Source organism: Penicillium roqueforti (assembly GCF_015533775.1).
Source record: "Penicillium roqueforti strain LCP96 04111 chromosome Unknown scaffold_33, whole genome shotgun sequence".
NCBI lineage: Eukaryota > Fungi > Ascomycota > Eurotiomycetes > Eurotiales > Aspergillaceae > Penicillium > Penicillium roqueforti.
The window spans coordinates 16,010-88,098 of NW_024067597.1; the positions used below are offsets into that span (position 1 = coordinate 16,010).

Here is a 72,089-nt window from a genome sequence, read left to right on the forward strand (position 1 = left end):
ATATTATATTCTATACTAATATTTAAATCTATATATATTTTATTACTATTTTTAAAGGTAATTAATATATATAAGTATATAATAGTCTTAATAAATAGATATTAAGCTAAGGTATTAGGATTTACTTTAATTCTTTTATTTTCTCTAATATTTAGGATTTACTTTCTTTTATTATTTAAACTAATATTTAAATAATAACTTTCTAAGGATATTTATTTATCTAGTAATTCTTATCTTTATAAAGGAAATATATTCTTATTATAGTAACTTTAGTACTATTTCCTTAATTAATAATTAAGATAGTATTTATTCCTAAGGTATTTAATTTTATATTTTAATATTCCCTATATCTATAATCCTTATATTAATCCCTTTCTTTTTTATAATTATCTTTATATCTTTTTTTAAAAATAGTTAGATTAATAGTAAAGGAATTAGATTAAATCTAATTTAAGGTTATTTTAATAGGGTTTTCTTTTTATTTCTTAAACTAAGGTTACTATAATTAATCCTTTCTTTTAGAAGATAGAAAATAGATATAAAATAAGATAAATATTAGTTTTAATATTTTATCTCTAATCTTTAATAAAATACTATTATTAGATATAATTATTATATTTCTAAAAGATTTCTATAATTTTATAAAGAAGGTTTATACTTTCTATTCTTTAATAATTTCTAATAGATAATATTCTAGTAATTTAAAGTAAGTTTTAAAGATATTTAAATCTTAGTATAAATATATCTCTACTTTATTAAATAAGATTAAGATATCTATAATAATATTATAGGAATTTTAAAGTAAAGTTTTAGTTTAATCTTTAAATACTTTTTAATTCCTTATATCTTTAAGATTATTTTATTTATAAATTATTTTCCTTTATAATCTATATAAAGGAAGTTTATAGTAATTAAAACCTTTTATTTTTTAAAAATATATTTTTTTAAAATTTCTTTAAAAAAGGTATTAAGATTATTTAACTAGTTTTCTCTATTTTTAATATTATAATTCTTTTTAAATATTATAATATCTCTTTTAATTTTATTCTTTTAACTATATTTACTTTCTAATATTAAATTACCTTTATTTTTAAATTAATTTAATTCCTTTTCTTTTTAATACAGTAGGGTTTAATAAGTCTATTCCTACCTACATTTTTACCTATAAATATTGAAATATATATCTCTATATATCTATATATAGTACTACTATACTTTACTCAATTTACTTTGAATTAAATAGGATTAAACCCTATACTAATCTTAGGTAAAATTTAAATTTAATATTTTATATAATACCCCTTTACCTTCTATACTACTATATATCTATACCCTATACTTAAAATTAATAAATCAATCTTCGATTATAGAATAGTATCCTATACTATCTTTATATACCTTTTAAATACTATCTAATCCTCCTTAGACCTTCTTATATATATTAGCTTAGGAAATAACTTAAAAAGGTTAACCTTTAGCTACCGCTATATAGGTTTAATTAGGTTTAAATCTAGTAAGTATAGTAGCTATTCCTCTATATATATCCTATAAGTTTTAAACTATTCCTATATAATTTTAGTAGTATAGATCTAAGTATTATCTTACTAAAAGATAGAGTAGGGTTAATAGAATAAAAGTAGACCTTCTTTAAGAGTATCTATATAAGAAATAGTAGTATATCCTATCTTCTTTAATTCTAGGTTAATAATATTCTCCTACCTTATAATAATTAACTCTAATTAACTCCTTAACTAGATTATACCCTAAACTATTTATAAAATATCTTTAATATATACCTTAGTATTTATAAGATCTTTTCTATAGCCTTTTAACCGAAAGTACTAATACTATTATAGTCTATAATTTATTATTTATTATATAGAATACTTATCTAAAAAGACCTAGTTTTAAATATTATTTCTAGACTACTTAGAGTACTATTTTTAAATAAAATAATATTATTATTAAGCTAATTCCTTTCTAATTAGAATCTTCCTTTTTATCCTATATTTTAGAAGACTAGTTAGCCTTAAAATATTAATAATAGTAGAGTAGGATAGATAACTAGGTATAGTATAACTTAGTATTTTATAGGACTAAAAGGGGTACTAGTAGGCGAGTATAAAAAGTAAATAGCGAGTTTAATCACTAAAGATCCTTAGGTAACTGGTTCGAGGGAGAGATTTAATAGTATTATATTCTTTAAACCATTTTAAAGTATTATAAATCGTTCGGTAGGAGTACCTAAAATCGAGTGCTAGCTTTAACTAGGTAGTACCGGCCTAGTAGGTATAAATAATAGCTAAGCGCTAAGTAATAGATAGCTTACCTGATTTTATATAACCTAAACTAAGGATATCCTTAGTTAATGCCATTAGGGGGTATATAGGAAGAAGAAAAAAAACTATAATAGTTGTTAGGGGGATAGTAAGTGGGGCAGTGGGAACAGACTTTTTAAATACTATATAACTCTTAAGCTTTCTTTAATTTACTTTAATAAATTTTTTAGTAATAATAAGTCTCTTTTAAAGTACTACTTTAGCTTTAAAGACCTAGATTCTTTTTTAGATAAATTAGATAATTTCTATAGTTACTTTAGGATAATTAATTAGATTTTCTTAAATCTATAATTCTATTTATTTAATTCTAATAGTTAAAGAAATAGTTCCTATTTTATTCTCTAATTAAGGCTAATTCTTAGGGAGTTTAGTATTTTCTTAGGATTACTAATAGGTTAAGGGAGCTATTATATCTTAGGTAATTAAAGAAGAAGAATTAGAATTATAAAGATATATATTATATAGGTATATAGTCTATTAATTAGATAAGATATAAAGGGCTTTATAGAGGGAATATAATATATTAATAGTATATTAAGACTAATTCTTATTAGTCTTAAAGGGGCCCTTAGGGGGTCCTAAACTATAAGGAAATCTATCTACCTATATTTATATAATAAACCCCTTATAGATTAATATTAAAATAGATATATAATAATATAGATATTCCTTCCTAAGCCTATATAGGTTTATATATATTTTCCTCTTATATAGACCTTTATCTATTATAATTAGATACTAGTTTTATAGATAATATTAGATAAAAAAGCTCTTAAGGCTTTATTTCTACTCTTTTAAATAGTATAATTAATTAGTTAGTAAGAAAATAATAAATTATTACTATAGTAATAACTAAAGTAGAACTTATTACCCTTTCTAAGGTAGTAAAATACCTACTTTAGATAAAATAATTACTTAGATTAATTAAATTTAACCTAGAAAATAATCTAATACTATTATATAATAATAAATAGACTATTAATCTAATAATTAAACTAAATTTATTATATTAGATAAAACTATATTATATAGATATTAATTAATATTAGTTATAAGAAAAGGTAAGAAATAGAGATATATATCTCTAATAGATTTAGATAAATAATATAATCGCTAATAGATTAATAAAATACCTTCTATCCTAAAAGTATATTAAATTCCTAAATTAGCTGAACTTAAGATAATTACCTAATTAGATAACTAAGTTAAACAATATTTAATCTATATTAGTTTTTTTATCCTATAATTGCAGCTTTTAACTAAGGTTAAAATCTAAAGGGGTATATTATAATATATATTCTTTATTTAATTATTTACTTACTTTATACTATTTATCCTATTTTATTTTATCTAATAAAAGTTATAAATTCATCTAATAAAAGTCATGACTTTATCTAATCGAAAAATCATGAAATTATCTAGTTAGTTATAAGATTAATCTAATCTTAGTACTTGCCAAGCTATCCGCAATATTTACTTGCTATAAGAAAGCCCTAGATTGTACTGAATATCAGACCAGATAAATTAAGAGAAATGCTACTGACACGCGAAAATTGCTACCGTCACGTTGCCTACCATACTACTTTAGGTAAGTCTCCCGCTGGCCGCAATTTTTAACTAGCCTTTGTAATTTATTATAGTATGATCGATCATATGATTAAAAATAAAAAAGCAAAAGTCACCTGATGTAATCACATGATATAGTTATGTGACTTAGACATATGTTTAGATATATGTCTTAGTTATATGTTTTGGTCATATGTTTTGGTTATATGACTTTAATAATACGAATAGTAAGCAAAGTCAGATTATGTGATTATATGACTAAAATATATATCTAAGTGGTTAAGTTATATGATTATATTAGGTGATTAAAATAGGTAACTAACCAAAGTATATCAAGTTATATAGCTAAAATAGGTAACCAAAATATATGACTAAGTCATATGATTATATTAGGTAATCTTTTGGTTTTGATTATATGGTAAACTATACTATAATAAATTATAAAGGCTGGTCGAAAATTGTAGCTAGTAGGAGACTTACCTAAAGTAGTATAGTAGGTAATGTAATAGTAGCAATTTTTGTCTATTAGTAGCATTTCTTATATAAATTAAGCTAGATACTTTAGGATTTACTATAGTAGTAATTATTATATAGTTAGATTCTAAGGGCTATTAGTATCTAATTACTTTCTAGTCTAGAAAGATAATTAGCATTAAAATATATTATAAAATATATAATTTAGAACTACTTATAATTATTAAGTTATTTAAGTATTAAAGATATTATCTTAAGGGTAGTAAATTCCCTATATTAGTACTATCTAATTATATTAACCTATATTACTTTATATTTATAAAGGAGTTAATTAGATATTAAGTAAAATAGGTAGAGAAACTTACTATATTTAACTTTATTATTAAGTATTACTTAGGAACCTTAAATCTTACTAATATATCTAATTATTAATTAGACTATATATCTAAGGAAGGAAGGTTTTTAAAGAACTTACTTTTACCTATTCTTTAGAAAAAGCTATAAAAGAGTTTTAATAATAATAAAGAAGTAATATAAAGGTTATATTCTACCCTAGTATATAGGGTTATAGTATTATTAGACCTAAAATTATATATCTTTATAATAATAGCTAATATAATATTAGTACCTAAATCTAATTATTTATATAATATAATAAAGGACTATAATAATATAATATATAAGTCTTATAATATAAGTATTATAGATAAGTATTATACTATTAGTAATATAGGAATTCTAGACTCCTTAATATTATACCTAATAGCTATAAGAGCTTTTTAAAGTAAAATAATATATATACTAATACTAAAGAACTCTATAATAGAATTACTCTATATAATATAGGATTATAATCTAATATTATAGGATATCTATATAAAAATAAAGAAAGATAATATTAGTAAATAAAAGCTAAGTAATATACCTTAAAGATTAATATTAAATAGACTATTTAGATTTAATAATTATATTTATATCTTAAAAAAGACTATAATCTTATATAAAATTATAAAGATATATTATAATAATCTTTAAAGGGACTATTATATTAATAAATATACCTTTAAAGCTATCTAATATAAATTCTATTAATATAGAATTATAAAGGATATAAGGGAATATATATATAATTATATAAATTATTAATATAATTTAGTATATAGATATAAGTTATATAGATTATTATAACTATTATTAATATTTAGGAATTCTAATAAATAGTTTAGTATAGATTTTATTATTAGAATATCTCTATTATAATAGAATAGTAAGGTATATAATATAATACTAGTCCTAGTAGATATATTTATAAAGTATATCCTTTATCTTTCTTATATAAAAGAAATTAATATACCTAAGTTAATAGATTTATTATATAAATATATAATCTTAATCTTTAATATATTAGAGAATCTAATAAATAATAGAGGTAGTCTTTTTATTAATTAATTCTAATTAACCTTTTATTTTCTTCTTATAGTTTAATACTAGTTATCTACTATATTCTATTCTTAAACTAATAGATAAACTAAATATTAAAATTAGATATTAGAATATTTCCTATAATTATATATTAACTAAAAATAAGATAATTAGGTATACTAACTCCCTATTATAGTATTTATATATAATATAATAACTTATAGTATAATTAAAAAGTTATTATATAAAGTATTAATAGGATATAACCTATCTATCTAAGATAGTATCTAAGAGTATCCTAAAGAATATTATATAGATACTATATAAAGGGTATAAGAAATCTAAGAAATAAGGAACTTTATAAAAGAGTAACTTTCTAAGGTAAAAGAGTTAATAAAATACTATATAAATAAATACTATATAGATAAATCCTTTAAGATTAATAATTAGATTTATCTTAAAAGTAAGAATATAGAAATAAGTAAGCTAAGTAAGAAACTAGATTATAAAATATTAGATCTATTTCTAATCCTTAAGAAAGTTAGTATATAAGTATATAAACTATATCTATTCCTTTATTTTAGATTATTATATCTAATATACTATATATTAATTAATATTAGAATTATATTATATTAATACTTTAACTAATAATAATATTCCTAAATTAATTAAGATTAATAATTAGATAAAGTATAAGATTAAATATATCCTATTTTATTAAAGTAAGAAAAATAAGTCTTATTTAGTTAAATAGTATAACTATAATAATATTAAAGTAACTTAGGAACTATAGTCTATAATTAAAGATATTAAGGCTTTTAATAACTATAAGGTTAAGTTAACTATAGTAATAAAGATATTAAAGAAGAATAGGACTAAGAATATATATCTAAAATATAATAAGTTTTAATTATAGATTAAAAATTAATACTATATTCCTTATATTAGTAGAATTTATATATAGGTATAAGTAGGGTTATTATATCTAATTAAACTTAAATACTAATAGAGTAGTATTAAAAATATAATAGAGTAGTAAAATAGATTCTATATTTAAGGTATCTTAAGAAATAGAGGTTAAGTTTATAGAGATAAATAAAGTATTATTAGATATACCTATATTAAGAACTATACTTTCCTCTATAATATTAGTAGAAGTATTAAAGAATTTCTTAATTTTAGAGATTTCCCTTATATTCTTTATAATTCCTAAGGCTTTAATAACTTTAGTAATTATTATAACCTCTATAGCTTCTATAATAGTAATAGCCTTTTTAACTTTATTAATTATATAGGTTAAGTACTTAATATTTTAATAATATATACTTAGGGTATATAAGTATATATAGGTAATATATTAAGAGTAATATAGGTAGTAAACTAAATCTTAGAAGAAAGCTATATTATTATTAATAATAAATTCTATCTTATAATAATATAGTTAAAACTTATAGGGATATAATTATACTTTATAGAAGAATAGTAAATATATTTAATATAATCTATAAGGGTCTTATACTTATAGTCTAGGTAGCTTTATAGTTAGAAAAAGTACTATTAATAAGATAATAGCTTTTTAATAGATTTAGGGATTTCTAAATATAAAAGTAGAGTTATAGGCCTATAGTCTATTAAAAGATAATATTATATTTATAGATATAGAGATTTATCTTCTTTAAAGAAAGATAGTATAGGATAATAATATACTATTACTATTCTATAAATATAGTTAATATATAAATATAAAAATAAGGCTATTTTCTATAAAAAAGGGATAGATATAATATTAAAATTTCTTAGTATATTATATAGAATATAATATTACTAAATCTAAAGATATATCTATTATATTTATTAGCTAATAGTAGTACCTTAACTAAAATAATATTATCTTAATAGAAGTATAATAGAAATTTAATAGAAATATAAATTAGATATACTTACTAAGTATATAAGATAAGGAGTTAAAGAAGAGAAGAAGATATTAGAGATAACCTAGGTATATATATATATAGTATTTCCCTTTATTTTAACTATATTCTTTTACTAGTAAATAACTACTTAATTATACCTTTATATATAGGAGATACCTAAGTTTATAGGCTAACTAAGATACTATATTTATTAGGGACTATAGCTACCTAATTTCTTAGTATAGTTATATAACTATACTACTACCTTATTATATATACTATACCCTTTATTATACTATACCATTTATTATACTATACCCTATATTTTAGAGTATTAATATTAGATACCTTTCCCTATATACCTTTTTACCTTTATTATAAGGTTTTTAGATATATAGGTTTTAATAGACTAAGCTACTCCCTTATTTTCCTCCTATTCTAAGCTTATAAGGACTATATACTATAAGAAGGGGGATATTATCAGGACCCTAGTACTAAGAAGGCTAATACCTAAGGTATTATACCTATTAGGGTATATAGGGGACTATAGACTAGGTAGGGGCTATATATACTACCTATATAGCCCCCTTCTTATTATATAACCTATAACCTATATATTATCCTTATATACTACTTCTTAGGAGAAGCAGCTATTAGTTCTCTAATATACTACTACGTATACTACTGTCTCTATTTCCTGATCCTCCATTATATACAGCATTCCCTTAGGCATTCTATACCTAGGGGTCTTACAGTGATCCCATACGGGCTCTGGCCTATTACAGTACTAAGTCCTTTATATACTTAGATTTTGTCACGGATAACTTTGTGCGCTACTATATATATTGGTCCTGGGCATGTCAGAGCGAGAGCTCTGACATAATGGTCTTTTGGCTGAGCGGAAGAATGTGCGCCCAGGCATATCCTTTACAGATTTAAACCCTTATATATACTCTTAATTATATATAATAACTAATAGACTATTAATCTATTAATAAAGGAAGGAGTATTAATATATATAAAGCTTTACTATATAGATATTAATAGATATTAGTTAAAATAGGAAGTTAATACTAAATAGGGTAATATAGATTAGATTCTAATTATAGAAATACCTACTAATAGTCTAATAAAAGCTTTACCCTACTAGAAATAAGAATAGTTTAAGAAATTACTTAGAATATCTAAGATTAGTTATCTAATTAATTATAAAAGTAGATATTAAAGAAAATTTTATTAATTAAAGATAGCTCTTAAAGCTCTAAATTATAATTACTTTAAAAGCTAGGGGGTATATTAGAATCTAGGATAAATACTATTATTTTTTATCCTTAATATAGTTAGGTTATATAACTAACTAGGCTAGTTTTCTATAGAAAAACTAACTTAGATGGTTTTCTGCCTAAAAAACCAGTCCTACAGTTTTTCGCCCAAAAAACATCCTTTCATTTTATTTTATTTATTTGATTACTAAGATATCTATTAGATTATCATATTTTAGTACAACTACCATTTGTGCCGGCGCCGCCGGATTCGGCCGCCCCCTCGATCGGGTTTGGCGTCCGTCCCGTTTGGGTTTGGTCTATCCCAATTCGGCTTGGCGTCTACGCTTTTCCCAAATTGGCAGAAGCACAGCCCGCTCCTGTTCTGGTTAAGTAGCTCCAGAAGTAGTTTGGCGCCCGGGCTATCCCTAAACTGGTATCTGCCATTCCCGACCGCCTACCAGCCTTATCCTTGAACTATATAACTTCCAGTGCGTCGCTTGATCATCCTCCTCTCTCTGACTGACTACACCATTTCCTCCCCCGTCATTCCTAGCCGTGAAATGATACCGTAATTCCGGATCGTACGGTATTCTTCCCCCTGTGCCTCCCTGTTTCAGCTGGGTTCCTCGTTATCGCCTGTGCCCCTTTCTCCACTCGACTCGCTATAGATAGATCTATCTATTGGCCCTAGTCGCCCCAATCCTTAAATTAGACCGCTGCACTGCAACCCTATAATTTGAATTTAGACGACATCTTATATACTTACCCTTTAGTCCCTGTTTCTTCGTTGTATCCGCTATAACGGTATAGCCTTTTATAATCGGCCTAGGGAGAGAGCCTTGACTTGCGAAGAGATTCGATTTATGACCTAGCCGGTTGAGCACAATTGTGACGCGGCGCTCTCTGAGCTAGTGCTAATCACAATATCTCGCCACACCCATGTATCTATTGGCACTTACTACTCTTACGCCCCGCCTATAACGAAGAATATCTCAGTCCTAGATTCTTTTTTGTAAAGGCTTCGACTTTTGGTAGCCGTGAATAGGCTAACGTCACTGAGTGGATAACCTAGACGCCAGTATATACGCCGAGTAATCTTCTGTAGACGACCTTAGCACAATTTACTTTTCTAGCGAGGCGCAGCAAAGAAAACTGAGGAATCTAGACTATCGGAGGTTCCTAGGATGGTCGGTATCACTGTACGCATGATAATATCTTACCCGACTGGACGCTGATACCTATACTAAACACCCTTTCGGAGACGATTCCTTCACTATAATCCTCTTCTAGTAAGGCGTAATAGGGTAGACTGTAAACTTATCTAAGTATAAAACACTTTAATCTAATAGGAGAAATGCTATATACAGTGTCGGCCTTACGTATGACTCCTTGTGAATTCCGTTATAGATAGGTTGGTGGATCCTCGTATTAGCAGGCTGCGCTTTATCTTACGACTCTTCTCCATTCGACCTGCCTAAAGCGCTCGGAAGAGGTAAGGGAAAGTAGGTAGGTATAAAGGGTTGTTAGAAATCCTTACTAGGACCGAGAAGGAGGTTGACTATCTATTTATAATTCTTTCTCTTCTATTCTGATATATTGCGTCTATATCTTTCTCATAGTATAGTACCGATCAATCTAGACGATATGATCCATTATCGTCTGCCTACTAAAAAACCATATTTTAACCTATTCCAGGCACTCGGTTCCTACGATTGTATCCATTTACAGATACCTTTAGATAGACCTACGCCGGCCTATCTATTTCTATCTAGCTAGCACAGGTATTCGAGTCTTCTATTCTCGGGGTATACGCTATACCTTCAAAGTCATTTCTATACACCTAGTGAAGTCGAGATAATATTAGCCCCTAATAAGTTTGCGGAAGAAGTAACTATTAATAGCTCGAATGAGTTTAACATGGATTTCTTAAGTACCTCCTTAGGAAGAGATACAAACGTTGCTATATCAAATATATATATAGCAAGTCGAGAATTGCTAAATGATATTTCTAGTAGTGATTTAGGGCAAGGTTCTAATTAGTATTATAATGGTACGTGGTGGCTATCATTTTGACTCCCCTTAGTTTCTTCAATTCACTCTATTAAACTTATTGTACCCTATCTCTCTTTCCTTACTAATAAAGTAGTCGATAATTGAGGGCTTACTTAACACTTTAAGACCAGACTTCTAAGGTAATAAGCATCATAAGAGCAATATGATATCTTCTTCCTAAGATATTATCTAGGGGGGAGGTCTTAAGCAATCTATACCTTTATACTCTATATCGGTCGGTAATAGCCTCTGTATCCTAGTAGCGGAGGAAGAATTTCTAAGTTAAACGAAAATATATAAAAATACAGGTCAGTGGTCTCTCAGTTAGCTAGGTTGCCCAGTCCTCTAGCTTACGTAGTAGAATATAGACGAAGCCACAATAGAGGGAGACATTTTACCACATTCGAACCTGATAATAGATATAGCAGACAGTAATAAAATAGTTAATAGCTAAGTTCTTGACCCTACGGGCTAGGAAAAGTAATCTACTCTAACAGATTTATTACCTAGAGATACTAGAATTAAAGTAGACGAATTAGGATCGAAACCGGCAGCTTATGTCATCGGGAAAAGCATGCCAGCCAAGAAGTATAACAGATATCCTATTTCCGAAAGCTATATGGTTATTAGCCAAGAGAAAGACAGGGCTGCAGTTTATAATAACAAAGGCGAGCTACAGCGTTGTGATACAGAGAGCCTGTTAGTATCTCCAAAATTTCGTCAAAATGGAACATTAGCGCGTTCAATCTTACCTATATTCTAAGACAGTAAAAAGCAGTCGCTATATAGCCCAACAGAGGAAGTTATAGGATTTTATCCAGTATTAGATTAGGCTCCAGTTTTAGACCAGCTTTCGGTTATTATCCCTAACTGCCGTTCCTAAGAGCGAGGAACGAATAACTCTATCTCAATAATACGAATAGCCTCTTCAAACAGGAAGCGGGACTAGGATAAGTATATATCTGATAACAGTAGCGATGACCCTCATGGCCCCGACGATACAGACTATGTAGGCGAAAGTGGTAAAGACGTATATAGAAATAGCATTCCTTTCTATCGACTAAAAAGAGTAAGGCGACCTACCGTACAGCTTAAGCCTAGACCTCCCCGGCAGAACACTAAACGTCTCTTAGTCGACGAGGCAGTTCAATTTAAAGTAGCCGTAGATCAGTCTTCCCCAATAAGCTTATATAATATCGAAACGATTCCTATCCGAGGTTTCCTTACGCGATAGATACTTTTATTAAGGGTCATCTATTCAGTTACCTTTGAAGAGTAGGTAGAGTATTCCTACTCTTAGAGATCAGGTAGAGCTACTTCACACTATAAAAACAAAATTGGCAGCCAGCATTCTAAGCAACCCCCTCAGAAAGGGTCCTGCGCTAGGAAAACGACCGGGCCAACCCGATTCCTATCTAAGGACGACCAACTTTTGATTGAATTGAAGGAAGAGCAGAGCCTGCCATAGAAGCGAATCGCAGAGTATTTTCCTAGAAGGTCGGTAGGCTCCCTCTAGGTACACTATTCCACACGACTTAAGGGCCATAAGGCTAGAAATTCTAGGCATTCTGGGCAGAGTTCTAACGTAAGGAGCGAATCTTCATATAGAGGCGCACCTTGCGAGGCAGTTTAAGCCGCGGGTAGCAAGAGTAAAGGCACCGAAGAAGGTATGTTAAGACCGCGATACGGTCCACCTCGGCGCAGGCAAACGGTAGACCGCTATTCCCCGGTTTGAGTTGGCAGTAGTTATTAGACTTTATCGAATATCAGTCAAACGGATCGCCAAAAATAAGACCGTCCCGCTGGGTCTAGCGCCCGTAGTGCATTGGGCAACAGTTGAATCTTACCAGGTTTCACAGTTTCGAAGAGCGGCAATGGTCTCTCCGCAGAGTCGCTAAGCCGCTCTGGCAATGAAACGCAGTTTTAATCTCACTTTTTGCTATTGGCGACACTGCTTTCGACTGTAATGTGAGTCTTACAAACGGCGGACCTGTGAATTACTAGATCCGGTTAGTTTTGCCTTTTAGGGTTTAGAGCCCCAATACGCTGTCACGTAACCTACCTTCAACGCCGCTGACTTAAAAGAAAAGGTGGCGCCGTTTCCCGACATCCCACATATAGACGGGTTGTTCCAGCTGCTGCCCAACTTTGCAGACCGCCGTCGGACTCAGCGTCGGATGTGTTAGTGCTCTGTCACTCCAGAGAGAGATTTTGTAATTCACCGCCATCCAGGAATTGACGGCCTTCCCTTGGTTACTTTTGGCCTTGGGCTGTAGTTACCTACGAATGACAGGCTTGAGCAATATTTCTCCAAAATTGACCAATAGATATTAGCGTCTTTAAGTTCAAGCCGGAACAAGGCACCCCGTGAGGTGTGATAATAACGGCACCTTAGCGAATCAATTAGGTATGAAGCGGTGTTGAAGCGAAGGGAGTGAAACCCGCGAGGGTCCTCCACTATGAGTTCTTGCAGAAAGGGAGTGGACCAGATGTGTAGACTAGACTTGTGACATTCAAACTAGATTTCTGGCGTGAATACAAAGGTATTGCCCCATGTAGCAAATTGGGGTTGGTGAGCAGATTTGTCTAGAGAGCCCATCATGCAATCACTCAGCCCAAGAACCTCCAAGGTTTCTTTTACGGACTAAATTCAACGCTCGGAGTCTGAGTATGGACCTCGGCGCAAGTTTATTTCCCATCGGGGCATTGCAAGAAACCGCCCGGCACTGCACCCTCATGGGTCATCAAGCCACAGTAGTAGGCCAATGGGTGACCATCAACACCTTGCGCCTTGCCATTGTAGTAAAATACGACGCGCTCGTCCCCGTATTTCTTATTGTTCTTGCCACCGTTGTAAGGCCCGTTCTTGACGAGCGGATACTCCTTTCGATTCTGGTCGTGCTCGGGGCAGTGAGCAGGGAAGTGCAGCTGCACATTCTTGCTGTTATCATTATCGAACGGGTGCGGGTAGTTCTTCGCGCCTCGCGTCTCAGGAGGGTCCAGCATGCCCAGGTTCACGGCGTGCTGCGTGGCAAGGTAGATATCGTGTCCGTCATAAGTGTTCTTGCCGCACTTGATGGATGCAGAGGCGTTGGGACCATCCCACTAAAAGAGATATCAGTCAGAATTGGAAGGTTTCAATTTAATGGAGTGATGACGTACGTTAATGGGTGCGTTGGAAGGTTCCCCACGCTCTTGAAGATCAGCAAAGTCATCGGCCGAAAGGGCCGAGGCGAGGCTCAAGAAGAGGATGGAGGCGGTTGCCAATGTGAACTTCATTGTTGCGGTTGGACGATTGGAGTAGAAAAAGATTGCTGGAGGATTGAAGTTGAACTGTTGATGCTAAGATGAGGTCTGAGTGCTTGCTGCTGGATTTTAGAGCCGGCAAAGGCTCTTTTATGCCATTGATGGAGTCACCTAGGCTTCACCTAGGCTGATTGAGAGCCTTGCACTAGCAGGGACGGACATACAGAATCTACCTGTTGAAGCGTCGATTGGCTCACAGAGGAGCTGATATCGCGCGACAATTGGGGGCAATTCTACATTGTGATGCAATGATTTCCTTGTTTGGAGGCTTTTTAGTAGGACTGTTAGTAGTGGAATCCTTCAAACCGGTAAAGCTCGCTTTGCATACATGCGACTAGGGCGAGTGCTCCAAAGCAAGCTTGAAGCGGAAGACAATGACTTTGCCTACTCTCACTGTGACAAGAAAGTCTCCATTTCCCTCGCAACTGCGTATAGAATAGAGCAATTGGAGTGTTGAAGTTCCAATGCTGATGGAGCTTATCGGTGTAAGCTACTCTAAAGCCCTGTAAATCGTACTGCATATAGCATTTGACCACTCTCGTCTTTCGGACCCTGCGCATGGACATCGTTCATTTGTACACAAGGCTGGGAGGATTCTATTGGGGGCCGTCAGCCTTGAGACCAAAACTGGCCCCATCTTCCCTAGTGGATATAATGTCCAGTGACGTCAATCCGCATGTCCATCCGCCTGTTGAACTGGTCGGGTCTCGGCGTGACAGATGCTCCGACAGAATCATATCGTCTTTGCATACCAGGCTTCTCATCTTTTAGGTAATATCGTCTCGACTCAAGACGCTATTGATGCGGTTGACTGGATCAAGCTGCTTGGCGGCGCCAAAGTCTCTTCCCTGAATTGAGCACGATTTTATGTTGCGCCTTTTCGGCCAAGAAAAACAGTTGTTCCACTCGACGAAATCAGTTGTTGTTGTATCGGGCATTTTGCTCTAATCGGTGCGGCTTAATTGTCAACCCCACGTTCCTGGTTGATCGGCAGATTAGTCATGATGGGCAGCCTTATGATGTCACTGTACAGGGCTATTGTTGCAACAGGACGGAGGATTACACTGCGCCTCGATCAATATCAGGGTAGTTGTGTGACTCTTTGGACTTTTGCTGCCTAGTTGCCACTCTTGAAAGTTTCCGATATTGCGACCACTCCGCACTTTCTTTCCTCGAACATAACGCAACTAACACATCCTTCGTCTCAGCAGCGCAGCGTAGTGACTGCTCATCTCTCAAACACTCAAAGTCCCAAAATTTATTCCTTCAAGAGCCCTCGCGCTCTGTCATCATGAACACCAGCATTCAAGAAATGACGTGCAAATCGATTGAGCTCGACGGCTTTGGCTCTGCCGCCGATGACGCTTGGTTCGATCAACATACTGCACCCATGGACGGCGAGGAAGAGACCGGGGTGCATCCGTATCAAGCTGCGGCTCTCAAAGCGTACCTCAAAGGCGACTCCAAGCCATCCGAGACAGCTGCCGCCCTGACCAAGCCACATGACTCCGAGAAGAAGACCGACCTGCGAGACCGCATAGTGGGCATACTCGAAGACGCACTTTTTGAGCTGCCTGAAAGCCACACACCCGCTCTTGTCGACCTGCTCAAAGAACTTAGCCAACTGCCAGACGAAGAGGACGGCGAACCTGTCTGGAAAGGTCTCAAAAGTTTCGGCCACTCATGGGCAGATGGATGGAAGCAGAGCCACTGGCGCAAAGCGTTGGCAACGCGGGATCCAGCCACAAGAGCGAAGAGGCGTGAGGCTCACGTGCACCAGGCCTTTGTGGAGGCGTCTTGTGCAATGGCTGCTCCGGGACCGAATGCTGAAGATGGTCTTTTGCCACTAAGCTGGGGCTATGAGTGCATCTCCGAAGCGCTCGAATGCCAAGATGCATTGTGGGACTTTGAGGTACCTGCTGCGGCAGTGTGGATCAAGGTAGCTGGAGAAAGACTCAGAGAGAGCGCGAAGAAAGGTGAGAAGTCCTGGGCGTTGGAGAGAGAGGGGAGGCTTTGGACGGCGGGGCCGATGAGCATGGATCGGTGGAAATTCTGGTTGCAAAGACTCGAGGAGATTGAGAAGATTGGCAAGGTCATCTCGTCAACGGCGAGTGAAGGTCTGCGGGATGCTCGAGCCCAGTCTAAGGAGTAGTTGATGACTATGCCTAAACACTTAGCGTTAGAGTAGCAGTCTGGATTGTTAATTTGCTTCCAGACGGCCTTGATGGCAAATTGAACATGTGCTAGGCTTGTGCCCTGAGAGTCGTTGATAAAGTCGGATTCCAGCTAACAGGCTAGAAGACCGATTATAAGATCACACATTGCCCACCCCATGACTCCCAAGCCATTAGCCCCTTATAAATCGAAGATCCGATCGAAGTTCTCTGCCTAAACAATGTTGAATGTCAGAATAGTTCGGCAAGGGTCATGCGATCGACTGACATACGATATCCAATCTCCGGGGCCAGATTTGCTATCGGCGCGGTACAGATCCGGATCCTGATGATAGCAGATCAGAAGGCGTATAAGGGGACTCGTAGGGGTTTGGAATCATCCCCGACGCACAACATCGATAGTTTGGTCGGCCATGTCCAAAGGCACGCTCGCAGCTGACAGCGGGGAAGCGTCAAGGAGGCTTGAATGGTGGGAACATAACGAGATATAAAGACAGGTACAGACTTCCTTGGTTGGTGGGTGATGCCAAAATCACGGGATGGATTCCCGTCATCCGCGTTTGATTCTAGGTTTGGGGGAGGGGAACAGAGTTTATCTGTCCTCTCTATCGCCCACGAAAGACGCTTGATCAAATTTGGCAGCTTGCTGGGTGGCATGGACGACATTTTGTAGTCGATTTCTGTTATAATTTTAGCATTATTCTCCTGTGCATGACATGGCGTTGTTTATAACTTACCTTTGCTTCTTCGTTCCATCATCTGTTGATCATCACACTCTGTGGCATGACTTTTTTCTTCCGTTGGTAAACTTTGTTCTGTACGTATCCGTTTGCGTCGCGCCATATTCTCTTGTTCTTCCACGCTGATTGATTGATCTATAATTTTGACAAGTTCTTGGAACTGTTCGCAAGGTTTTAAGGGTTCGGCCGACACTTCAGAGTAGAGCGGTGAAAGTCGATGATCAAAGCACGCCCAAGCTCTTCACTCCAATGGACATTGTCTCGCCTAAGGTCTTCATGTATTATCCTGAGGGCTTTGATTTCCTTGTTCAAATTTGTGAATTTAACGCTGTACCCCCTCCCCCCAGATATCACGAGTGATCTGAAGGTGTAGACGTAACGTTAACTAACGCAGTGGTCTATGGGTCTCGGGGCCGTCATAAGCAGACAGCAGTGGAGCTAGACAGGAGCTTTTTTCTGCTCTTCCCCACCCCGACGCGATGACCATGCCGCATGTTGCCAGAGGTGGGTTCAAGAGCCCGAGGGCGCTTTAACCATTTCACTTCCTCCAGGTCAATGACAAACAAACGAACACCCAGGTCATCCCACAGCATGTTGCGCCACTCACTGTCGCCATAGACAACTCCATGTAACCGGAGCACGGTTAGAGCTTTGTCGCGCTCTAGGTGAAAGAATCTGGAATTCTCATCGTTGATGACATGCTGAAGACGTTTTCCAGCCCAGCTCAGTATCATCATCTGCGCCATTAATTCGCCATAGTACCAATATGAGACTCGTGGCGTAAAAGTCCCAAGACAGACGGGGATCTGATTTCCTTACAGGCTCCTAAGGTAACGATAATTATTTGCCTCTGCTTTAATGAGATACTGCTTGTCCGCCGTAGTAGCCTTGATTATCACAGTGTATCCGTACAATAGAAGAGTCGCTTTAATAAGGTAACCCGTCCGACCACAGACGTGAAGTTGCTCAAACCCATGATTTCGGTTTCGGGAAAGTTGATAGTGAAGCCGGCGTGTGAACTCCTACAGTCCCACGGAGTGTCTTTAGCCACCGTGGAGTTTCCAGTTAGGGCATTCTTTATCTAGAGGATCTCGGTTAGCCATACCGCGGATACAGGCAATAGTGCAATATGGTCGCGCGGATTGCCCTACTTTTTAAGAAGTCTGTTTATTATTCCGGCCGGCTTATATCCTTTCGCTTTCCTTAGTCGATTAACGATTGTTACCTCGACCGCGGCTCGACCTACTACACGCCGCTACTGCAATAGATAGCGAATGCGATTCTTTATCACTGCCGCTACCTTCGGTCAACGAATGCTTCGGAGTAGACATACCTGGTTAGCAGCGAGAACGGGATCATATATTGTGTGTCTTCGGCTCTGGTTTCCAGTACAAGGGTCGATAATTAGAGGCTCGCGGGTCTTTACGAAGTGTTTTGGGAATTTTTCTTAAAACGTCCTGGTATTCGACCTCCCAGGTCTTTAGTCTATCGTATGCCGCATCATGCCATTCTTAAGATGGATCTTCGGCAGCCAGCGCTTAAAGGGTAAATGCAAGCACCTGACCGATGGCGGTCCGGTAGAAGCGCCAATCATCGTCCGCCTGCACGTCCTGATTCGGGATACACAAGAAATATTGAACAACTGTAGGGTTATCATTCGGAATATAGAGAAAAACAAAAGCCTCCCCCATGCAGATATAGCCGTATTGAACCCCACTGTCGATCATATATAAGAATATCTGAGTGACCACTACAGCAACGAGGTAGGTGGCATAAAACTCAAACGTGTCGCCTTCCTGGTCAATGACATCGCGAGCCAGATCCATTTGGTATAGACCCGCCACCAATTCGGGGATTGTCACCTTATACAGCGCTTTAAACTCCACTGCATACACCGGTTTTTGTCGTTCATCAGCCACAAGGTACACGCAGAACTAGTCGGCGCACCGATTGCGTCTTCGTATAGTGCCATCCCTCTTCTATCCCTGCACCACTCCTCTCCCTATTCCTCTGCCTCTTCTATACCTAGTGTTCGCCACTCGTTAGGGTGTCCACGTGCCCTGAAGGTTCATTTGCTCCAAGCTCTTCTCCAAAGAGGTTTCCGATGGGTTTGCGCGGTTATAGAAGGTGACTCGGCCTTGGATTCCAAACTTATATCGAAGGGGTTCATCATCTCGCAAAGCCATAATGGCCTTTTCGACAAAGTTATCCACCATATCTCGCTCAAAATTCCGAAGAGACGCTTCCGAATAGATCGGCCTGTTCTGGATATTCGTAAGGACATAATCAATTTAGGTATTAGAAGGGAATAGTGGGCGCGAGGTAAAGGCACCGGTACAGTCGAATTTCCTCCAGATTTTCTCTTGGAGTTGGGGGAAATCAAGCCAAGGGACAACGCGCTTGGGGTAAAGTCGGTTGACGGGGTCAGTCGCGTCGCCCTGGGTCGTGAGAGTCGCATCCGTCTCAACCCGAATCGCTTGAGACAGAGAGTTGTGGCAGCGATCGAGGAGGCGGAATAGTGTGTTGGGTTCGAGTCGCCGTTCAGCCTCTCCCTGGAGGCGCTCTGCTTCTTCTCGCGCCTGTCTCTCTTCCTCTTCACGGCGCTGTGCCTCTTCTCGTGCCTGTCTCTCCTCCTCAAGCTGACGTCGTAGTTCAGCGATTGTTTCTTCCATCGCTTGTTGAAATCAGTATTCAGCAGATAATCGAATGATGCAAATCGAAGTCTACATAGTAGGGGGTTCGCTGTCTGGCGCGGGGGAGTGGCCCGTCAGGGCGGAATGCGTCCAGATGTTTTACCAGCTTACTCACCCCCTTGGCTCGAGTCGATTCATGCCTCAGGCACAAAATACCTTAGCCTTTTGATATGCTGACGTTCAAAGTCCTTTGTTTTCTAGAATATACGTCGATTCGGTGGTCTCGGATTACCTAGACTGGCCTCGCCAGTAAATTTATAAATATAGTTCTACTTAAATTCCTCAGCAAGTACAGTCACCGTGGCGAGGTCATTATCTTGACTACATCACTCGCGAGACCCCGTTTTCCGTTCTTTCCTGTTGCGAAGGATATATTGTGTGATCTCGCTGTGGGTAAGGCATTCGACAAAGCTAATAAGCAGCGAAAACTCTTCTGATATAAATGGAATAGGTTTACCTCTCTCAATCTCCGTCTGTTCTGCGGAACACCCTTCTGTATGCTCTTAGTTTTGGGATTAGACGTCACGCAGTCAATCGCCATATGGACCTCATCGAAAGCAAAGAGACGTACCTTTCCTGTCTGGGCACTTGAATCTCTCGTCAGGAATAGGCTGTATGGGCGAGACAAACTGAGCTGCCTTTACTGACAAAACCTGTAACGGTCAGTTGCTAAATAATGCTGGGAGAGCTGACGTCTGACGAGGTATTTATATAGATTTTGATTGAGTTTCCAGGTTTGGGTGGGCGTTGATGGCAAATCTGATGGGCACGATCAAGCTTCCCAGCAGAAAAAGGAATGTAAAGTCGATGGCATGATTCTTCGGATCAAAAAATGACTTTGTTCACCATCAATTGAACCTTGTTGGAACACCCTCAGGTTAAAGCAGCCGCACTATATGTCTCATTTTCAATACCCTTGCGTAAGTGCCGCAGAGTTCTGCTCTCACGATAAGCTGATATAAACAGATAAGAAAGTAAAATCAAAACTGGCCGCTACTGGGTTGTCCAAGCTTGAAAATTTGTCGTTTTCATTCTTACCCCCCCAAAAAACATCATTCTTTCAAGCATGATTCGATTGCGCATCTTGCAAGTCAGAAAACAAATGTCGCATATTGCAATATTGTTTAGGCAACCGTTTCAATTTTTTTTTAGGTAATTTATGTTGAGAAGACGGTCTCTATCTATGCTTGCAAATGACAAGACACTGCTTCTAAGAGTAGTAAATACCGTGCGTATAATGCATAACAGATGTTTGAAAAGTACCCCACAAGTATACAGGAGTGTGTGTGTGTGTATGTGTGTGTAATTCATTTACCCTGACCCCTCGTAATAAAGCGATATGCAGGCTACCACTACTTTTTGTAAATATATGATGATTTATCTACTGAGATTGTTCTAAACTTCCTGAACGATGAACTTTAAGCCTTACCTGGTAAGGCCTATGATTGTCTCTACTTTAAACTGTGAAAAGGCTGGGGTACTCCACTACCCCGGGTTATATATCTCTCTATAGAGACGCGATTGTAGTAATTGACGTGCTAGCGCTAGGAATTGAACCTAAACCCTATAGAATAACGAGTGACCAATTCGTTATCCTATAGGTTACCTTTAGGGTACTTACTACTATACTACCGCTACCGGTACCGCTATTAGGAATATATATATATATATATATTTCATTTACCCTAACCCCTTATAATAAAAGTGATATATAGACTACCTTAACTATATATATCCCTATATATATATATAGAGTGATCTACTTCCTAGAAAGGAACTTAGAGCCTTATTAAGGCCTCTTATAGCCTAGTTACCGTTCCTATTATTAGGCTGCCCTTATAGTACGCGACTATAAAACCGTTATAACGCCTTAGTAAAGTCTAGTATAGCCTAGGCCTTTTTAGCTTATAAGATAGTATCTAGTTTACCTTTTTCACCTTATTTTAAGCCTCCTAGTAGACTTAATATACTATTAAACGCGTTCCCTACTTCTCTCTTTAGATTTCTTTATAACTCTACTAGACTTAGGCAGTCTATAAGTATATAGGTAACTGTTTCTTATATACTGTAATTATAGCGGTTATCCTCGCTATAGCTAATCTTCTTATAGTAGGTAGATAGCTAATTGTAGACTATACGTAGCTGTGTTAGTAGATATACCCGGTCCCTAGGTAGGCTTCTGTACAGCTTCCTAGTATACGTTACCGGTAGAGTATTGTCAATCTTTTGTAGATAACTACCTTTATTAGATATTCTCTATTTATATTCCTACTAGGAGGTGATATTTCTATAGATAAATGCCCTCTCCCTTGTAAGTAGCGGGTAGAAGGGGTAAGATTTACCTAGGCTAGCCGTAAGCTTCGCTATTTAGTCCACAGCGTCGTTACCGGGATTATTATAATATCCTGGTACCCACTAAAGGTATAGCGCGGTTCCTACAGTCTAGACCTCGGTAGCGGCTTAGTAGATCGTGTGGACGATCCTTTATCCTGACTTATTCCTTACGCTCTTAATTACTTGCAAGGCTGACTTACTATCGCAGAGGATTGTCGCAGTCGCTTATCGGTCTTCCGGTCTTGGTTGCCGGTAGGCCATCTTAAACATAGTGCTGATCGCGTAGAAGATGCCTATCAGCTCCGCTATATATACCGACCAGCGGTCCATCGGTCCAACCTAGACCTATTAGGATTTGACTATCTCTATATCGTTATTGAATGTTACCACCGTAGCTCCTGATTGACTGTCGCGTCCTGAGGCGTCCGAATAGACGATGATATCTGATGTTGAGCGGATTGCCTCGGCCTGTTCTATCGCCGTCTCTCGGTCTGAACCGACTTCGATCTCCACGAAGGGATCGAGCCATGGCGAGGCTGTCTTCTCTTGCGGGGAACTATCGAAGGCTGAAACTCCTCTAACGAAAAGGGGTTGGTCGTTTCTTGAGTGTTTGTGGGTGTGGCTTCGAGAGCCCCCGCGGGTGGGTCCGCCATCGGTTTGGGGCTAGCTCCCGCTCGGTACACAATCACAACAATTTTATATAGAAGATGATATCAACAACGCCTTATCTCGAAGAGTCAAACGGTCTTTCGTCAGCAATGGTCGAACCGGACCGCTGGCTTCTCCGCTACCAGGATGGATCGAAATCAGTTTCACCACTTTACTCTCGTGAATCTTTCTCGTACCCTATCCCAAAACATGCCAATCTTGTTCAGGCCTAGCCTATTTCCAAATGCCGAATCGTATTGAAACCGTCTCTCACGTGATAAGAGGCTCTATAAATTACCTGTAATGTTTTTGCAAACCCTACTGACTTTATTCTTTCGCATCACCTTGCCTGGCAGAAGGCAATATCAGAACAATCAGAATTTCTGATTCCTGATCATTCTTTTTCGGACCATATCCAGATGCAGAATCTGGTCCGAAACTCCCTCGGCGTAAAGAGGCATCTCGTATTGACGTTGTGTCGACCGGATCTACCAAATATGTAGCTTTTTGGCCTGGTTTGCCATCAAACGGGTTATCACGTGCCATGTGGTGATTGGCTTAAAAGGTGGGACTATGAGTCACAAAAGCTCAAACACGGTCAAGAGCCCCGCCACCTTTCTCCGCACAGACTTCATTCAGTAAACAAACAATCACTTGTTCCTGTTGCTCCCAACACTCATGTGGAAAATCCTAACAATCCTGGATCATGCTTCTGAACCGATTTTATTGCACGCGCTGCGCAATCAGCTTTAGAACTTTCTTCGCGAGGCTGCAACATATCTACGACTCTCCATATCATCATATCTGCTACATTTGTTTCCCACCACAAGATTTCGCGAAGATGGTTGAGCTTGATGAGCACCTCGGAACTGAACACAACTACTGTATTTCCTGCGACATCCAATTTGAAACAGCCCAAAATCTAGCTCAGCACGACATAGGAGAGCACAACATGTGTGTCACCTGTCGACAATTCTTCGGTTCTCGATCAAGTTTGTCCAATGTTAGTTTGTATCTAATTTCCCACTACGCAGTAGGTAAGATTCTTAAACATTTTATAGCACATGACCACCTACATTTGAAAGCCATCTTTTAGTGTGGAGGATACATCAAACGTCCAATGACTATTACACCTCAGGTGGCAATATGTGCGGAGTTGAGTGTGCTTGTATGTTGGTTGGCCACGAATGCGAGCGATGACGTAATGGAGACTAAAAAAATGAACGGTGAACCTGGTTTCTTCATCCATCAATGTGGGCCGAGAACAGTAGCTTTTACAATTCTTGCTGAACCCTCGTGATAAACGGTGGCTGGATATGATACAGCGGGGGGCGAAACTTTATGATGTTGAACGTTATTGTAGTTAAGGAATCAAGTAACAAGTAGCTGGACAGGATCAGTGCAAGATGGCTTAAGTCGTGATATGGCGCCGCGAGTAGAATACTTCCAATCATCTCGATTTGAATGATAGCTTATTGTATCCAAAACACATTCATGCATTTCGGCAAGTACTGCGTAACACTGAATGTATCAGAGGTGCAAGGAGCCGAGCTCAGAAAATATGCCGGGACAATTGACACTCCCAAAATGATAAAGAGCTTTGCCAAAACGTTTTGCATGAGTCAAAGCGTGGGTCGAGAGCAATAATTCCTCATAAGGACACTGTTTACCTCAGACTGGATTTCACTTGTTGATGACCCCGCCCGCACAGTATTGATGATGTTACGGACGTCATCATCACTAGAGTCCTGGATTGCCCTCAAAAAGTCGTTCAAAAACCTTTGGTAGTGACGGAGTTCTGCTTCTATTTTACTTGCGTGACTCTTGCGTCGCTTGTCGGAGCTCATATCGAAAACGCAAATAGAGCCACGCTTCGTGCATTCCAAGCATGGATTCTCAGAACTGCACTGTCGTTGAAAACCAACAAGTAAGCAGCTAAGTATACAATATGATCCAGGATTCTTACCTTGGTCCGCCGGCGCTGACATTCTTTGCAGGCTGCTGAGAGTCTTCGTATTAGGTGGTCTTGTACCGGGGGTTTCCCCCGTTGATCAGATATCAAGGGTTTGGTAGCTGGCGTATAAGGCTGGATAGGCTTGAATCGTGAACAAGACATCTGTATCGTGCGCTTGGTATCAATGTAGACGCGGCGGGGGTTAAAGGTCTGCGTAAGAGAGGTGGCCAAGCGTACATCACAAGCAGTAAGAATGGTGGAGGCCCGGGGAAAAAGAGGAGCCAGGCAGACCCATTGCTGACTCAGCATTCTAGACTCGCCCGAATACCTTACGGTCTGATACAACAGCTATTTTAGGCTGTTATTTACAGCTGTACAGAAATAACGCCAAGGAAGGGGTTCAAGGACAGCGTAACTGCAATAGGTATAGCGTGTTTCACCAGAGAGTTTGAGAAATAATCTCAGTGAGCAAATGGTGAAACTGATTTCGATTCACCCTGTACAATGAATTCCATAATCATTTTTACACCTTGGCACATTCCTCCAACAGCTCCCTAGCCTAACTCATTCGGATTACTGATGGCCAATCCGATCGACCCAACGTGAGCATGATCCTAGGAGCGACAAATGTAGCTCCCTAACTCAATATATCGTAGTTTGATTAAAGAAACAGCTAGCTGGATTTAGACCAAAATAAGAAATGCAAACGCAATTAAGTACAGTAGCGATAGAAAATTAAGAGGCTGCTCATTATCGATAGCGTTATAGGCCGATTCAAAGTGTTCGAGCTCTCGTTATAGGAGAGTGAGAAAACGGATGACTTTCAAGAAATATTACTATAGAAATCGGGTGTATTAGATGTATGATGACCGTTGCACACGACGACCTCGAAAAAACGTTTTTACTTATTCAAGGAAACTATTTTATTTAATCGATTACTACCTTAGTATAAAAGGGAGGTACTGTTTATTAGATTTAATTAGCTTATATATCTCTACTTGTTTTAATATCCGTGTATTCCCTAATACCCTGACACCCCCTATGTCTACTAGCGAGAATTTCTCACCCTATTCTTATAAGATTGTTCTCAGCCGTTTACTAATACCTAATATTACTATATACCTATCTTTACTATGTTACTATGGCAAATTTTCAGTTATCTACTCGTTAGAGAATAGGCTAGCTAAGATATCCTATAGACTCTTAAGTCTAGTTATATAGTCGCTTATATAAAGCCTAAAGCAGTGTAAGTAAAATGTGGTACCTATATAGACTATAGGGGTATATATATATATTACGTGCTTTTTACTAGATTACCTTATATAATATATATTATAGCGTACGCCCCCTAGATCATATAGTATATAAGATAGATAGAAATATAATCTATATAGAACCATATGATTAGGTTCCCTTTAAATGTAAGGAAGCTATATTCCTTTACTTCCTTGTATAACGCCTTTTATCTAGAGTTAACTATAGTATCTCTTAATATTAATTATTTATCTACAAAACTTCCCCTAGGAATAGAGTGGTAGTCCTAAGGATATTCTAGTAATCCTAGGGTAGACTGATATTCTAAAAGATAGAGTTAGTGCTCCTAAAGGTAGAGTCGGTATTCCTAGGGATATACTAGTAATCTTAGGGACATCCTAGTGATCCTAGGGACAGAGTTAGTATTCCTAGAGATAGACTAATATTCCTAGAGATAGAGTTAGTACTTCTAGAGGTAGAGTTGGTATTCCTAGGGATAGACTAATACTCCTAGGAATAGACTAGTCCTCCTAACTAAGTTAAGATTATATATAAAATGTATATACTAGAAAAAAGGAAATACTCGTAGAGTTATAATATTAATAAGTAATAAAATAGAAGGTAGGGTTTATATATCTTTAATAATAGTAAAATAAGAATTAATAAAATACTAAAGAACAGCTAGAGGTAGTAAGAATATACTAGTAAAATTTTAAGGATAGATAAATTAGCTTAGAAATCCGAGTATAAAAGTTTCATCAAATCTTTCCTAAATTTAAGGGATACTAGTTATAAAATCATTTAATATAATAAGGATTTATTTTTCTAATAAGAAGATAATAGTTATTTTATTTATACCTATAGTTAACCGATTCTTCTAATATTTATATATATATATATCGTTTAGCTCTAAAACAAAATTCTAGTATAACTAGACCTTAGCTTAATATATTATTATAATATTGTTAACTAGCTCCTTAAACTTTAGAGAAGCTAACTAGTTTTTAGTATAGTAGGTATCGATATAGCTATATTAATAAATTTACTAGAGATAGTTTTAGGTCGGTATAGGCTATAACTCTAAAAACCATAGTTTCTAGAGAGCGATACTAGTTTTTAACGCTTTAAAACTATAGCTATTTAAAGGTTTTTAGAATCCCTAAGAATTACTTAATCTATATATTTAGTTCCCTAATCTCCTTAGCTATTCCTAATAGTAGTACTTTAAGGAATCTCTTAATATAGCTTCTATATCTCCTACCTATTCTAATCGATCTTACTCTATTAAAAAGTTAATATACTAAAAACGAGGTTATTATAAATTAAGCTTAATAAAAAAAGTGTCTAAATATAGTAAGATATATAATATAGATATCTATATAGGTATATACCTTCGGGAAACCAGCTAAGTATTTATCCTATTAGCGGATACTTTAGGATTTTAGGTATTCCTTAGCTTATAATTAGTATATCTCTAACTATACCTTTAATAAAAAGATAACTAACCTTTTAAGAATTCCTACTATCTATCCCTAATACTAGTAATAGACTAGGGTCTAGAGGAGCTTAATAAAGATATACTAAAATAATATATATAAAGTTATATAACTAAAGGGGAACTTATACTAGACTAAAATATTTGCAATTAATATCTTATATATAATATTTTCTATCTATAAATTAGAATAGCTATTATATTAATAGATTAGGAATTAGTAAGGCCCTAAGGGTAAAGTATAATAACTTATAGTTCTAAAGTAGAATCTCTATACTAAATAAAGAGTTCGCGGTATATTCTTATATAGGTTATTTATAACTACTTATAGGCCTAAGGATAGGGGAAAGTAGATAGCCTATATAGTCAGCCTATAGCATATATAATTCGAGCGTAGTATAGACAAAGTGACTTCTAGAGGTATAGTATAGAAAAGGCTGTATATAAATAAATGAGAAGTTTTCGTAAAGGTTAGAGAACTATTAACTAGTTATAAATCGATAAGGTATATATAGCCTAGAAAATATGGCAGAAATAGGCTTAGTATAGGGCTTATATAAGATATTTCTAACCTAGGTAAAATTAATTTTTTACTCTAGACTTAGGGGTTACCTAGGTATTAGGAAAAATACACTGATTTAGAGTAGAGACTACTGTCTACCTAATAATATTCAATAAATACTTTAGTTATTTGAAAGGAAAAGAATTATTTCATTTTTCCTAAGACAACCGATTATTTAATTAACAGCTATAAGTTTACTTACTATTAGCCCTTAGTTCTTACCACTATAGGCCTTATTCTTATTTAATTAAGCAGCTTATCCGAATATATAATATTCTCATATATTATAACATTATTTGCACAACTATATAGGTTTCTTTAAACCATATCTATTAGCCTTAGAATTTACGTATAGTTATCTACTTAGGATCTAAGTCTAGGTCAAGTATTATATATTTTAAATAGGATATAAATAAATTGGTTTTTTTTTCTCTCTAAGAACTTTCTTTCTATCTCATATTTCTAAGTAACTTATAATTTAATAATTAGTTATAAGTTTACCTACTAGTTAAGAGGGTATATAAAGTGGTAGTTAAAGTATAGTAGTAAACTAAGGGCCCCTTCCCTACCTAAAGTATAAGTCTATATATTTTATAATCTATTTATATCCCTAGCTTACTAACTAAAAATTATTTTAACCTACTTACTAGTACCTCTGCTCTATTCTAAGACTTTAGGTAAGAATAGAGAACTTAAACTTATTTTTCCTAAGTTATACTAATACTATAATCTTTACTCTATACTTTAACTATCCTAGCTTATAGTAGAATTGGACTTACTCTAATAAGGTAACTATATTCTAGGCTATATATAGCTATATATAGATATAAGAAATATATATATAATTACTTATATATATTAAGCCTATAGGGTTAAGAATATATTATATTCTAGCCCTACTTTTATATATATAAACTAGTATTACTTCTATTATACTTATAATAATAGGGCTTATAAACCTTCCCTTATATATTTATAGAGTACCTATTTATATATAGTACTTAATTGTAATCTCTAGATATAATCTAAATATCTATAAAATAGCTATATAGTATCTCTTTATAGCTCTTTTAGAAACTTATAAATATATTAGACTCTCTTATTAGACTAAAAATTTGTTTTATATATTAGTAAACCTATAAATATTTATAGTTTAATAAAGTCTTTTTATTATATCTTTTTCTAGTATTTAAAGCTATTTAAATATAAGCTAGTATATTATACCTTTAACCTTTAATAGTAATAGCCTTTAGAGCTTTCTTAAGTAAATTAATATACTAGCTTTAAGTCCTAAGTCCTAAGCTATATTAGTTATAATTAAAGAATTTAGCTATTAGTATAAATAGGTTTTTACTAGAAATAAGGAGCTAAGGAAAGCCTAAAATAAGATCTTTAATCTAAAGGAAAGAAAGTAAGTTACTATTAAGGAGATATTTATAGCTAATAAGAGGGAAAAGGTAAAGTAAAAAGAAGCTCTTAGTTAAGTTAACTTACTTTATATATTAGTTAAATAGAAGGACTAATCTTTTACTAAATATTCTAAGTAAGTATAAGAGCTCTAGTAGTAGATAGATAATCTTAAGTTATCCTACTTATTAGAGCTTAGTAAAGTTTCTTAATTAGCTAAAGATATTAGTATACTTTAATAGAATTTAAAAGAGAAAGATAAGATTATTAATAAAATAAAGACTATTAGATTAAGTCTTAAAATAATACTTTTATTAATATAGTAGAAAATAGAAGAGTTAAAAGCTAAGAAAGTTATATTAAATAAAGAATTATAAATAAGCTAAGGCTAACTCTAGAATATCGAAAGCTTTACTATTCTATAATTAGAGCTTAATAAAAGCTTAATATAAGTTATATATAGATATTTAGTAATATTTATATACTAATATATTTTACCTAGTTTAATAAACTTTTTAGATCTTTAGATCTTTACTTTAAGTAAGATAACTACTATCTTAAAGGAGGATCTTATAGAAAAGATCTTAAAGGTATATATATATCTAGCCCTTTCTATAACTTATCTACTTATTTATCTATCCTAAAGGATATATCTATCTAGGAAAAGCTTTAAAAAGAGAATACTAGGTTTTCTTAGTAATATATCCCTATAATACCCTTAAACTTCCCTAAAGCTAAAGGGATATACCTAGCTATAACCTTAGCTATTCTTTTAAGGGAAATTTATAAAAATATCTTCTAGCCTAATTATATTTTACCTAAAGATTCTAAAATCTATAGAATCTTTAGTTACCTTACTAAGAATAATACTAAGAAGGAAAGTTTTTACTAATATATTCTTCTCTTACTTAGTCTTAATACTAAAGAGAGTCTTCTCTAAATAAGGGTTTAGATAGTAGTCTATAATATATTATTATATCTATAGAAAATACTCTTAGAAACTTAGTATAATTTAATCTATATAAATATAGAGAGGATTATATAAAAAGTAGCTAACTTTTAGCTTTTAATCTAATATACTTAGTAGAGATATAAGATAGAGTTTAATCTAATTAATCTTAAAGATAATAATTAGAAGCCTTTTCCTTTCTTAAGAGATAATATAGTCCTAAATTACTAAAACTAGGTTACTCGAGATATAAATATTCTAACTGTATTTCTATATATCTTACTAGTAAAAGATAGTAATTATAACCTATTAACTTAGATAACCTAGTTATAAAGTTTATAGAAGCTTTATATAGTAGTAGAGTATAAAGCTAGTTAAATATTAACTAGTTTAGTTATTCCCTAGAGGTTATCGACCTACTCTAGGTAGAAGTCTATTACTTATAATAATAAGCGATTAAATAGTACCTCTTTTTTAGATAAAAGATAGCTATAGCCTTTATAATTTAGTTAGGAAAGTAATCCTTATACTTATCTATAGAGTTTTACCCTACTATTATTAGTAATTATAAAGTAAGTAATAAATAGAGATTAGGGATTTTTTACTTATATATCTTACTTATACTTATTTTATTCTAATTATATAATATTTATTTAATAGCTATTACTATATTAACTATTAAGTTTATTATAGTAGTAGTAGTAGTATTTATTTATATTAACCCTTATAAAGTAATATATAAGTTTATTATAGGCCCTTAAAAATATCTTTATTACTCTAATAACCTAATTTAGACTAGTAGTACTCTAAACAATAGTATAAGAGAAGCCGATTATATTATATTAGCTAGACTTTAGCTTAACTAATTTCCTAAATCGCCTTTTATAGTACCGCTTATTTTTAAGTCTATAAATAATTACTTTAGTTACTTACTAGTTTATTTAAGGATATAGAATAATAGAGGTTTCTAAAATCTTTCTTTAAGTAATTTTATAGCAAAAAGCTATAATAGTCTAACTTTATTATTAACTATAAATAAGAGGGACTAATATAGGATATAATAAGCTAAAAGTAGTTAGTATTTCTATATACTCTACTTAGAGTTTCTTATTTAAATATAAATAATCTATAAATATATTATTATTAGAATAGTAAGGACCTATATCTAATATAGCTTACTCTAATAGACTTTATTATAAACTAAGTTTATTTTAGGTAATACTAACTATAAAAAGGCTAGTATAATATAGGAATTAAGCTATATTATTAGAGATAGTTTTTTTATAATATCTATAAAGAACCTAATTAATTATATATTTAAACTATACTTATAGTATATAGTCTCTTATACTTTATTAGAAGTATAAGGTATATATTTTAGTTACCCTAACCTCTTATAATAAAAGTTAACTTCTAAAGTAGACTAAAATATAAATCTATACTTAGCCTAGTTAATTATAGTTTAGAATAGTCTTATAAGTATAAAAAAAAAAGTAAATATTTAATCTACTAAGTTATAGCTACCCTATTAAAGTATAACTATAGTATATACTTTATTAATATATTATAATAGCTATTATTCTTTATATCTAATCTAACTTAGTAGGGCCCTAATTAAATTATTTTATAACCCTTAGTTTATATATCCCTAATCCCTTTTTCCTTCTCTTTTCCTACTTATTTTATAGTATATTCTCTAAAAGTAAGGATAATAATTATTATAGTTATCTATAGTAGTAGTTCTAAAGTACTTATATCTAATAACTAGTCTATTTAAGAGATAGTTCTTAATAGATATAAAGATTTACTTACCTAATAGGTAGAACCTATTTAGACTACTAGATAGGCTATATAATATCGACTAGGATAATATATATTTACCTCTCTTATAAAATATACCCCTCCTTATCCCTACTATCTATTAACTTATTAGTATAACTTAGCCTTAGGATATATAAAAGTCTTATATCTAAGCTAATATAAAGTATCCTTAGTAGTCTAAATTTTAGATACCCTTTATACTAACTAGTATAACTATAATAGCCGCTAAATATATATACCTTTACTCTATAATAATAGATAATACTAGTAAATAGCGTTTTAGAATATATTAAACTAGATATTAGATATAAATAAAAAATAAGAATTAGGAACTTCGGCTTTTTATATAACTACGCTTTATATAAGTTAGCGATTAGTATAGGAGATATTATACTTTTTAAGGAGTAGTATAAATAATTTCTTTAAATAGTTAAATTACCTAAAGAGTAATAACCGAGACCTTCTATATAAGATACCCTTTACTCTATCTATCGATAAGCTCTTACTAAAGATAAATATTAAAGTTACCTCTAGGAGCTAATACCTTTATAAGGTTTAGTACCCTAGTTACTATAGAGTAGTCTAGCTAAAGGTTTTCTTTAGGACTAGGTATACTATAGATAATACTATATTCTAAAGAGTATTAAATCACTCTAATAAATAACCTAAGGGTATCTCCTTCCTAGACTAAAATAAAGGGGTAAACTATAAGAAAGATATTACCTTTAGGTTAAAGAGTAATAAAAATAGACTTATTCTATATTATTTCTACCTTTAGCTATAAGTTAAAGAACCTACTAAATATAATAGCTAATAGCTTATATAATCTACTTAATTAGAATATAGTTTCCTCTATACTAGAGAACTATAGATTAATAGTACTATTCTATATATTTTTAGGAATACTAAGTCTATCTATTATAAGTGGCTAGTTTAGCTATAGTCTTTCTATAAAATTACCCTTACTCTCTTTAGCTATATACTCTTCTAACTATTTAATATAGAAGGTATATCTTTCTTCCTAGTTCTAGACTATCTCTACTAAAGAAGCCCTAGATTCTAATAAGTAGCTTTTATAGAAGTAGTTAAATTCCTTTATATAATATAAGAGAATTTTATTAATACCTATATTCTATATCTTAAATAGTTATTTCTAAAAAAGATAGTACTACTATTAATTAGTAAGGCTAAGTCTATAACCTACTTCCTATATAAAGCGCTTAGTAGTGACCTTCTTAGCTATTATAAATTTATTAAAAGGGCCTTTAGATATTAGTAAATCCTTTAGATTAAGGAGCTTAGCGCCTTTTTTAATAATTTCCTAATATATAGTCTTATTAAATTAAGACTAGATACTATTACTTACTAAGAATATATTCTCCTACTTAATTAGCTAGACTATATTAGGGTATTATAACTTAATAATATTATCTATAAAACTCTAAATTACCTTAACCTTTATTATTATAATTACCTACTTTAAATAGTATCTATATCTTCTAAGTAGATTATTAAGTTTAATATAGTTAATAAGTATATTCTTAATAATACTTTATAGCACTTTTCTACCTTAATAGTTATATAAGTTAGTTAAAGGTACTATAGCTAGGAGTAAGTTTATCGCTATATTCGCTTTATTAGTTAATAGGGAATTAGTTAGTATATCTCCTAGAGGTAGTATAGTATTATTTATCCCTTATACTATTACTTTAAGAGTAGTCTTATCTTTTACCTTAACTTTATTCTTCCTTTTCTTTTTATAAGATAGTATATCTAGCCCTATATATTCTACTCTACTTTATTTTTTAGGTATAGGGAGGAACTGATAAGAGCTATACTTTACTTTAGAAGCTAGACTAGCTATAGGAATAGGAGGAAGAGGTAGTAGATCTATTATTCCTACTTACTATCTTATTTAGTAGACTATATATATTAGTAGAAAGTTACTCTAATAGTAGTCTAGGGGCTTACTAAAGTTAGAAATACTAAGTATATATTACCTAATAGGCTTATTACTATAGTTACTAATTTTATATATTACTAGTAGCTCCTAGATTTTCTCTACTATTAAAGACTAAAAGGTTTCCTCTATAGTTAATTATATAGTAGGTATAAACTCTAACTAGGAGATATTAGGGAAAGGAGAGATATTAGGCTACTACTATTTTCGGTTATATAGGAACCACTAATCTATATTAGGTAATATAGGTCTAGACTATAGCTAATAGAATAAAATAGAAAGAAAGGGAATAAATAGTATATATCTTATAATATAATATATTATCTCACTACTAGTAATTTATCTATATACTCTTCCTATTATAATATTACTTTAGTAATAGTATATTATATAGGTTTCTTTAGTATATCGGTCTCTTTTACTTTCTTATACTCTTTAGACTACTACTTCCTCTTAGCTTTCTACTTTACTAGTTCTAATTTAATAAAAACTACCTCTCTCTAAACTTAAGATAGTAATATAGCTCGCTCTGAAAAAGACGACTCTCTAATATATCTATAAAATATCTCGACTTTCTATATCTCTAGGTATACTTTTATCTACTAAAGGACTAGAAGCTAATAACCTAAGCTATATTATATATTATATTATTCTAATTAAATATAGATCTTTATAAAAATCTTCTTATTTTATTAAATTACCTAAATCTCCTATTTATATCGTATCCTAAAGCTATAGCTTTCTGAGCCTAAGATACTACCCTTAGTATAAAATTAAGGGATAATCTATCTAAGTCGCTTGTATATTAAATTAAAGATATACTTATAATAGAGGATATTTAAATATACTTTATATAAGTAGAAAGTCGAGGTATCTAATATATATTATATACATAAACTAACGTAAACGAGCCTCCTTAATAGAGGTATACGAGAATACCTACCTCTTAGAGCTTTAAGCACTAATCCTATACTATCGTAGCCTCTAATAATAAGACTATAGTCCTTAATAAGTGGTATATAAGTTAGTATTATAGGAATAAAGGCAGGAACTCTGCAGTATTACTAAATTTAATTCAGGAAGGAACTACTCTGATTTATATTAAGATAAGTACTAACCGCTTTAGGATACTAATCATACTTAAAATATATGGCCTCAAGAATTTCTAGAGCTAGGACCTACTAGTAGAAAGCTGATCGGACTAGTTCTTCAGCTAAGCTCTAACACACTTTTATTAAGGTATAACTCTTCTATTCGAACAAATCGATAGATAACTGCAGCTCTCTTAAATTATAAAGATATTTACCTAAGAGCAAAAGAAGGACGGAAGCAGGTAGAAGAACGTGAGAAGCAATCATAAGGGAGACAAAAAGCAGAAGAGTATACTAATATACCTCTTTTACAGAGCTTTTACAGTACCACTATAGCGTTCGCTCCCGCCAGTTATAAGTTCTATTACTAGATAAATTATATAGCTAGATTTATTAGTTTTACACCTCCCTATCAATTAACTGCAATAGCATAGAAGATAGTGATTTCTATTATCTATCAGTACTTCAGTATAAAATATTTTTCAACTATTATAAGAATACCGCGGTACTTTATACTCCTATAAACTTCACTAGTAGATAACTAAGCTTTATACAGTGTACCACGTTTATTTCTCAGGCTCCTATATCGCTACTTAGAACCGTGATTACCTTACTCTAGATTAAGGTATATATCTCTTATAGTCTAATTTATTGCAGGGTAGCTTATCTTTCTTCTATATAGGGCGAATTTAATTATAAGTAACTATATACCTCCTAATTTAGCGGCTCTTTATAGTCAAGCTTCAAGCTTCTTCCTACTTTACTTATAAAGCTTCTAATGAAACTGTGGACTAGTCTGATACTTAGCTCTATACAGCCTCTAATATACTTTTTAGTATAGTAAGTAGGAGAGTGAAAGGAAAAGTAACAGCTATTCTTTATATAAAGTCTATAGGCACAAATATACTATAAGAAGGACTCTAATAGACCTATAAGCTCTAGTATAAGCCTTAGGCGATATAGATATCTACTTATATCTACTGATAATATAGTTATATTATATAGTAAGTTATTAAGTTAGGTTATTAAAGATAAGTTATTAAGAAAGGAGGGGTCTAGGGCTATATAACTAGATTATATTAATATTAAGTCTATATATTTTGTTTTACTTATATTATAAAAACAGTTAACTAGCTAAAGTGGTCTTAATCTAGCGCCTATACAGCTTTTAGTCTCTTATAACTACTAAGAATCAAGAATTTCAGTTATAATAGACCGCTGCACGTTTTTAATATCTAGTATCGAATATAAGACTTATCGACTTACTATCTATTACTATAGAGTTAGCATAATAGCTAGATAGGACAGGAAATTAGTAACTAATATTATATATTTCCTTAATAAAGAAATACCCTCTTCTAATAATACAGTCTATAATATAGTCTCGAAAAGATTTATCTTAATCGGTCGCTATCTTCTATAGAATCCTACCTATTCTTATAATAAGGTAAGTTATAGCGGCAGCCCAGATATTAATTAGCCTAGGATCAAATTCCTTATATAGATATTGTTCTAGCGATATAAAAGGGTGTGAACCGCGATATATCCTAGATATATATACCTAGTTTTCCTACCTAAGGCAGAAACATTTAGCGCTCCTAAAATCGGAAATTTTTAGGCAGCTATTAGAGCTAAGAAGAAGATTCTCCGGCTTTAAATCGCGATAAGTAATTCCTGTCTTATAAATATAGTTAATACTATATATAAGCTGTTTAAAGAAACAATCGGCCTCTAACTCTTCTAGATAACTAGATATAGCTACTAAAGAATACAGATCCCTACTAGAGTAATACTCTAAGTATTTATAAAAGCTATTATTTCCTATTTAAAGTAACTCGAAAGTCCAAACAATATTTTAATATTATAATAAAAAGGATATATAAAACTCGGATTTAACGTGCCTCTAGTAAGCTATTTCAGTTATTTATACTTTACAGCGGAAGATTTTAAGTATATAAAAGCGATAAATATTCGGGTTCTACTCTTAGATTTTGTGTAATAGAAAAACGGCCCTAAATAAGCCATGACCTAGAATATCGTATATATCCCTATATTTCTAGGCTATAAGTGCTATATTTTCCCCAGCCATAACGCCAGTTTTTTGATTCTCTATCCACTATTTCTATTCTGAATCCACGGACAGTTGTAAGTAAGGTTTTATAATTATCCCCTTCTAGTATTTCTAGTTTATCTTTCGATTCTCTTTACAGAAGAGTCTTTTCGACAATAGTGGTCTTAGAAAGTAGCAGTGATCCCCGTTCTCAAGTATAAACCTTTTATTCCTAAAGATATATTTTCTAAACGTAGTGGTTAGGACTAGAATTATACTATCGGTTATCTCTATACCCACTTTAGAGTAGATAGAAGTTTAAGATATATAAGAATAATTGTATCCACAATCGCTAGGACCTCTATATTATCTTCCCAGAGTATAAGAACTAAAGTATTTAAAAGTTAACTGAAGTAGCTTTTAAAGATAAATAGGCATATTCCTATATCCTAATTAGCTAACTAGGCTTACTCTTAGTAAGTTAACGAAATTCTAACTTAATATACTTTAGTATATCAAGTTGTTTAGTTTACTAGGAGAGAATTTGTAGATAGGATAGATTAGATATATCACATATACTTTCGTAAGATAAGGTAGACTTCCTATATCGCACTAATAATTAGACTAGGGAATTAGCCACTACTCTAAATTCACTAATACCTAGTTCTTAGTCTTAGCAATTCTCTGTTTATAGGAACTAGGTATCCTTAGTATATAGAGACTGATTCTTAGCGCTTAGAAGTTCTCAGCAGTATTGCTATTATTAGGTAGACTCCAACTAGACTTACCGCGATTAGGATATTTCTTCGATTATAATTAAATATCGGATTATAATTAACTACTATCTAATAGCTACTAATCATAAGGCGACGTACCCACCTTATAGATACAGCCTAACGTCTCAGCACTAAGCCTATAACTAGTAATAGCTCCTATAAACAGTATAATATAGGTTACTACCTAGTAATCTACCGATAAACTAAAGCTTAATATAGGGCACTTATACCGACTCCTTATTATAACTAATCGCAGATATCGCATAAGACCTAATAAATATAAAGCCTATAATCCCTATATAGAGCTTATATCTAGTTTAATACTTTAGCTAGTAGATACTTTAGGTAAGACAGAGAAACAAGCGGCTTAGTAACCATTATGCCTAGCTATAGCTAGCTACTTAACTAAAATAATCTCTAATACTAGATAAGAAAAATGATATCGCGCCTAACTCTAGGTCAGGCAGTAGTCTACTAAGCTAGCCAGCTTATATACTGGCTTATAAGGATATAATCAAAGAACTCACTACTAAGCTAGACAATAGTCTACCCCTTAACAAAGTAAGTCATCGTTTCTAGCAATATGGTCCTAATTAACTAGATAAAGGGGAAGGTATATTGTTAGTCAAGATTTTTGTACAGCAGGTAGCTAACGCAATAATACTAGTAAGAGACTGCTATCCTCTTTAATTAAGCCGAGGAAACTAGTTAAAAATTGTCTAATTCTAATCTAGTCGTTTATTATAGGTACTGATTCTAGCCATAGCGGTTAGTTTTAGAATTCAGTCATAGATTAAGGGCAGAGTGATCTATATAGTTATTATCTTAAATATTGTTATTAGATTCTTTCAGAAGTATGCCGCTAAAAAGACTATAGAGTCATTACATTCGCTATTATTACCGACAGGGACTATCTCAAGAGGTAGACAGACATTCTCAGTACTATTATCTAAGATTATACCGGGTAATATAATTAAGCTAAGGATAGGGGATACTATTCTAGCGGATATTTAGTAAGATGATTCTAAAGTTATTAAAGGAATTGGTAGGCCTTTTACTAATAATATAAAAGCCTAGTTGAAATAGTTAACTTCGAGACCAATAAGGCTCTTCTGATAGGCGAGTCTTTACCTATCTAGAAGGAATACAACTCAACTTTAAAGAGGATACTAGGCCTAGAGACCACCTTAACATTACCTACAGTTCTAATACCGTTATTTATGGTCGTAGGTATAGTATGGTTATCAGTATAGGTATATTTACCGAAATTAGTTCTATTGCCCTCACATTATAGGCTAGCGGTAGTAAGCGTCGTCCTATTAAGCATAGTCCTAACGGCGAGACTAAGAAGCGGTAGTATATTTAGGCCTAGACTCTTATATAGATAGATACTATAGGTCGATTCCTTAGTATTAATATCGGAACTCTCTTATAAAGGAAGCTTTTAAAACTAGCCTATTTACTATTTAGAATTACTATTATATTTACCATTATTTATATAGCTATAAACTTATTCAGTAGTAGTAAGGAAGTTATTATATATACTATTACAACCGGTATTAGTATGATTCCAGTATATCTAGTAGTTATACTTACTATCACAATAGTAGTAGGTACTAAATATATAGTTAAGCGGAACGTGATTATTTATAAATTAGACTTATTAGAGGCACTCGGTACTATTATAGACATTTATTCCAATAAGATAGGTACTTTGACTTAAGGCAAAATGGTTATCAAAAAGGCATAGATCCTATCTTAGGGGATATACTCTGTCGGCTCGTCTAATAAGCCTTTTAATCTAACTGTTAGAGATATTACCTACACTCCTATTCTACCTTTGTAACTCATTAATAAAAAGGAAGGCCCCCCTATAGAAAGTATAGAAGGTCTAGTCTCAGGAAACCGCTAGCTAGAAGACTTCTTAGATATCGCGTCTATAGCAAACCTCTCTTACATTTATAAGTCTAAAGAGGGAGAATAGCACATATAAGGTAAACCTACAGAAATTACTATTTATATTTTTATATTAAGGTTCAACTGGAACCGCGACCGCTAGACTAAGGGTTAAGGTACAGTATAGTACCAAAAGGCTAAATTCCTATTTAACTCAACTATCAAAAAAATGTCCGTTATTTTCAACAAAGCTACCCTATATAAGGACCATATAATAGTATTTACTAAGGGTACAGTCGAGCGTATCGTAGCCTTATATACCTTAATTATCTAGGACTAGGATTCGTTAACCCCCGTCCTAATAACCAACAACTACCGCGAAAGGATACTCTAGAATATAGAGGAACTCGCTAAACAGGGACTTCGGGTATTAGCTTTAGCCTATCGATTGTACACTAACCAGGTATAACTACTTAAAGGTTCTAATCTAAATCGCAAAGATATAGAGAATGATTTATACTTCCTTAGACTAATTGGCTTATATAATTCCCTATACCCTGAGATAGTGGGCTTAATCTAGGCCTACTACCGGGTAGGTATAGTTATCTATATAGTTACTAGTGATTACCCTAGTACTGCCAAAGCGATTGCCTAGTAAGTAGGAATTCTTCTAGCTAGTTTTAATACTATAGCGGCTGATATCGCAGATACTATAGTTATAACTACCAGTCAATTCGATAACCTTACTAATAAGTAGGTAGATACGCTTCCGACCCTACCTCTAGTTATTATACAGTGTACTCTGTAGACTAAGGTATATATAATCGACGCCCTTTATCGCTATAGTTGCTTTATAGCTATAACTAGAAACAGAGTGAATGATTCTCCTTCGCTTAAGTATACTGATATTAGTATCACTATAGGGCAGGTAGGTTTAGATATAGCTAAAGATATATCTAATATTATACTTATAGATAATAACTTTGCCTCGATTCTTAATACTATTAAAGAAGGTCGTCGTATCTTTAATAATATTCAAAAATTCATACTTTATCTATTATTAGAAAATATCGTATAGGCCTATACCTTACTTATCGGATTAGCTTTCAAAGACACTGATAATCAATCTATCTTCCCTCTATCGCTAGTCGAAATTCTCTAGATTATTATAATCATATCGGGTATACCTAATATAGGCCTTAGAATAGAGGTAGCTATACCTAATATTATAAACCGTCCTCCTTAGAGTAAGTAGGGTATATTTACCTAGGAGGTAATTATTAATATTCTAGTTTATAGTATCTAGACTATAGCCCTCTGCCTAGCAGTATTCTCTATCTATATATAGGGATTCGGCGACAGTAACCTGGCCTATAGCTATAATAAGGAATAGTCAGAAGAGATTAAAGACTATAAACTAGTCTTCTAAGTATATACTATAACGTTTATATACTTAACTTAGTTTATACTATTCCTAGCTTAGGAAATAGTTAACTTATACCGCTCGTTTTTCTATATATAGCCAAAATCTAAGAAATACTTTACCTAATAGATATACGATATCTAGCAGAATAAGTTCCTCTTCTAGTCTATTATAGCCGGATAGATCACTATATTCCCTATTCTCTATATCCCTATTTTAAACGATATTGTCTTCAAATATAAACCTATTACCTAGGAATAGGGTATCGTAGTAGTTAAGGCTATCCTATTCTTTATTGGAGTCGAAGCCTAGAAATAGGCTAAGCGAGTCTTCTTTCATTATAGAGCGAGAAAGAGCCCGCACTTAACCCCCTTAGAATAAATCCCTAAGCAGCCCTAATATATACTTTCCTTAGCCTAATATCAACCGGAGCTAGGGAATAAACACTATCTTAGTACACACGTATTATAGGAAACCACTTACTAGAAAACAGAATATTATTTTATAGAAATTACAGGTATATAGAGGAGAAGGGAAATTCTAGAGGAGGTATTATAACAGATTATAGGTAGGTTAGGCTTAAGGAGTACATTGCCCCTAGGGGTTATTTTCTTATACACTAAATATATACTTGGTTCGATTAAACTTTATTTCTAGAACTTTACTAAGAATACAAATAAGTAAGAGGAGAGAACTTATAGTAGGTAAATTATAGAAATAATTAATATAAGGGGGTAGGTAGCCGGTAGCCTTAGAAGAGAGGGAATTTGAAGCAGCGATATATAGGGCTGGTATACCATATAATCAGAGTTATTAGTTAGTGCCTTACTTCCTCTCACTTATTAAAGCCCCACAACTGCTCAGAAACACATTGAGGTCATCACTGACTCTGAGCTCGTACTAATATCTACCAGTGAGCCTAAGTCTAAGCGCCCTTATTAAAGCGACGGTATCCCAAGTAGGAAATCCCTATCCGCCAGGGAAAATTTGGTATATATATACTGGAAAGCTCCTGTCGGTGAGTCCTGGTCAGGGCGGATCATGCTTAGTGAGCAAGAGCATGATCGTGGTTTCTCTTTTCCCTAAAGCCCGGGAGTGCCTGGGTATAGGATGTCGCACGTGACCTGGATGACAGATTAATCAATTGGTTCTCAACGGCCCGTCAGCAGTTGAGGTCCCCACATGTGATTGGTGACTAGCATGTCCGTAACAATGCGATTTGGCCTTCAACCCTCTCGGGCCATAAGATTAGTTCCCTGGAACCATTATTGTCATGTTAGAACACATTTGATGTTATATACCAATACTCTCAAATAAACCTATATCAATCTTTAAGTCTCTTCGACTGACACAGCGAAGGCTAGACACGGGCCGGTCGTCCCTTTGCTCGTTTTTTTACTTCCGCTCTTCCGTGTGGATGAGATGTACATCCGAGCGCGTCGTATCCTCGTCCCAAATGAAGCCAACTTCAATCTCTTTATCTGTCCCAGATTCTTATATATTAGTCGAAAGATTCCTATTATAACATTGTTATAATAGCACAACATTGTCATACAGAAATTTGCGAGCAAGACTTATGAGACTTCCTTCAGTCAAACTTGGTTTGAGCCTTATCCCTATCTGGGTGATCTTCTTCTAGGCGTTCGCCTGGGAGAACAATGGCACGGTCGAGCTTGTAGGGCAGTCCGCGGTGACGGCCTCGGATCATCATCACACAAATGACAAGCTTGCTGAAAACGGTAAACTTTCCAGATAGAGACGTAGAAACAGTTGGATACCCAAGACTAAGTCCAACGTTGCCACTTAATCGAAATCAGTCAAGGCAAAAGGAGTAAATACCGCATGGATAACTCACTATGCCGAGACAACTTCGAATAACACAGAAAATACAGAAAAGGCCTGAATTGGTTGAATTTTAGTATCGCGAAATTTGAGACCAATCACTTACTGGAATTGACGTATCTGCGATCTTGCCGGCCTCGGCGACGCAGATGCAAAAGCTGCCGAGGAAAATGTACCACAAGTCAAAGGTCAGTTGGTTCTGAATATGATTGACAATGTAAGACCGGCCGTTATGCTCGTCGATGTTACCGTCAGTGGTATATACACCCAGCGTTCTTTCTTCATAAACATTGGAAGCTCTGATGCTAATGGCAATCGGAAAAATCGCAATATACATCATGACCACCAAGCTGAATTGGACGGCTGGGCTCACATCAGCCAAGTTGAAAGTTGATGTACCCGTATGACGCGACGATGCGGCTTGGAAAATAGCAGCGAGGACTCGAGGACCGGGTGCGAGATTATTCACGGCGGGATTTTTCAAGTCCAGCACAATGATGAGAATAACATCGATTGAGTTCATAAGGAATAAGATTCCGAAGAGAATCCACGTCGGCCCGCTTGGGAAAAGCAGCGTATAGCACCGTCGCGGATGATCGAGCAGAAATCTTAGTGGATCTTTAAGAGAGGATTTAGCCGGGCAAAATTTGTAGAAAATCCAGATAATAAGTCGAAGAAGGCACGGATAACAAGTGTTCCCGGCAAATGCAAGGAAACTCATAAGGATCATTGGGAAAGTCGCATCTTGAAACGAAATCATCGAATCTGGTGTTAGAGTAAAGCCAAGATTGTCAATCATCGTCTGAGAGGAGTAAAAGCCCCTATCGCGCGGTAAACGAGATCAGCTTCTATACCGTTGATTATAGTTCATGGAGCCGACTTACCACCAAACATTGCCTTGCCCACATTCAGCAAGGTAATCACGGTATTTCGGATCCGCGTGCAGAATCCACCCCACAAGGCAGATTGCACCGAATAAATGCAGACCAAAGAAATATCCAACAACAATTTTTAACAGGAGCTTCAAGCTTCGATACTCGATACCGCCGAGTGTTTCCCGATCTTTGGCAGACAGATTATGGAACCGAGAGTTCCGGCCTATTGTAGCTTGTGAAGACATATGCGGCAAATTGAGCTGCTTTATGTCCCTCCGCTTTGTGGTTGGCATCCCTCGGTCAGAGCTAGAAAAGCCTCCCAAAATAAACACGGAGGTTACAACTCGCTCAAGGGTGTGAGTACGAGACTGCATGCTTCTAGTAGTCGGTCGACGACTAAGGACTTTCTCGGTTCGTCCTTGTAAGAACCAGGTTAGCGAAGCGATTAACTTGGAGTTACGTTTAGGCGCGACCTTATCAGGACTAACCATCATCTTCATCATGAAGCCTTTCATCAATCTCAGAAAACGAGGCACCTGTATAGTATTGTGAGAAACGGAGGAAGATATGAACCTGATTTGTGTATACCTCTTTCACGTTTCCACGGAGGCGGAATATACAGAGCTTTATCCTTGTCGGAAGACGGCCGATTGTCTTCAGCGAATGTAATGGTTTGCTTTGTCGGATTGATGTTCGAAACCGCTGTGTCATCGGCTTTTGCATCGTTCAATTCCAGGGAAACTCTGGTGTATGAGTTAGTACCCATTACGTTTGAGAGTCTGTAGCTGATCGATGGCATCGAAACCAACCTCGAAAATTTGTCCCAAGTCTCAACACACGCCTTTTCTTTTTCCGAGTCGTCTATTTCGTGGCTGCTAAATTGATCGTTTTGGGCTTCATCATCATGGTTATTCAAACTTTTTTTGTGCTTCAACTGTGCCTCTGCGTCTTGTTCGGGGGGAGCCTCTGGTCTCAAAAGGTTCGGAGCTATATTTTGGAGAAGCAAGTTAGTTCTCGATGATGGCGTTGGGTAGGGGGTTAGGTGGTGGAAGACTTCTAACCGATTGCTTTGAAGCGCTTTTCAAACCATCGAACCCGAAATACAATTACGATGATGTTGATGAACCCCAAGTTTCCTAGGATCGGAATGAGGTATAGGTACACTTGTTGGTAGGTCTTTAAAGATTTGACGTCGACACTTGACACCCATGGAAAGTCTTTGTTTAGCCGACTTATAAGGATGGAAAAAATAACAATAAAAACTCACGTATTTAGACCTGACTCAGTCGACGCGCTGGCTCCGAAAAAATAAGCATCGACAGCTTTCAGATTACCATGAGGATATATGATAACCAAGCTCAGAACGCTGAGGGTGATAATCCACGCATCTGCGAAGAAGGATTAGAAGGGGATATTGTGTAACTGCCGATGGACATACAATGCAGGGCGAGAAAGTTTATCGATGGCTTCCACATGGCACAAAACTCGCAGGATTGCTTTAGGAAGGGTTCTAAAGGGCCTGCCAAATTACATTATATAGCGCAGGCTTATCGCAATTTGAATAATTACCGATACAACATAAACCAGAGCGATAGAAGGATTTGAGTGTGAGGGATTTGCTAGGCAAATCAAGTTTGGCCCTGGGTCGCTGCTTGCGGCTTGACTAACTCGCTTCCGTGGCTAGCGCGCTCTTCGAATAAGCGAGGCTGAGCATCATATAGAAAGCTTTACCCCGTACAGTTAAATCAGCTGCCTGGGGCTTATTTTTAATATTCTAGTAATATCATTGGCCGAAGTGTCTCTCTCGTAGCACGCATTGCCTGGTAGATAACTTCTCTTTCTCGGCCTTGCGAAGCCTTCCATTCCAGCGGGACAAAGAGATATCAAGCGACTCGCTAGTGACAGTCGACGTAGCAGAGGGCCAACGAGCCAGACGTAATGGCTCGCTTTTCTAAGACGATGTTGACGAAGATTGGTCAACCATTAAGAAGGTAGGCGGGTAGGGTGCTAAGACATTAGCGTGGGAGTGGTACGAAGAATACCAAGTTCTCCTGAAATTGGTAGATTAAGCTCCGCTCCATTAATTTTGCAATCGAACCTGTGTTTGTCAAAAATATATCATGTCCTCTGAGCCAACCGTCTTGATGGGCTATCTACGGCATGAACTTCTTTTGGGTCACTAATCCACAAAAGCAGCCCCGCACGTGAGCGCTAACATTCTAAGGGAATCCACTTATGTAAACATGTCTTACATCTTGTACAGTAGTAGAAATATGATGATCATGATGGATCTGTATGGCGCAAAAAAATCCCGCTTTTTGCATCAAATGACTGTTTCCCGCCAGGCAAATCAAGGGAATACTTATATATGCAAGTTCAACCTCTCTGATATTACAATACCGACCAGCTTTTGTTTTATATAAAATGAAAGGAAAATATGTCAGCGACTCCAAATGGCCCAACAGCCTCCACTGCTGTCACCGCAGTCATATGCGCTGCCTTGATCATTGGTCTATGGTGAGTATTTACCAGACATTATCAACGAACCTTAAAGAGTCAAAATAACCTGTCTATTTATCTAGTTTCGCTGCCTTTACTCGTTGGTTCTGTTACATCCGAAGACGTTCCACAGAAGGAAATCCTGCGGCAGTTCCTCCTAGCGTTTTCCAGCTGCAGGCAAACCAGTCCAAAGTGCAGGAGAAACCTCTGACCGTAGAGGACCTCAACAAATACCTACCCATGATCGAATACAAAATGTGGAAGAGCCAACAATACGAACAAAGGTGCCATGTAAACATTTTATTTGCCTGCGGTACAGGCTTGTGCTAATGAGTGACATAGAATGAGCTTCCCTCAAACTGCGACTGAAGCTCAGAAGACCTTGTCGGACCCCAATGTATCAGCACTACTTCCCCAATCTCCCACCGAAGACCCAGTGCATTTGTCCAACTTGAATGCAAGTGTCGGGGCTCAAGGTCAAGTAAACCTTTCTGAGGAAGTTCGGAGTAAGGACAGACTTTTCGAATTCTCTCTTACCCCGAAAGCCCCTGAAAGTAGTTGTCAGACTATACAGAGTGCCGTATCTCCAGTTTGGCCGGTAGAAAAAACGGTTTCCGGTGATGCATGCGCTATATGCCTAGATACCATGGAAGATGAGATCAAAGTTCGCGGCCTCCCCTGTGACCATGCTTTCCATGTTGACTGTGTGGATAAGTGGTTACTCTGGCGTCGAGCGTGCTGTCCAGTATGCAGATATGCTTGTAAGATACCTCCGAAAGTGATGTAAAAAGAAATTGGATAGTATATTGCTTCTTTGGTCACAATGACCTGCCTGAATGCTTCATTTCCGAAGGTGTGTCCACCCCGCAAGAGGTATAGTACGTAGTCATCGCCACGAGAGCGATGTCTGACAACAAAGATTGGTTTCGCATCAAAAAAAAAAAGAAGAAGAAGAAGAAGAAGAAGAAGAAGAAGAAGAAAAGAAAACGGACGACTTGCTCCAAAGCCAACAAATCATCGATACGTTTCTTCACCTAATTGTTTTTTTGTGGCTCGGCACAAAAGAGGTGGGGCCTAGTAGCCTGCCATCATATTGGGTGAGAATACTTCGGTGTGATTGTCGAGCGTACTTCCTAGCTTTAGATTACAGGGATGGCTCAGACTCATCTGACAGCGGCGACTATTTTTTTGCCGCGTGAGGTGAGGCTTGGTCACGCCGTTCGGTTTCCCTTAGTGCGGACGATATAACAGGATGGGTGACCAAAGCGTGCTTATCTATTGGCGAGCACTGGTCTTCATGGGGAAGCTGGCGGGTACCGCCGCAAACGATAGCTAGCACACAAACCCAGGCGTGATTGTGTGGCAAATCCCTCACGCAAATACGCCGCTGTCCCGGGTAGTATTGCATGCGGCAATTATTAAAATCACGATAATGCCGCAACTATATATTGAGTTTGGCAGGCCTCTTCTCATTCTTCCACCTTTGTACAGTTCGGTGCGTCTTGTACTATGTGGAAACCACCAATAAAGTATCACCCGTGCATCGTATGTGCATTGGTAACTTCTAACCATCACTGACAGACCCGTGGATTATCACCCTCAGCGTGCTGAGCTTGGTTATCATATATCCTTATGGTAACCTGAAGGCAGTTAATGCTTATTTCTTCGGCGCCAGCGCGTCGGCCGAGTCGGGTCTGAATACGTGAGTGTTTTATTATCCTTTTCGATCTCAATGGTCCCGCTAAACGACGATACACTGTTGATGCGTTGATTTTCAGCGTTGACGTCAAGTTCTTGGAGACCTACCAGCAAATATACATATACCTCATTCTAATCCTGGGAAATTTGGGATTTATCAACATGATATGCTACATTGACCAGGCAAGTTTTCTGATTTGGCAAAGGGATTCTTTCTGCTTCCGCCTTTTCGTTCTCGTTGACAGCAAAGGTCTCTTCAATAGCGATTGTTTTCGTCTTCTTTATATCAAGGATCTCGCTTTGGGCTTTTCTTCAACTCCTCATCTCTGGTGAATTTGTTCCGCTGTTGGGAAACCTCATTAAACACGGCTGGGGCGATTAGAGATTAAGAGCTTGCAGCCAGTACTCTGATTGTTTGAAAAAGCTAAGTGGTCAGAAGAGATCAAAGACTGCGAACTAGTCTTCCGAGCACGTGCCACCACGTTCGTTTGCTTAACTTGGTTTACACTGTTTCTGGCTTGGGAGATGGTCAACATGCGCCGCTCGTTCTTCCGCATGCAGCCAAAATCCAAAAAATACTTTACACAATGGATGTACGATGTCTGGCGGAACAAGTTTCTTTTCTGGTCCATCTGGCCGGATGGATCACCATGTTCCCTATGATCTATATCCCCGTCTTGAACGACGTCGTCTTCAAACATAAGCCCATCACTTGGGAATAGGGTATCGTGGCAGTCGAGGCTGTCTTGTTCTTCATCGGCGTCGAAGCCTAGAAATGGACCAAGCGAGTTTTCTTCCGTCGCAGAGTCCGAAAATCTTCCATATTGAGTTCGTCCAGGGACGTCCCGGAGCATCCCTAACAAACATTTCCCTGGCCCAACATCAATTGGGGCCGGGGAACAAACCGCCACATGGTGCGTTAGCGCACATATCATGACTTACTAGAGACTTACTGGAAAAATCAACCATAGCAATTGTGAATACCGGGTATCGAGAGTGGATTGTGGAAATTTGTGGATCAAGGGTTTGAGAACTTCCTTAAATGGTGTATCGACAAGGTGCGAGCAAAGCAAGACAGTGCTCACGGACATTTCCGGCACGCTGGTCTCAATATTGAAGTATTTCATACCAAATGCGTTATTTTGTATGCATTTTTCCGCCGTCGGCACTTGCTTATGTTAATTCCTGACTTGAGATGTGACCCCATGCTCAATAGTCGCGTGGCAAATCCACATTTCATTTGACAACCAGTGTTCATCCATAGACAGGCACTTAATATAAGCTGAAGCATATTGAATTTGTTATACGTTTCAGACTACAGTGTCCCGCTTCCGGATTCGCGCTGACCTTATTACATATGTATGAGACAGGCGAGGGAGACATAACGCTACCACTAGATCCTAACTTTTATTCCGTTAAGTCGGGCATAAGACCGATCCAAACCTTATGATTTTTAAGTAAGGACGGGCATACGTCATATAAGAGATTCTAGTAAAGAGATGACTTCATTAGAGATAGACTTTCAAATTGTATTAACATATATATCTAACCCCCAGGTAATAAACATTTGCATATTTCTCGCTATTACATATCCCACTTAAGCCAATTTCACCCTATCTCTTTTTAAATAATAAATCGTTATTTACATATTCCATTATCCGAAGAAAAGGGCCTATTAACAGCATATAAGCTATTATTTACACGCCTACCATATTATTCAATATATCAAGATCGCTTTAACTGTGGTCTATTACCCTATACAAATTTCAGCCTAAGCTTAAGTCTCTAAAATAACAAAACAAACCAGAGCCGAAAACTAAGTTATATATAGACTATTAAAATACTATATTACTCCCTCCAGGCGAATGTTCCATTTACCTGGAAGAGCTAGGTTCAATAGCCGTCTTTCGCCAGCTACCTTATAGCTATATTATCCATTAACCTTACGCAGATACCTAGCTTTATATTAGCGATACCAGCTACCCCTATATCGCTAGAGGTTCTATTATCTACGAAAGCCACAGACTCTAATTATAAAGGAAGCGCGGTCTACAGGTTATAGACTAAGTTCGCTACTTATAGGTCACAATTCAGTATATCGGTTCTAGATCGTAAAAGCCTAGTTTAGGAGAACGTTATCTAGGAGCCTAGTAGCAGCCTTCGGTTCCTATAATAGGAGTTGATACTTTACTTATAAATACTAGATTTTTTTAAATTAAATCTATATACAGGAGGTTCTTAGATTACCCCTTATTTATTTAAGCAGTCGTTCTTCTTAATACCTCTTACTATCTTATAAGTCCTCTACCATCTACTAATATAAGGTATAATAATACCTAGTTTCTATTATAACATTTCTATACTACTATAAGTTCAACTAGGACCTTCATTATTTATTTCGACTCACCTACGATAGATCATGGCAATATCCCGACTTCGAATAGCTCGCTACTTAGCAGAGTGATTTCGTAGATTCCCACAACTTTCCTAAGGGTAGCCCTATTCTACACGTACTCTCGTCTATACTATAACCAAAGTAATACACTTATATAATATAATATATTTAGTAAATATATAAGTTAGCCCATCACCTATATCTCTGCCTAATAGGTAAAACGGCAGCTATTCTCCCTATATAGATAATTCTTCTTTAGCTTCCCCTAGTAGGAATCCGAATAATTGACTATAATCTTACTTCCAGCAGTCACTCCGCGAGAGACTATAAGTATATATTCTATTCTACATTAGTAAAACTTCTAAAACTAGCTATTAGGGCAATATAAGTGATTAATAAAGTAAGTAAAATTACCTATTTAACCTTAGAAGACCTAATATAGTCGTTCTGGGCTTCCGCCTATCATTACATCTAGACCTTCAATTCCTTAAGTAATAAGGCCAATAAACTCTACAATAGCTATACCTCGGTCGAATTCCTTCTAAATATTAGTGATTACTGTATTAAGGGCAGTTAGTAAAGACTAGATAGGATATCTACATATAATATATATAGCGGGTAATTACCCTATTATTCTTCCTACTAGCTATATTATATAACTAGATAGGAGGGGGATAACGAATACCACTAAACAAAGCCAAGAAATAAGAACAGTAATTAGAGATTATATTATCGGTCTATTATTCCTTACACAGTCGATAAATATTAGGATCAATTTCCTACCTATATCGAGGGTTATCTCCACCAAATACACTAGGATCGATCATACAGTTATTCATAAACTTATAATTAAAGCCGTTTAGTAATATTAGATAGCGGTAGGTGGTTTTAAGCGGTAATACTAGCCTAGTATCTAGCGTAACCTATTTATAAGGGTGACCAGAGTATCGGTAAGACCCATTTTAGCTAATAACTCAGAGAAGGTCTTACTAACCAGGGTAGAGAGTATCTACAGTAACTTTAAGGTTAGAAGCGATATAGCGTAACCAAGATATAAGTCCGTTATCAAAGCCTATCTTATATTTATATACACAATAAATACCGGACCTAGTAAATATTAGACTAGCCTAATCCCCAGAATCTTTAATTTCTTTATAGCTATACTAAACCGCCCTAGAGAATAATCAATAATAAATTCTAATATATAGATATAAGGAAGGGGCGTTTAAACTATAGACCGAAAGAATAACTTATATCCTATTTCTAAACTCCTTTTTATACTATATTAATATAATATAGGCTTCTTTTAGAGCTACTATTCGAGCTTCAGTATTCGTATAGCTTAGGAACTTAAGATGAATTAATATAATCTATGCTTTATAGCATTCTACCTAGTATACTTACACTACTATTTCCAGAGCCCATAATAACCGGCTCTAGTTATAGTATTTCTTATATAAACCATTAATAGCCCAAAAAACCTATAAATATCGCTATTAGGATATAATAACGCCTGCTACCCTAGTAGAAAGAATTCGTACATACTACTTAACTAATACCAGTTCTAAGACTGAATTCTAGTCTATAGTCCTATACTCTAGTTAGTAATAGTGGATTTAACTAGCGTAGACTTAATAGAAAATATACTAGAAACGAGATACTCAAAGTAACAGGGGAATATACTTACCGCTAGATCCCTATAATAAATTTATCTATAGAAGAGGACTATAGGGTAGGAACAGCTATATCCTTTATAGGCTTCCTACACTAAGGAAAGTAGGTATCGCTATGAAATTACTAAACTAACGGTTCGATTCTAATATTAGATAGTTATAGACAAGTTCCGGTATCTATATCGCTATCTAACCCTAAATCCTCTATCGCCACTACTATAGCAGATGATTTTAACGGTCGTAGCCTACTAACAGTCTTATATCTAGGATTGTTAAAGCTATCCTTAGATATAGAGGTCACTGGATACCTATAGCCAGATTATAAATCAGACTTTAACTATTCTAAGGATCTCTATATCAGTGACTAATAGCCTCTAATCTACCATCAATCGCTATACTTACTAATACTAGGGACTTTAAATAGGTAACCTAGCTAGGCGTTATAGTTAGGGTCTAGTTATTTTCTACCTTTAACTATCCCTAAATAGTATTATTAATATAGGTAAGGCTTCGTCTAAGAGGTTTATAGATCATTTTATACTAAAGGTAGCGAATTGTCATTCTAAGTAGTTATTTTCGATTTAAGACTATTCGAAGTATATACTACTATATTAATATACAGGTAGATACCATTGTATAGGCCAAAAGAGGCCAGTATAAAGGCTAGCCGGCTAGTAAAATCTATATTCTCGAATAAATCAGACAACTTTTTCACAACTAGGTGGTACACAATCGGATATATCGTCAGTAAGTTAGTTATTACCTAATGTGATTAGATACAGTCGCCTATACCTATAAGTATTAATTCTACCTAGGTAGAATAAGATAACTCAGCTAATTCTAAGAGAATCTAGGCTTAGCTTAGTATAACCTTACGGTAACGTGATAATAGGCTTTTAGATCTTTCGGCTCTTTAATAGGAAACAGATATGTTTATACTATTAGGAAGGCGATAAAAGTATATAGGTTACTAACTAATAAGCTAGGTCAAATAATATATTAAGCGGTACTAGCTTATATAGATAGTAGAAATTTCTATCTAGTAAAGGAAAGGGGCTTAGAATACTATATATACTAGTGGAGACCTATATACCGAGAACAGATGGTATAAGCTTTAAAACCTGAGACTCAGATAAATTTAGTTAGGGTATATTTAGTTAGGGCTATTAGACTAGTAACTAGTACCCTACTCCTAGTAGGCTCTTATTATTATAAAGCCTCCTATCCTACTCACTGCTATAGTCCTTCTCTTCGTTTCTACTCTCTTATTTATAGTATTCGTGAACAGCTATCTATAATACCGATATCTAAGTATCCTAAGGCACCCTCTCCGCCTCTACTAAGAGATATACTATATACCTCTTATACTTATAACAACCTTATAGGGTAGAAGAGTATATATATCCTTCGAATCGGAAGGGAAATGTACCACAATATCCAGAGGCATCTTCCCTATTACTAGAATAATATCTACAATATATAGATATATAGAACTATCGCTAGTATTATATATATATACTTTATAAAGTAGGTTACCTTAGCTCACAACTAAACTTAAAGCTAATATATATTCTCTAGTATACTCCCAGCTATAGCGTATACACTAGATATATACCGGAGAACTAGGCAGTTTTATAGTATTAACGAAGCGCTCTTCTTATCTACCCTAGCGGCAATAGTATTCAGTATCCTTATAGTACAACCTCTTACTATCGTTAGTATTACAGGGTTAATTTCTTTATTTAACTATACTATATATAACATTATAAAGATCTATAAACCCTCTATATACCCCGAATTTATATATTAGGTAGGTATATAGGGCGCTATATTCTATTAGATTATTACTTTATACAATATATATGACTATATACACTACGCTACAGATTTCTTAAGCAAAACGTTCGGTTTTTATATCGGAACCATCTATATCAGTAAGTTATACTTCCGAAAACTACCTTCTTAATGTTAAGAAGAATAATACCTAACTCTAAGGCTAGGTAAGGGTATAGAGGAACTTATCAGCGAGTTCACTAGTAAGGGGTATACCGCTAGGTTTATAAGTTATATAATCGTAATACTATATTTCCTAATAATCTATAGCCTAGAGACCATTAGGTCGAGTACTATCTAGAGGCCTGCTTTTCAGGATTTACTAGCAGATTATATATATATAGTATATAGAGTCCAATTATACTAGGCTACCATTTAGAATCACTTACACTCTTTCTTATCTTTTCTATATAGATTAGAACAATTTTCTGGATAGGATTTTCGTATATCCTGGGTCCTCTCAAAGTTATGGATATATCCTATATTCCTATTAGTAAAGCCTTTTACCTAATATAGCCGCGAGGCTAGCTAATTTACTTTTAGGAACTAGACACTAAATAGATTTTTGTAGCGCTACTATTTAGATTTCTGATTATATTACTTTTCTATTATAATTATATATAAGACCCTATCCAGGGAATGGAGTCTTACTCCTAGCTATAACGCTAACTTTATAGCTAGAACGTCAGTAGCCTAACGGTATAAGTACAGCAATTCCTACTAAAGAAGCCTACTAGGTTCTATTAGGACTTTTTTCTTCTTAGATATACCACCTTTATTTTAGGTATTATTAGTATCCCTTTCCCTAACGGATTGGTTCTATAGGTATAAAAGCTAATTCGAGTCTTCGACCCTATACCGAAATTATTAATAACCTATACTAGGCACCCATATATATAGATTCTTTAATAGTATATAAAACAGATATCCGTATTGTGCTAACTAAGGAAGGAAAGGGCGCCGAGATCCACTGTATAATAGTTAAGGCAACTACGGTAGTAGAACAACACATATCGCATTTCGTTATAGGGCTAGCTATTATTAATACTATAACAGGCCCCCTCCTAATCATCCTCTATACTATACCTACAGCGGTATTCGTAGGAATATTTTTTATTATAGGATAGGGTTCTATTAGATCTAGCGGTATTATACAGAAAGCGATTTACTTAATACTAGAGGACCGTTTTATATAATATAACAAACCTCTTCTAAGGGTACAGAACCGTAAGGTCCTACTATAGATTATATATCAGCTCATTAGAATTACAGCCTATATTACTATCTCTAAGACAATTACTGCTATTAGTATCCTCTTTCCTCCCGTCTAGCTTTACTAAAGCGAATAACTGATTTCTATTTTTAGGTTTTCCTATATTAATAATCGCTTTAATCCTATTCTAGGTATAGATTATTCCTAAATGGTTTTCTAGGGATAAAATAGGGGTACTAGATGATATAACGGCTAATAATAAAGCCGTTCTAGCTAGTCTTAGTAGATCACCTAAATTCCCTAGAAAGGAGCGTCTTTAGGACTACAGGACTAAGCGTCAGTACTTAGAGTAGAAGAAGGGAATTAGTAGATAATAAGCCAGCAGTTTATATCGTTAAGGTAGGTCAATTTCCCTAGGAACTAAGGACTCGCTAAACTTTGCATATATTAAAGGACTTCCCTAACGGATATTAATATTATTATAGTGCTCCAAGTAGGCCGAGTTCATCACAAAGATTCTAAGTACACTAAGCTCTTCGCTCTAACTTTTATATCCTATTTATATAATAAAAGCACATCATTTTATATTATTATAGCTTACCTTTATTTAAATATAGTAACTTAATTTAAATAATAAAGTACCGATTAGCTTATATTAGTACTAAAGGTATGCGAAACCTTATGGTTAAGGTATACTAAGAGGGTAAGTACAAGTATTAATAGTTATAGGAAAAAGAATAGTAGAGGAAACTAGTCCTTATAACTCTAATAGTAGAATTATTATAGACCGAAGTAATATTAAGCAGTAATTTCGGATAAATATATAGATAGCTGATATTAGATCTTACTCTAGCCTCCTCTGTAAAAGTAGATTAGACCGCTGAGCAATTAATCAATATCTGCGCTTTATTATAGGAGACCATTTTATACTAACCTTTAATTAAGTTGTATAATCGGGTATCCTTTAGTCCTTCTATAACACTGTCGCTAATAGTTTATAGAATCTTATTCTTAATAATAACATTTATTTATATATCCCAATAATGCCTAGGAGAGCTATACTCTATTAAATATATGATAAATAGTATATTATTACAATTATCGGTCACTTTTATCTCTATATCGCTTTACTTAATAACTGATATCATAAACGAACCGCCGGGCTACTCCTACTTTTATACCTTACTTAATAAAAAATTCTAGGTCTTAGTCTTCGAAAATTTGCTTAAGATCAAGACAGCTTTCGAGTGCCATATCACATACTTTCTATATATTCTCCTTAAAGGCTTCGCTACTCACCTATGACTAGTACTAGATAGTATAGTTATTTACAGTAATATCAAGAAGCCTAAGGATAACAATAGAATTAATATAGCTAGGCGTTAAAAGCATGATATCATTACTAGTAGGTATAGATATTAATACTTAAGATTGAGCTAGGAGGATATTAATATTTATTATAGGGTATATCGATCTGATTATAGGATTATCTAGGCTTTTCTTCCATCTTTTAAGCCGCTGGTTCTCCTCAGTATAAAGCTATTTATAAAGACTATTCAGAACGTTATTATAGGTCTCGATTACTCCTCCTTAATCTATATATTTAACGAGAGTTTTTATATAATACAATCGTAATTTATAGTGTTTTCTTCTATAATCCTACTAGCAGTATTACTAATATACCCTATAATTCTATAAGATCGCGCAGACTTTCTATACAAAACCATAGAACTATAAATATAGATCTTTTTCTATATTATAGTAATTAGATAAATTAATAATAAATAGAAACTTGACTAATAACTTAATATTACCAATACAGTTTTATACCTATATAATCGATCAGATCCTCTTTAGGAGGTAAGATAGGGAAGGTAAGGCCAAGTAACCAGCTTATAGTTAAGCAACTAAAATTAACTCCACCTATTACTACATAGATACCTTCGCTTTTAGATATCAGCCTATCTATAGATTATACAAATAAGCTTAATCCTTACTTTTACACTTGATTTCACTTTAAATAAGGGTTTCTTCTCACATTTTTCAGGATACTTAGCTTATTAGTTAGATATATCACAATATATACCGCACCCTTATAATACTTCCACATTCTATATACAGCTATATCCTTCTACCTAATATATCTATACCGCTCTATACCTACTATTACTATAGCCTAGGTTAGCCAGAGGAGTACACTACATTCCCTAATCACCCCCCTTAAGCTCGTGCGCATAGAATCGAATAAAGAGACTAACGCTAACTAGGCCAATAATAGTATTCAAAAGAATCGCCTAGACACTAGTGTAGAAACCTTTATCACTAATATACAGAGTTTCGTTATATCCAATTTCAATTATTAGGAGCCTAATCTCACCGCGTACTACTATAGCAGATCCTAAAAGTATTACAGCTAGCTAGGCCCGTTTCCATATCTTCCCCTTCTCCTAATCGCTTTATTTAATACTTAGGATCTTTTTCTTAACTTTTAGTTTCCCCTATGTTTTATACTCTTCGTATGACTCTTTATAGGATTTTACCCCTAAAGTAAGTTACTATACAGGTACCTAGATTCTAACGATAAACTATTTATTATTTTAGTTCGATTACTTAGGAACAACTTTTAAATATATTAGTATACCTTTATAAACGTTATCAGGAGGGTAAAAACAATTCCTTTCTAAATACATTCCTTGGTCCATAGCTCTAAAAACGGAATCGCAAATCTAATACTTAAGAAGAACAATAGTTCCATTAAATACTACTAGGGCCCTAACAAGTATTTCTTAAAGGTATAAATAAAAGTAGGGCTTTTATCTACCTTACGCTCACCCTCCTCGCGGCTTAGAATAACAAATGGTCCCTTAGGGTACTTACTCAGTATATATATAAGAAATATACCCACTAGGAAGGTACCAAATAAGACAGATATACCAGTAAAGCTAGCGATAGTTATAAAAGCCGAAAGAATAAGGGTTATAAGGATAATATTAGAGATATAGTCGTAGCGCATAAAGCGATATTCAATGAACTTTCGGAAAAATGGCACAAAGACCCATTTTGTAACAATAGGTATTACAGCAGCTATACCTATCGATACCACTATTAGACACCTAATAAGCCATCCCAAATTAACACTATCGCCACTTCCTAAAAGTTTGCCTAAATCTCTAATTATACTGTAGATAGTTAGCTTAACAAGTTTATTATACCTTATCTCATTTCAGATAAGTATCATACCTTAATATAACAAGTCCTATAATATTATTAATAACAGCCGCGCTTACTAAAACTGACCCTACTCGAGTCTCAGCAAGGTTAACTAAATAGGACATAGAGCTGATCACAGTAAAGGTAGTCCCTAAATATTTTTTAGTAATAGTTAAACTAACGCTTCTAGGGGGATAGTTTACCAAGTAAAGTAGTAGAAAGAGATATACCAATAATAAAGGTCTCAACTATACCTAGTCTATATTAACTGATAACTAAAAATTTAGGGTAAATAAAACCAACTATATCTAAAACCAAGAAAGAGCAAAAGGTATGAAATACTAATAGGAAATAAAACCCTAGTTACAGCGCTAATCATACTCAAAGTAAAGTTCTACTTAAGTAAGTCTACACAGGTACCAAGACCGCCTAGAATAAATGACATCAGTGTCCTAAGAAGCCAAGAAGCCAAGTAGCGAAGCAGCTATAATAAAAATTTTCACTTACCTTCGAAAATAATCAAAATCAGCCCAATATATCCTAGGCTAACAAAAGTCTCTTACTAGTGATATTAAAGAATATTAGCTAAGGGTACTCTGTAGATAATACCGATAACGATTTAACCTATAATTCCAGCCTAGATTGCGGTCGCGGAGACCTACCTTATAAGGGAAAGGAAGAAGAAGAAAGAAACGAGAATAAGGATTTTAATAACTGTAAATATAGATTAGTGAGGAAATGAGCATAGATCAATCGGCATATAATTAGGTACATACTTCCTGGTTCGTGGTATAGGAGGAAACCACCGGCTATACTCGAGTTTCGTCTTTAGAGTAAGATTTAATAAGATTAAATAAGAAAATTGGAGAAGGGCTGTTAGAAGTAAACTAAGGACCTCCTCCTACGTGACACAAATTCGTGTCCACCTGTTCCCACGGTTCCATCTGACGCCGACCTTTTGCCCCAATCTTGTCCTAGTCCGCTCGGTCATAGGCCTTTCTTATTTTGGATGTGGGGTTACGTGGGGCCGCGAGGTTCTATTCTGAATAGGTTGCCCGGTGATCTGACCCGTAGTTCTATAATTTGATGAGGGGGTTAGGCTTTTCGGTTACTGTTTGATCGATTGTGGACGTCCACCTGGCTAAGGGACCAATATGTTACTGTTCCTCGTGGGCCATAGGCTTCTAAGAAACCGAGCAGCTCACTCGCGTCCTCTGTGAAGCGAGGCTAAATGTGGTTACCGCCCTATTTTGGTTGGTAGCGGTTGAAGTCTCCGGTTGTCCTTCTTTCATCCCGGATGGTGGATTGGATTGCGCCCCGGGCAGTTGTCAGCGCTGATCCTGTTGATGCCTCGTGCGGGGTGTGTAGTGGCACTTGTTGGCGGTAGACTGATCAGAGGAGAATCAGAGAGTAGCTGAAGCGCTGGCTAACAATTAACGATCTTTTCATGGCGGAGTGGACTCCGGGGAAACGATTCGGACTTTTGATTTTCCTCGCGTTGCTCATAAAGATGAACAATCACATTATGTATACCTGTAGTTACCGACTGTACCTATGCGAAAGAGTTCGGAGGTATAGCTGATTTCGAAAAGTACTGTACCTATGCGTCCTATGGGACTGCCCTGATCTGCGGGAGTTGCGGCGGGAATTACGGGAGAAAGTCGGCGACGCGTTTAATAACGTGTCGAGCTTGCTAGGGGGTTCTCAAGAAGAAAGGAGAGGTCAGATATATCATGCCTCGCGAGCCAAGACGGTGGATGCTGTATTGGACTTCGCGGAGGCATCACAAAGATTCCGCAGTCGCGCGCCACGAGGGCAGCTTGACAACGTGAACGGCAATTAGGCCACGAAAGGCCTTGGCGAGGCTCTAAGTTCGTTCCAGGAAGTGGTACACTTCGCTTGTAGGTACAAGGATATATAGTCGTGATAATTCCTATGCACGCTCTTGGTCGCTCCTAGGAATCAGGCTTATCGTTCCTAGAGGACTTATAGCTCCCAGGAGTGGGTGGTATCGCTCCCGGGAACGAGGAGGGGGTTTTCCGAGCTTTAGTGCGTTAAGTAAGATCGGTGCCGGTGGATCACGAATCCCGGGAGCATGAGGGCTTCCTGTGAGGGTCTCACGTATACGTAGATGAGGACTGTGTTTCGTAAATGGATAATCAATATTAAGAAAAGCTATAGTCGACTCTAGATACAAGACGTAGCGCGAGGAAGCAAAAGAAAGGTAGCTTCCTCGCGTTCAGGGGAACCCATATACACCATGTGGGTCCCGCGCAGATCATTTCTCCATGCTTCATGTATATCTCTGACACTTCCCGGAATTAACAAATAATTCTTGGAATGTATGAACTTCATTGGATCGCACATCTTGAAGATTAATCTATTAGGAGTGAAGGCTCCCGAGTTGACACAAGGCCAAGTACTGGCAATGGATTTACTCCGCCATGGAAAGAGGAAAGTATGCTTTCTTGGATTAAGCCAATTTAGGAAATGTTACACTTCCGAACTTGGAAGGACTTAAAGTGAACTGTGAGAGCAGAGAGCTCTAGACTAGAAAAGGAGGTTCTAGTTGAAAAGAGATTCTGGAAAAAGTGGATTGCAGAGAGCGATTGCTCTATCGATATTTCTCAACCCATTTCTACTTTTCACTCAGAACAATGCCTGAGCTGTGTTTCCCAAGCATGTAGCTCTTCCAACCCGCCTTTTCTAGATCGATATCTGCGTCTCCAGACATAAACTTCATGAAAACACCATGTGTTACAACCACGATATGTTTCCTAGGTTCATTGTTCAATTGATCGGATATTTCTGCGACACGAGATCTCACTCTCTTCGCCCGCTCCTTTACTGCCTCATCTTCAGGGGCATAAATTCCCTCCTTCAATTGCCAGCCTTCCGGTAAATCTTTGACGCCTAGTCCCGGAAAAGCCTTCACTAGGGCCGGACATGTGGATCCAGTATCACAGGGAAGCGCACTTCGTTCCTGCAAATCTGGATCCAAGATAAGGGTCGCACCATTTTCGATACCATGGCCAGAGTCTAGGTCGAAATAGCGTTTATCGAGGACGTGTGGGAAAGCAGTGAGCGTGGTTTGGATGGCACGCCGCAGTGGAGAAGTGAGGATTATGCCCACCTGTGGAGCATGAGGAAACGTTTGGGTGAGCCGTGAGGCTTGTTCAAAGCCAAGAGGTGTTAGGCCAGGGTCAAGTTGGGAGAAGTCTTTGGAAACATTGTGGGTAGATTCCGCGTGACGGACAAGATGGACTTCCGAAGTCATAGCTAGAGAACTTGGAATTAGTAGTGATCTGTTTGCAAATCCTCCCTTTATAATAGTTATAGCAACTTAATGAAACAATTTCTAGAGTATATTGCGTGATTCTTCCTCGTTCCTTGAGTGGTCATTATTATAACCATAAAAAGTATATCCGTATCTCGATGTTCTAGGCTAGAGATATTAGTAACTGCCGGTGTAGGTCCGAAGTCTATCTTAAGGCCCACTTCATTACTTCGATAATAGCGTCTCGTAAATCTAAAGGGGTTGGTAGTTATAGTAGCTACTTAGGACATGAATCCATCCTTTCTTTCTGCTTCTCCTATGACAGTCATTTAAAAGTAGTGCCAGTACATTGGTCTAAGGGTTGAAGCTGCTACGTGACATAAAGCCACGGCTATTTATCGGCTGAAAATCGGGGGAGTCTATCCCGACGGATCCATCCCTCTTTATTAGTATATTGAAGAAAATGGTAGTTTCACAAATTGACCCGTCGCTTTGCACCATATCACACATAGGCTGAATAACGTTGGCTACCAGAATATGCTATCGTCCCACTACTCCATACCAGCATAACCCTAAGATAGCACCCATTACAATCGCCACGGGTGGGGCAACATTGAACCATGCGCTCCCCGAATATGTTACTGCCGCAACAACCACCCACCATGGTTCCTTACCCAGACTCTGTCCGTCGCTTCTTTCAGAAGTCAGGTATCCAATCTCCCACAACCGGTATACAGCTGTATATACTAGCCCAACTGCAGTGGCATTCACTCCTCTGAGGAAGTCGACCACATACTTCTTCTTCCGCAACACGCGCCAGAAGCTTTGGATTGCAACGGCCAGCGTGATTCCCGGAAGGAAGATTCCTAAACCGCCGAGGAACGCACCGAAGGCGGTCGGGAATTGCGAGCGCTGTAGTGCTAGTGCTCCCAAAAAGACAGCGAAGTTGAAGTTAGGACCGGGGAAGGCTTGAATAATGGCAAGGCCGATCAGGAAGTCTCTACTAGAGACCCACCCGGGATCGACGACATAGGAGCGTAAGAGGGGAATGACGACAGGACCTCCACCAAAGATAACAGTGCCGGCAAGGTACATATTGGCGAAGAGGTCTAGGACCAATGGGGGTGTGGTGATCTGGCCTCTGGCAACAAGAATTGCGATGAAGGACGCTAACTATATTAGTGTTGACGCTTAGGGATCTTGTCAGAATGGGGTGCGCACCGAAAAAGAGAAACATAATCAGAAGTCCAATCCGAATCCGAATAATGTGCTGTTGTGTGTCAGCTTCAACGGACGGCATTGGGCTTGTAGTATCAACTGTGCTCTGTGGTAGTTCCTCGACTCTAGGATCCGTCCTTCGCGATCGTGTCGTCTCACTCCTTTGGACTCTATTCTCTCCCAGAGTTGTATCATCCATGGCTATGGAGTTCCCATTTGCCTTATACGGTTCCTGGGGACGATGATGTCTGTCCTTCCACGCGAGTTTTGCTCTCAAAAATTGCTGATACAACCATCCATCCCAGATGCTGGTGAGGAAACCACCGATAACCATCAGCACGGGAAAATACCAGAGTGCATTGTAACAGAGACCAGCACATGCGCCAAAGATCACGAGGATACGGGACAGTTTATCGCGAATAGCTTTTTCGGACAACTGTACAGCCGCAAGTGCAACGATACCCACTGTAGAGGCATTGAGGCCAGAAAGTAAGGAGTAGGCAGGTTCGGGAAGAGTTTCACTCATGTTTTGCACCCCAAGTGAGAGGGCATACATGCCAACTGCGCCAGGAAGACTGAAACCGTTAGTTGAAGTCTACAGATGGCGGGCATTGCAGCATAAGGGTATGAATTAATCACCTCCAAAGTAGAAACACAAGCATGGCAGGAATAAATCCTGCGTGTAATAGGGCTAGGCAAAAAACCATCTTCGTGCTACCGGGACCCGGAAGACCCTGACAGATAGCAAAGAGTTCCTGATACTATGAAATTTGTTAGGAGGCCCTATGACATCGGGACACGCCAACTTGAAGATAAGGGAGATTCATACAGTCTGTTCATCTACCCATTTTTCCTTGTCGCCCTTTCCCTCCACGAACCTGCTGTGTAGAATCTGGAAGTGTACTGGTGGTCCTCCGAAGGCTGTAAAGCCTAGATCCCATGTACGCAGAAAAACGTCCAACAGACGGCTCGGCAGGGGCTTTCCCGATCCCCCATTTTCACTTGAAACCCGGCTTCCCCGTTTGTGATTCAGACGAGAGAGGGAAGAGAGGCCTCGGGAAAAGGGGGCGAGGAGTGGCATACTGCTCCTTAACAGCTGCGAAGATAGATCGCTCAAGCACAAATAGTAAGATAGACAAGGAGGATGAGACTCTCAAACGTGAGCAGTGCTCCTATAAACCATCGCCGTGCGTTCTAGGTCAAATACCTATGTAGATACGCGGGATCCATGAATGGAATGGATGGGACGTCAGGGAGCCAAGATGTTTAGGTAAGCTCCAGCATTGCACTAAAGTCAAAACAAACAACCAATCAAAGACAGGCAATGAAGCACGTGCTGTACCAAAATATGGGTCTAGAAACCCTATTCGGAAGGGGAATGTCACTGCATGGCGTTTACTTGACGGAGGCGATGCCAAGCAATGGAAAGAGCTTTCTTGGTAGTCATCCGAGTTAGCGGAGTCAAAATCAAGTTAAAGCGTCTCTGAATGTGGCAAGTTGATATGTTTATCATTTGTTTATGCAGCCTGGTCACCAACTCTTGGCAAGTCCCACAGGGTAGGCCCCTGGGGTGGCCCCTGCCCTAACAGGTATAATTAGGAATACAAATTTTAGAACGCGGGTAAAAAGAGCAGGCAACAGAAAGAAGAGCTGATTAACTGGGCAAAAATATGGTGCGAAGACACAGTTTGAAGAGAGGCAGGATGTTGGTGAACGATAAAATGTAACGTTATTTGGGAAATGACGAAGCATGCATCTTAACAATGCGTTCTACGTTATCGGTAGAATAAACAAATATAGACACCTAGTGGCAAGTTACAAGTGGTTAAGCCAACAAGTACAAGGATTGTTTGGATATGATGCCTGGGGAATCTGGCATAAAAGTGAGCATGCCATAGGCCCACAGGTTTTTTCTAGGTAGGTGGGATGAAATAATTCTTGCAACAGAGTTGGGGGGTGCCTGAGTATTAGGAAATTCACTTGGTTTAGAGTGAAGAGTGTTCCCTAGCTAAGCATACTCAATAAATACCTCCTTCTTTCACTACGTCGACTCGTCTTCCAGTACTCCTCCTTCAGTTATAATGATCACGAGCACCGGTCGCCTAACCGAGTAGACCGAGAAGCATGTGGCTACAGTGCTTATTCGATCAAGATCCGGATCTTGAAGGCCGAACATGAGCTATGCCGTTACACCACAACGGTAGTTGGCGGCAAAGTACCACATGACCGTTGAGATCGCGGAATCATGGTATATCTTGGGATTGATATTGTCCCGTGATCTTTTGATTCGTGAGATTATCATCGTGGACGAATCGTAGTGTTTCTTATGATACAACTGGTCTGACGGGGGCTTGATTCATGGGAAGACCCTTAGAGTTGCTGAAGGATCGTGCCATTTCTTACGACAGCGATGGCCGTATCTTTTTGCGGTTCGCAAGAGAGTCAGAACTCGCGGAAACCGTGGTGTTCTCTAGGATCTGCCTTTTCGTGTAGGTTCCCCCGAAGGGTCTAAGATTATAAAACCTGTGGTTTCTCCTATGATAGAGATAATCAGAGGACCCCCGCCTTCGGGAGAGAATCAGAGTTCGCGGAAACCGTAGTTTTTCTTACGACAAAGAGAATCAGACGATCTTTTGGTTTATGAGACATAAGGGGCGCGTCAACCGCCTAATAAATTGGTTCATTATTGTGCGGCCCATGCATGGCCGGTTTTTATAGAATCACCCGAGCCACGACGAAAACCATGACCTTTCCGCAACCTCTGTACGATACTCCGTACTACGGAGTCCGTAGTGGTGTTATGCACGTGACTTTTCTGACTTGTAGATTGATTGGTTATTGATGGCGAGTTTGTGGCATTTAGCCTCGCTTCTTTAGACAGTTGGGAGAAAACAAGCCAGGCCACGGATCCTTTCTCCATAGAACGTGATACTGTAGCCAACGATGTAGAAAAATGAATCTGACAAATGAATACAATCAGTTCGAGGGATACAGTATAAATTTCCCGCGTAAAGCTAATGGATCAGAGGAACCAATGTATGATTGGGGGGATTGGGTACTCTGGTATTCCTTTCTCCACCTTGGAGTAACATGGCTGACGTCACTTCTCCTTGTGACTTCATAAGTTCGTGCTTGGTGCAGCGACCTCTCCGCTCGCATCCTAGGGGACTAAATCAACTCATAGAAGCTTCTGGAGCATTGGCTGCCATAGTCGCAGCTGTATAGGCCATTTTCGATCATGTACAACTGGAAGCAACCCAATAAGGACTTTGTTGCTTTAGGGTGGGGAAAGGAGTAACTAAAAGCCAATTATATTTCTGCTACAATGCCATTATTTCATTGGTCAGTTGTTACTCCTTTCTCCACCTTGGGGTAACTGACTCTCCAGTCGTCGAAAAAAGAGCGGGGCCGCAGAAAAAAATATCCAGCTTAACACAATACTTTTTCCCTCTTCTCGTATTTGGTCAGGCCATGCCATGCAGATGGATACCCCGGTTGAAAGGGCCATCAAGTATAATGCACAAAACCGGACCAGTGGGTATAGTACCCACTGGTCCGTTTCAGTCAAGAAGTTTGCGGCGTTTGATCGGAGAGTCCTGGCTTCCTCTAGTCTTGCTGGACTCTCTAATCTTGCTGGACTCTCTAGCCTTGCTGGTCTCTTTAGTCATGCTGGTCTCTCTAGTCTAGCCGGAGGTCTAGTCTTGCTGGACTCCCTAGTACCTTGCTTGAAATATCATTTGTGAAAATAAAAAATAAAATAAAAAGAAGGCCCTAAAGGCCAGAACCTAAGATAGCTACGCTATGCAGTTAACCGAATTTTCCAAAGGAGCATTCATTATTTACTGTTGGCCCTCAAAATCAGAAATTCCCTGTTATAAACAGACCTCGACTTAATGCGTTCCTCGGACACCATTAATTGGTTGGAACGAACTATTGGAACGAACTAAGCTCCCTCCCTTCCGTGCTAGGCTTCAAAATGGGCGTGGCAATAAATTTGGTAGGCACATTTTACGTTCATCACCTACTGCAGTGACCGTTTCAGAGTTTTGCTGGTCATGAACTCGAATACCCGCAGTTTCTGGACCGCGGATTCCTCGATCGTCCCTGGTCGTGGTTTTCAACGCAAATTCGTTGCCTGCTGTGAACTCATCACTCTGCCGGGGGCCGTTTCAGGTATTCGTTGACCATGAACTCTAAAGACCACGGTTCTGGAGCGCAGCACTCCTTTTCAACGCGAAAACCCATGAACATGAAGAGAGCCGTGTTGTACCTGTTTGTAGTCTTAAGAATCCCTGAGAGCCATTCGTCTATACCTGCGACTATTTAGTGCCCTGTTTCCTTGTCTTTTCCAACAGTGACTCGTCTCTTCATATGGCTTCCGCTCCTCCCACCCATGTGTTTTTTCCTTAAAAAGAAAAATAGGTGATGAAAAGGAATCAAAAGGATGAAAAGAAAGGCCGCGGTAATTATCATTTTGAGCGACACGGTTCTTGGTGTCGCACCAACACCTCGCGTTTCACGTTACGGAACCTACTCCAGTAAGTCCCTACTCTCCAGTAAGTCCTTACTCTCATTCAGCTTCAAAGTTACATATCTCTCGCCCAGAGACAACCTAGGATAATCTTCATCCTAGGAAATACCACACTTTTGTGGTTTCTTAAGAAATTCTCTATCCTAAGATCATCTGTATCCTACTAAATACCACACTTTTGGAAAACCGTGGTCTGCCTCAGGAAACAGATTGTCTGGAGAAATGAATTAGCCTGGGATAACAGAACCAAAAAAAACCGTGGTCTATCTCAGGAAACGGCTTGTCTGGAGAAACTAGTTGGCCTGGGATATTGAAAAGACAGGAAAACCGTGGTATCAAAGTTTGGCCGCGATCTTGTGGTTTCTTAAGAAAATTTCTATCCTAAGATCATCTGCATCCTACGGAATACCACACTTTTGTGATTCATTGAGAAGTTGTGTACAGACGCACTCGAAATCAGTTCACTGATTTGTTCTCTTTGATTGCTTTTCAAATTCTATTTTTATTGACGCTAGGCCTAATGTAGCCAAAGAAAGGTTCATTGCCCTTTTCCTATTCGACAGTCACGGGTCGGCTAGGCCAGATGTAGGCCGAAGTGGATCTGGCCAAGATTTAAGAAGAATCAAATAGAAAAAAAAAAAAAAAAGATGAAACTGATTTCGAGCGGACCTGTATCTTCAGCATCCTGTAGCAACCCGGATCCACCCTGTACCAGCAGAAGTGAGAAACAGAGTTAGGGATACTAAGGCGTGGTTAACATTACCTTCAATATACATTACTTGTGGTTGTGTGCCGAGCGGGAGCTAACCGCGTACCGATGGTGGACCCACATACGGGAGGGCCCGAACCCCCTCCCACAAACACCGGAGAAAACCCCACCAGCTTCTCAGTCGAGGACTTCCAGCCTCGCGTACCGATCGAGCCGCTTCCTGAGTCTCGCAAAAGAACACGGAGCGATGGTGCCTTCACACCAGTGGAAAGTACAGGCCGGGTTACCACCAGGGAAGTGTGGAAGCTCATCGACAGCCTGAAGTTAATCATCCACCACCAAACTGCACTCATCGAATCCACTAAGACCGAGATCGAGGAGGTCAAACACGACCAGAATGTCCTTCGTGACCAGAATGAGAAGCTCTACGAGGAAATCAGAGCTATGCGAGCTCAAATCGACGCACTCCCACCAGCACCTGCGTCCAGAACATGGGCAACAGTTGCGGCCAGCAGCAACGTTGCCCCTCCTCAACAAACCGACTCGCGGCCAGACAGGGACCTGAACTGCGTTCGTATTAACTATATTAAACTTAATAATCTACTTAGAAGATATAGATACTATTTAAAGTAGGTAATTATAATAATAAAGGTTAAAGCGATTTAAAGTTTTATAAATAATATTATTAAGTTATAATACCCTAATATAGTCTAGCTAATTAAGTAGGAGAATATATTCTTAGTAAGTAATAGTATCTAGTCTTAATTTAATAAGACTATATATTAGGAAATTATTAAAAAAGGTACTAAGCTCCTTAATCTAAAGGATTTACTAATATCTAAAGGCTCTCTTAATAAATTTATAATAGCTAAGAAAGTCACTACTGAGCGCTTTATATAGGAAGTAGGTTATAGACTTAGTCTTACTAATTAATAGTAGTACTATCTTTTTTAGAAATAACTGTTTAAGATATAGAACGTAGGTATTAATAAAATTCTCTTATATTATATAAAGGAATTTAACCGCTTCTATAAAAGCTACTTATTAGAATCTAGGGCTTCTTTAGTAGAGATAGTCTAGAATTAGGAAGAAAGATATACCTTCTATATTAAATAGTTAGAAGAATATATAGCTAAGGAAAGTAAGGGTAATTTTATAGGAAGACTATAGCTAAGCTAGCTACTTATAGTAGATAGACTTAGTATTTCTAAAAATATATAGAATAATACTATTAACCTATAGTCTTCTAATATAGAGGAAACTATATTCTAATTAAGTAGATTATATAAGTTATTAGCTATTATACTTAGTAGGTTCTTTAACTTATAGCTAAAGGTAGAAATAATATAGAATAAGTCTATTTTTATTACTCTTTAACCTAAAGGTAATATCTTTCTTATAGTTTACCCCCTTATTTTAGTCTAGGAAGGAGATACCCTTAGGTTATTTACTAGAGTGATTCGGTATTCTTTAGAATATAGTATTATCTATAGTATACCTAGCCCTAAAGAAAACCTTTAGCTAGACTACTCTATAGTAACTAAGGTACTAAACCTTATAAAGGTATTAGCTCCTAGAGGTAACTTTAATATTTATCTTTAGTAGAAGCTTATTAATAGATAGAATAAAGGGTATCTTATATAGAAGGTCTCAGTTATTACTCTTTAGGTAATTTAACTATTTAAAGAAATTATTTATACTATTCCTTAAAAAGTATAATATTTCCTATACTAATCGCTAACTTATATAAAGTATAGTTATATAAAAAGCTAAAGTTCCTAATTCTTATTTTTTATTTATATCTAGTATCTAGTTTAGTATATTCTAAAATACTATTTACTAGTATTATCTATTATTATAGAGTAAAGGTATATATATTTAGCAGCTGTTATAGTTATACTAGTTAGTATAAAGGGTATCTAAAATTTAGATTACTAAGGATACTTTATATTAGCTTAGATATAAGACTTTTATATATCTTAAGGCTAAGTTATACTAATAAGTTAATAGATAGTAGGGGTAAGGAGGGGTATATTTTATAAGAGAGGTAGATATATATTATCCTAATTGATATTATATAGTCTATCTAGTAGTTTAAATAAGTTCTATCTATTAGGTAAGTAAATCTTTATATCTATTAAGAGCTATCTCTTAAATAGACTAATTATTAGATATAAGTACTTTAGAACTACTACTATAGATAACTATAACAATTATTATCCTTACTTTTAGAGAATATACTATAAAATAAGTAGGAAAAGAGAAGGAGAAGGGGATTAGAGATATATAAACTAAGGGTTATAAAATGATTTAACTAGGGCCCTACTAAGTTAGATTAGATATAAAGAATAATAGCTATTATAATATATTAATAAAGTATATACTATAGTTATACTTTAATAGAGTAACTATAACTTAGTAGATTAAATATTTACTTTTTTTTTTATACTTATAAGACTATTTTAAACTATAGCTAATTAGGCTAAGTATAGATTTATATTTTAGTCTACTTTAGAAGTTAACTTTTATTATAAAGGGTTAGGGTAACTAAAATATATACCCTATACTTCTAATAAAGTATAAGAGACTATATACTATAAGTATAGTTTAAATATATAATTAATTAGATTCTTCGTAGATACTATAAAAAAACTATCTCTAATAATATAGCTTAATTCCTATATTATACCGGCCTTTTTATAGTTAATATTACTTAGAATAAACTTAGTTTATAATAAAGTCTATTAGAGTAAGTTATATTAGATATAGGTCCTTACTATTCTAATAATAATATATTTATAGATTATTTATATTTAAATAAGAAACTCTAAGTAGAGTATATAGAAATACTAACTACTTTTAGCTTATTATATCCTATATTAGTCCCTCTTATTTATAGTTAATAATAAAGTTAGACTATTATAGCTTTTTACTATAAAATCACTTAAAGAAAGATTTTAGAAACCTCTATTACTCTATATCTTTAAATAAACTAGTAAGTAACTAAAGTAATTATTTATAGATTTAAAAATAAGTAGTACTATAAAAGGTAATTTAGGAAATTAGTTAAGCTAAAGTCTGGCTAATATAATATAATCGGCTTCTCTTATACTATTATTTAGAGTATTACTAGTCTAAATCAGGTTACTAGAGTAATAAAGATATTTTTAGGGGCCTATAATAAACTTATATATTACTTTATAAGGGTTAATATAAATAAATACTATTACTACTACTATAATAAACTTAATAGTTAATATAGTAATAGCTATTAAATAAATATTATATAATTAGAATAAAATAAGTATAAATAAGATATATAAGTAAAAAATCCCTAATCTCTATTTATTACTTACTTTATAATTACTAATAATAGTAGGGTAAAACTCTATAGATAAGTATAAGGATTACTTTCCTAACTAAATTATAAAGGCTATAGCTATCTTTTATCTAAAAAAGAGGTACTATTTAGTTACTTATTATTATAAGTAATAGACTTCTACCTAGAGTAGGTTAATAATCTCTAGGGAATAACTAAGCTAGTTAATA

At 36.0% G+C, this 72,089-nt stretch overlaps 10 protein-coding genes across 10 annotated transcripts; 4 read left to right on the top strand and 6 right to left on the bottom strand.

The window, feature by feature from the left end:
• Positions 1 to 13,722: 13,722 nt before the first annotated feature.
• On the bottom strand, positions 13,723 to 14,313 carry LCP9604111_8444 (uncharacterized protein; the record flags this gene model as incomplete). Its single annotated transcript, XM_039076588.1, has 2 exons — positions 13,723 to 14,139; positions 14,197 to 14,313. 2 exons carry the CDS (start codon positions 14,311 to 14,313, stop codon positions 13,723 to 13,725), a joined length of 534 nt encoding a protein of 177 aa, XP_038925503.1.
• A 1,318-nt stretch (positions 14,314 to 15,631) lies between these two features.
• On the top strand, positions 15,632 to 16,492 carry LCP9604111_8445 (DUF3632 domain-containing protein; the record flags this gene model as incomplete). Its single annotated transcript, XM_039076589.1, has 1 exon — positions 15,632 to 16,492. The coding sequence occupies one exon, from the start codon at positions 15,632 to 15,634 to the stop codon at positions 16,490 to 16,492; it is 861 nt and encodes a 286-aa protein (XP_038925504.1).
• Positions 16,493 to 16,687: 195 nt separating this feature from the next.
• LCP9604111_8446 (uncharacterized protein) lies at positions 16,688 to 17,180 on the bottom strand (the record flags this gene model as incomplete). Its single annotated transcript, XM_039076590.1, has 3 exons — positions 16,688 to 16,728; positions 16,787 to 16,839; positions 16,906 to 17,180. 3 exons carry the CDS (start codon positions 17,178 to 17,180, stop codon positions 16,688 to 16,690), a joined length of 369 nt encoding a protein of 122 aa, XP_038925505.1.
• Positions 17,181 to 19,545: 2,365 nt separating this feature from the next.
• LCP9604111_8447 (uncharacterized protein) lies at positions 19,546 to 19,926 on the bottom strand (the record flags this gene model as incomplete). The annotated part of the gene is made up of 1 exon (XM_039076591.1): positions 19,546 to 19,926. One exon carries the CDS (start codon positions 19,924 to 19,926, stop codon positions 19,546 to 19,548), a length of 381 nt encoding a protein of 126 aa, XP_038925506.1.
• Positions 19,927 to 20,117: 191 nt separating this feature from the next.
• On the top strand, positions 20,118 to 20,698 carry LCP9604111_8448 (uncharacterized protein; the record flags this gene model as incomplete). The annotated part of the gene is made up of 5 exons (XM_039076592.1): positions 20,118 to 20,132; positions 20,184 to 20,340; positions 20,399 to 20,442; positions 20,558 to 20,608; positions 20,663 to 20,698. 5 exons carry the CDS (start codon positions 20,118 to 20,120, stop codon positions 20,696 to 20,698), a joined length of 303 nt encoding a protein of 100 aa, XP_038925507.1.
• A 22,457-nt stretch (positions 20,699 to 43,155) lies between these two features.
• On the bottom strand, positions 43,156 to 45,759 carry LCP9604111_8449 (potassium ion transporter; the record flags this gene model as incomplete). The annotated part of the gene is made up of 10 exons (XM_039076593.1): positions 43,156 to 43,369; positions 43,423 to 43,466; positions 43,516 to 44,230; positions 44,294 to 44,702; positions 44,773 to 44,820; positions 44,873 to 45,027; positions 45,094 to 45,271; positions 45,346 to 45,482; positions 45,552 to 45,672; positions 45,723 to 45,759. The coding sequence occupies 10 exons, from the start codon at positions 45,757 to 45,759 to the stop codon at positions 43,156 to 43,158; spliced, it is 2,058 nt and encodes a 685-aa protein (XP_038925508.1).
• Positions 45,760 to 46,721: 962 nt separating this feature from the next.
• On the top strand, positions 46,722 to 48,394 carry LCP9604111_8450 (uncharacterized protein; the record flags this gene model as incomplete). The annotated part of the gene is made up of 5 exons (XM_039076595.1): positions 46,722 to 46,801; positions 46,867 to 47,067; positions 47,126 to 47,289; positions 48,245 to 48,312; positions 48,365 to 48,394. 5 exons carry the CDS (start codon positions 46,722 to 46,724, stop codon positions 48,392 to 48,394), a joined length of 543 nt encoding a protein of 180 aa, XP_038925509.1.
• Positions 48,395 to 61,443: 13,049 nt separating this feature from the next.
• Positions 61,444 to 62,082, bottom strand: LCP9604111_8451 (histidine phosphatase family protein; the record flags this gene model as incomplete). Its single annotated transcript, XM_039076596.1, has 1 exon — positions 61,444 to 62,082. The coding sequence occupies one exon, from the start codon at positions 62,080 to 62,082 to the stop codon at positions 61,444 to 61,446; it is 639 nt and encodes a 212-aa protein (XP_038925510.1).
• Positions 62,083 to 62,622: 540 nt separating this feature from the next.
• Positions 62,623 to 64,381, bottom strand: LCP9604111_8452 (uncharacterized protein; the record flags this gene model as incomplete). Its single annotated transcript, XM_039076597.1, has 4 exons — positions 62,623 to 63,251; positions 63,304 to 63,875; positions 63,940 to 64,061; positions 64,130 to 64,381. 4 exons carry the CDS (start codon positions 64,379 to 64,381, stop codon positions 62,623 to 62,625), a joined length of 1,575 nt encoding a protein of 524 aa, XP_038925511.1.
• Positions 64,382 to 68,648: 4,267 nt separating this feature from the next.
• Positions 68,649 to 70,080, top strand: LCP9604111_8453 (uncharacterized protein; the record flags this gene model as incomplete). The annotated part of the gene is made up of 2 exons (XM_039076598.1): positions 68,649 to 69,110; positions 70,078 to 70,080. The coding sequence occupies 2 exons, from the start codon at positions 68,649 to 68,651 to the stop codon at positions 70,078 to 70,080; spliced, it is 465 nt and encodes a 154-aa protein (XP_038925512.1).
• Positions 70,081 to 72,089: the final 2,009 nt, after the last annotated feature.